The 68,423-nt window shown below is 43.8% G+C and overlaps 10 protein-coding genes, 2 long non-coding RNA genes and 2 pseudogenes across 20 annotated transcripts in view; 8 read left to right on the top strand and 6 right to left on the bottom strand.

The window, feature by feature from the left end:
• The window catches only part of LOC4351234 (ATP-dependent DNA helicase Q-like 2), an 11,450-nt gene extending 10,010 nt beyond the window's left edge, over positions 1–1,440 (top strand). For all 5 annotated transcript variants that reach the window (XR_010737483.1, XM_015761592.3, XM_015761589.3 and 2 more), the window contains 3 exons: positions 439–517; positions 775–992; positions 1,095–1,440. Coding sequence is in view for 4 of the 5 variants with exons in the window: in XM_015761592.3 (XP_015617078.1) it covers positions 439–517; positions 775–992; positions 1,095–1,271 (474 nt within the window). In the remaining variant the exon portion in view is untranslated. The remainder of the gene's footprint in view (positions 1–438; positions 518–774; positions 993–1,094) is intronic.
• Positions 1,441–2,156: 716 nt separating this feature from the next.
• On the bottom strand, positions 2,157–3,437 carry LOC4351233 (probable pyridoxal 5'-phosphate synthase subunit PDX1.1; annotated as a pseudogene).
• A 1,765-nt stretch (positions 3,438–5,202) lies between these two features.
• LOC4351232 (GDSL esterase/lipase WDL1-like) lies at positions 5,203–7,653 on the bottom strand. Its single transcript, XM_015760014.3, has 6 exons — positions 7,511–7,653; positions 6,780–6,857; positions 6,174–6,314; positions 6,035–6,111; positions 5,781–5,930; positions 5,203–5,684 (listed from the first exon to the last, which is right to left on the bottom strand). The coding sequence occupies exons 1-6, from the start codon at positions 7,631–7,633 to the stop codon at positions 5,471–5,473; spliced, it is 783 nt and encodes a 260-aa protein (XP_015615500.1). The 5' UTR covers positions 7,634–7,653; the 3' UTR covers positions 5,203–5,470.
• A 5,472-nt stretch (positions 7,654–13,125) lies between these two features.
• Positions 13,126–24,879, top strand: LOC136351254 (uncharacterized). Of its 4 annotated transcripts, none has more exons than XR_010737480.1 (7): positions 13,126–13,837; positions 14,035–14,101; positions 16,762–17,051; positions 17,125–21,032; positions 21,230–21,296; positions 23,957–24,249; positions 24,320–24,879. It is a non-coding gene; the product is annotated as an uncharacterized lncRNA (long non-coding RNA). The 4 variants fall into 4 exon arrangements; XR_010737481.1 differs by having other exon boundaries at positions 16,762–17,054; positions 23,957–24,246; XR_010737479.1 differs by having other exon boundaries at positions 16,762–17,054.
• Positions 14,577–17,336, bottom strand: LOC9269875 (laccase-22-like). Its single transcript, XM_015761310.3, has 6 exons — positions 17,163–17,336; positions 16,868–17,019; positions 16,330–16,574; positions 16,114–16,245; positions 15,062–15,988; positions 14,577–14,978 (listed from the first exon to the last, which is right to left on the bottom strand). The coding sequence occupies exons 1-6, from the start codon at positions 17,334–17,336 to the stop codon at positions 14,848–14,850; spliced, it is 1,761 nt and encodes a 586-aa protein (XP_015616796.2). The 3' UTR covers positions 14,577–14,847.
• LOC136353932 (laccase-22-like) lies at positions 21,772–24,214 on the bottom strand. The gene is made up of 5 exons (XM_066305314.1): positions 24,063–24,214; positions 23,525–23,769; positions 23,309–23,440; positions 22,257–23,183; positions 21,772–22,173 (listed from the first exon to the last, which is right to left on the bottom strand). Exons 1-5 carry the CDS (start codon positions 24,206–24,208, stop codon positions 22,043–22,045), a joined length of 1,581 nt encoding a protein of 526 aa, XP_066161411.1. The 5' UTR covers positions 24,209–24,214; the 3' UTR covers positions 21,772–22,042.
• A 6,139-nt stretch (positions 24,880–31,018) lies between the features above and the next one.
• Positions 31,019–32,741, top strand: LOC9267710 (protein OCTOPUS). The gene has a single exon (XM_026021113.2). The coding sequence runs from the start codon at positions 31,226–31,228 to the stop codon at positions 32,363–32,365; it is 1,140 nt and encodes a 379-aa protein (XP_025876898.1). The 5' UTR covers positions 31,019–31,225; the 3' UTR covers positions 32,366–32,741.
• A 310-nt stretch (positions 32,742–33,051) lies between these two features.
• On the bottom strand, positions 33,052–36,734 carry LOC4351228 (mitochondrial uncoupling protein 1). The gene is made up of 9 exons (XM_015761308.3): positions 36,585–36,734; positions 36,253–36,462; positions 36,086–36,164; positions 35,875–36,008; positions 35,685–35,783; positions 35,488–35,592; positions 34,779–34,853; positions 33,473–33,559; positions 33,052–33,376 (listed from the first exon to the last, which is right to left on the bottom strand). Exons 1-9 carry the CDS (start codon positions 36,663–36,665, stop codon positions 33,341–33,343), a joined length of 906 nt encoding a protein of 301 aa, XP_015616794.1. The 5' UTR covers positions 36,666–36,734; the 3' UTR covers positions 33,052–33,340.
• An 861-nt stretch (positions 36,735–37,595) lies between these two features.
• LOC4351227 (uncharacterized) lies at positions 37,596–40,160 on the top strand. The gene is made up of 3 exons (XM_015761309.3): positions 37,596–37,855; positions 37,950–38,055; positions 39,841–40,160. Exons 1-3 carry the CDS (start codon positions 37,669–37,671, stop codon positions 39,920–39,922), a joined length of 375 nt encoding a protein of 124 aa, XP_015616795.1. The 5' UTR covers positions 37,596–37,668; the 3' UTR covers positions 39,923–40,160.
• Positions 40,161–40,827: 667 nt separating this feature from the next.
• On the top strand, positions 40,828–44,169 carry LOC4351226 (very-long-chain aldehyde decarbonylase GL1-11). Its single transcript, XM_015760904.2, has 7 exons — positions 40,828–41,047; positions 41,191–41,328; positions 42,858–43,003; positions 43,082–43,201; positions 43,283–43,495; positions 43,582–43,662; positions 43,745–44,169. The coding sequence occupies exons 1-7, from the start codon at positions 41,015–41,017 to the stop codon at positions 43,812–43,814; spliced, it is 801 nt and encodes a 266-aa protein (XP_015616390.2). The 5' UTR covers positions 40,828–41,014; the 3' UTR covers positions 43,815–44,169.
• Positions 44,170–49,509: 5,340 nt separating this feature from the next.
• On the top strand, positions 49,510–50,788 carry LOC9271775 (probable transcriptional regulator RABBIT EARS). The gene has a single exon (XM_015760341.3). The coding sequence runs from the start codon at positions 49,650–49,652 to the stop codon at positions 50,385–50,387; it is 738 nt and encodes a 245-aa protein (XP_015615827.1). The 5' UTR covers positions 49,510–49,649; the 3' UTR covers positions 50,388–50,788.
• A 5,053-nt stretch (positions 50,789–55,841) lies between these two features.
• On the bottom strand, positions 55,842–62,356 carry LOC107279508 (uncharacterized). The gene is made up of 4 exons (XR_010737478.1): positions 62,230–62,356; positions 56,456–56,518; positions 56,213–56,261; positions 55,842–56,121 (listed from the first exon to the last, which is right to left on the bottom strand). It is a non-coding gene; the product is annotated as an uncharacterized lncRNA (long non-coding RNA).
• LOC4351225 (ribulose bisphosphate carboxylase/oxygenase activase A, chloroplastic-like) lies at positions 59,248–60,106 on the top strand (annotated as a pseudogene).
• Positions 62,016–65,219, top strand: LOC4351224 (ribulose bisphosphate carboxylase/oxygenase activase, chloroplastic-like). 2 transcript variants are annotated; one of them, NR_175846.1, is made up of 7 exons: positions 62,016–62,153; positions 62,253–62,551; positions 62,665–62,856; positions 62,942–63,414; positions 63,507–63,788; positions 64,134–64,218; positions 64,823–65,121. NR_175846.1 is itself a non-coding variant. In NM_001404598.1 (6 exons), exons 1-6 carry the CDS (start codon positions 62,118–62,120, stop codon positions 64,939–64,941), a joined length of 1,401 nt encoding a protein of 466 aa, NP_001391527.1. In that variant the 5' UTR covers positions 62,016–62,117; the 3' UTR covers positions 64,942–65,219. The 2 variants fall into 2 exon arrangements, 1 of the variants encoding a protein (NP_001391527.1); NM_001404598.1 differs by lacking the exon at positions 64,134–64,218 and having other exon boundaries at positions 64,823–65,219.
• The last annotated feature ends 3,204 nt before the right edge of the window (positions 65,220–68,423 follow it).

Below are 68,423 nucleotides of genomic sequence, written 5' to 3'. Positions count from 1 at the left end.
TTTTGGGAAACCCTGTAGATTTGAAATGAGCATTTTGCTTTGATAATGGCAATGTGGAAAATAGTGCTACCTTTTTTCTGGTTAACTACACGACACATTCTCTATAATTACCATGCTGCATTGTCTTGTGGTCAAAATAATTATATTTTGCCACTAATGTTTTGAGAAAAAAAATCAATAAACGTTTTGAAGCAAAGGTGTTTGTGCTTGTATTGTGGCCATCCCCAATCTTTGTTTTCCAAAAATGAAGCTTTTGCTTTTATAATCTTATATATCAATAAAAAGCAGTAGCAAGATCATAACATTATGAAACTATTTTAACAAAAAGTCTAATAATATGGTCTTCACATTTTCATAGCTTTAGCTGCTTTCTTTGTTTGCCTCAAAGACCTTGATTTGATTTGCAATGATTACTGAAGAACTGTTTATCCCTCTTAGAAAGAAGAATTTCAGCATACAGCATATGCAACCAATGCATATGTTGCCTTGGGACCACTGTGGAAGCCAGCACTACAAGGTAAATGTTTCTTTCTCGTGAACTTTCCATCTTATTTTACGAGCGATGGATGAACATCTTATGTGTAAAGTTCAACGCTTGAACACACCACTATCTTTGTTATTGCTAGATGGATTGTGACCGTACACTAATTAAAATTCTGGCCCTTGACCTGCCTTAAACTTTGAGGTTTTTCTTGATGTGGTCATGTGTTCATGTTTGGATAATTTAGGAAATTGTGGAACGTATGTGAATATGTTTTTTTCGTATATATGCAGGGAACAGACCGGTCAAGCTTAGCGTTGCTTTTCACTCTCAGGATAAAGGTAGTGGATCCAAACGGACTAAGCGCAACCAGATGAGTAATTTGGAAGCTAAGCTTGATGACCTGCGGAGAGAGCTCTCTTCCAGTAATGGAGGCGTATTCCCACATGCTGTTCTTTCTGCCCAGCAAATTTCCCTCCTGAACCGCCAAAAACCAACCACTGTTGCTGAGGTGAGGTTTGGTTCAAATATTCTCTTATCCTACTTAGTGCTATCCTAAGTGTATATATGGACCGTCTCTAATTTATATGTACATTTTATCTGCGGCCTGCAGCTTGAAAAGCTTATAGGAAAGGTTAAGACAGGTAAGTACGGGAGCGCGATCATTGAGCTCATGCTGTTACATATTGATTCAGAAGTAGCCGGAGGAAAGGCCTGTGCATCGAAGAGGCAAAAGAAAGATAAGGAGGATGTTATTTGTGTTGAGAGTAGCGAGGAGGAGGATGTTTAAGCGTTATCATGGTTTTTCTTTTGAAGGCTAACGAGGCAAATTTATTGTTGAACCTTGAGTGAACCTTGAGTTGTGTTGGGATTTAAACGAGTTCTGAAATATATGTAGTTGAGGAATTACAGTGTCAAGCTAAGGCAAATATGGAATATCTAGGGAATGTTTTGGTTTATTGTCATTTTCAACTTTACCAGGCTTGGTATTTTTTAGAAAAAGCAACAAACCATCGTCCGCTAATTAGCTATCATATCACAATTTGATAATTACATAAGTTCACTTATAAAAAACTATACCAAAATTTGACAATCCTTCAAATCGAACACATTCTAACATTGGCCGTGTTTAGTTTCATGCCCAAAATTTTTTTAATGTATATGGACACACATTTAAAGTATTAAAAGTAATCAAATAACAAAACAAATTATATAATCCTACCGTAAACTGCGATGTGAATTTATTAAGTCTAATTAATTAATCATTAGTAAATGTTTACTGTAGCACCATATTGTCAAATCATGGCGTAATTAGGCTCAAAATATTTGTCTCGTAATTTACATGCAAACTGTGTAATTGGTTTTTTTTTCCGTCCATATTTAATGCTCCATGCATATGTCCAAACATTTGATATGACATTTTTAGCCAAAAATTTTTAGAATCTAAACACACCCGTTACTAAAACTTCGTAGCATTGTCATATTTTGGTAAGGTTGACTTTTTTTTCTTTCAAACCCTATTTGGGAGAGCTTGAAACTAGTACAACTCTCAGAATCTCTGGCTCAGAATTCTTCCCGAAATAGGGCCTGACTGATGTTATAGACCGGAGAGGTCAGAAAGGCAGCATGTTGGAAATCAAAGATGATGCAATATCCCAACACGTTGGAATGAAACTTGGGAAATAAAAATGGAAATTCAACAAAACTTGAAGGCAATTTGGCATGGTAATGAGTGGTGGCGGCAGTAGAGAAGTGCTATTGCCAATTAGTAGTACTCCAGTAGCAATGAGGAGAAACTAATCAACTAATAATAATGGCAGCAACAATCATCCATTCTCCAGTCCATTGTGAGGAGAAAATTAGTGAGAGAAGACGATTGTTGATTCACATTCACCATCCACCGGTGCGGAGCTGAGAGAGAAGAGGAGAGAGGGAGCAGGAGCAGGAGCAGGAGCTGCTCAGTGGGAGCGGGCGGCGTAGCGCTCGACATTTTGGTCGTTGAGGTTGATGCCGACATGGCGTCCCCGAGGCCAGCGCTGACGTCGGCGAGGATCTCCGGATCGCTGTAGTGGGTGACGGCCTGCACGATGGCGCGGGCGCGGCGCGCGGGGTCGCCGCTCTTGAAGATGCCCGAGCCGACGAAGACGCCGTCGCAGCCGAGCTGCATCATGAGGGCGGCGTCGGCGGGGGTGGCGACGCCGCCGGCCGCGAACTGCACGACGGGGAGGCGGCCCAGCTGCTTGGTCTGCATGACCAGGTCGTAGGGCGCGGCGATGCGCTTGGCGTAGGAGAAGACCTCGTCGTCGTCCATGTTGCGGAGCGCGCGGATTTCGCCCATCACGGAGCGCACGTGGCGGACGGCCTCGACGACGTTGCCCGTGCCGGCCTCGCCCTTGGTGCGGATCATGGCGGCGCCCTCGCGGATGCGGCGGAGGGCCTCGCCGAGGTCGCGGCAGCCGCAGACGAAGGGGACGCGGAAGTTGTGCTTGTTGATGTGGTGGGCGTCGTCGGCGGGGGTGAGCACCTCGCTCTCGTCCACGTAGTCCACGCCGATGGCCTCCAGGATCTGGGCCTCCACGAAGTGGCCTATGCGGGCCTTGGCCATGACCGGGATGGTGACGGCGCGCTTGATGTCGCGGATGAGCGCCGGGTCGGACATGCGCGCGACGCCGCCCTGGGCGCGGATGTCGGCGGGGACGCGCTCCAGCGCCATGACCGCGCAGGCGCCGGCCTCCTCGGCGAGGCGTGCCTGCTCGGGGGTGACCACATCCATGATGACGCCGCCGCGCAGCATCTGGGCAAGGCCCACCTTGACGGAGAAGGTGGCGGCGGGGGGCTTGCAGGAGACCTTGCCGCCGCCGTAGAGGGCCACGACGCCGTCGTCAGAGGACGCCATCCTGTGGATCTTGCCCTGGACGAGGTGGAGTGGAATAGTAGTGGATTGGTGGGATTTTTTGGCGATTTGGGATGGAATGTGATACTGATATGGTTGCGGTGGCCGTGCTCGTGGCCCCAAATGAAAACGTTAAGGTTTATCTTTCCCACGGACTTTCCCCATATTTCACTCAAATTTACTGTTTAAATTTTCAAAAACTGTCCCGAAATCTACTTTTATCCTGTATTGAAACCTCAAATTTATGTGGTTTTTGGTTGAAAGTTTCTTATCGAGTTAAAAATTTTCTAGTTTGAGCTGAATTTTTTCTCCGCACAAGTAGAAAGGGGGTGTATTTTTTTTTCCGCACATGTAGAAAGGGGGTGTTTAGATCTAAAGGTGTAAAGTAGAGTGTCGCATGGGGTGTTCGTGCACTAATAAAAAAATTAATTACAGTATCCGTCAAGTCAAATTTATTAAGCCTAATTAATCCATCATTAGCACATGTTTACTGTAGCACCACATTATCAATTCATGGAGCAATTAGCCTTAAAAGATTCATCTCGCAAAGTAGTCGCAATATGTGCAATTAGTTATTTTTTTAGCATATATTTAATACTTCATGCAGGTGTTTAAACGTTTGATGCGACAAGGTATAAAATTTTGGGTGGGACCTTAAGTTTCTATTTTGAATCATTTGTTTTTTACAATTCTTAGTTGAAAGTTTTCATATTTTTCGAATAAAATTTTTACCAGAGTTTAAAGTTACTAGGATTTTAAAAACAAGGGGTGTATGCACGGTATACTACCATAATCCGACTTCTTATCGTATCAGATATGGGAACACGGCTGCACGTAGCAAAAACCCCAAATAGAGACGTCTGCGTGATCACGGCCCTGACTCCTGCCTGGCGCACCTGCGCACGATAGCAAACCGCCCACACAGCACGTTTATTTCTGGTAAAACTTAACGAAAGCCTCAACTTTGTAAAGGTTAGTGGCACAGTTTAGGGGTAAAACCCAAATTATTGACCAATTTAAGCTAAGCACGACTTGTCTGCAAATTTTATGGCCGGAGGATTATTGGGCACGAATTCTATAGGTAAAATTTTGCATCAGAATAGGACTTCTCCCAGTCCCAAGATCATTATAATACTCTATTTTAATATAGGCTTTGCTGACAGAGTAGATTGTACACAAGCCAGATGGTATTCTTTATCTTCTTGTTTTTCCAGGGCGAACCCTGCTCGGCTCCGTTCTTTTCTCCAATAAAAGTTGGATGAAATTAGATATTCATGGCACGTTTTTTAAAGTGCTAAACGGTACGTTTCGTACGAAAACTTTCTATATGAAAATTACTCTAAAATATCATATAAATATATTTTTCAAGTTTATAATAATTAAAACTCGATTAATCATATATTAATACCACATCGTTTTGCGTAAAACACGTATTCTTTATCTTCATCTTCATCTTTATCTATATGAGTTTCAAAGGGTTCCCAGGTGTAACTTTATTTCCTACCTACTCTTTTGAGTCTGAAATCCAAATAAGTCACATACTCCCTCAATAAGTCATTACTCTCACCGTTTCATACTACAAGTCATTTAACCTTTTACTTAGTCAAATTTCTTTAAATTTAATCACGTTTATAGAAAAATATACTAATATTTTTTAATATAAATAAATATATTTAATTTTAAATTTTAAAAACTAATTTGGTATTGTAGATGTTGCTAATTTTTTCTATAAACTTAGTAAAACCTATATTTACCTAAGATAAAAGCCAAACGACTTATAATATGAAACGGAGGGAGTAGTATATAGCGAAATGAGTCACATAGTATATAGCGAGATAATCATGTGCATTGTCTCACTTATGATATATAGCAGGCAGGGAGCAAAGCAGTTAATATCATCCTAAATCTGATTTTTTTTCAGCTCGATCGAGCTGAAGCCTAATCCATGACCCCTCGTCATCAGCTAGCATTAGACCCCTACATATATAGTAAGACCGAAGGGGATCTTAATTATGAATCATGCATGTAATGTTGCACGTTGGAGCATGCATGTATATGCTCCATCATGAGATACTGAGATTGAGACGAATGGAAGGTCAGTCCCATTGGATAGTCCTGTGGAAGGTCCAGTCGGAGGGGTTGACGGTGGATTGGCCGCTGGAGGAGACGAGATCATAGGGTGAGTCCTCCCCAAACTCTGTCGGCATCGCCTTCCAGTGCAGGCATGGATCCCACTCTGCCTCCTTGAGGATCCTCAGGATCTCTTCCACAACAATCTTGCTCCCTTCTTCAGACAGATGAAGCCCATCCCTGCACCCACCCACATTCACAAACAAACCACCAATTGATCCAAATAGATATGATACTGATCAGGAAATGGATGAATTATCAATCAGCAGCACTCACGTGAAGCAGGCCGTCGCCCAGTCGTCCCGTTTCTGCATAGCATTCCAAAGATCAACCACCTTCAGGTCCATCTCTTTGCATAGAGATACACAGGCTTCGGAGTATAGGCGGCAAGTTTCGTTTGTCCGCACTATCTCACTCAGGACAGTGCTGCATGGATTATATGCACAACATTTGAATCATACTAGTACTTTCCATTCAAATATCAACCAACAGATCCTAGCCAAGAAATTAAGATTATCCCTAATTTGCACCTGGTTGATTTTCGGAGCGTCTCCTCGTTAAGTGGTGGGCAGCTGAGGAAGATGACACGGGTCTTCTCAGACAAGCTCTGAACATAAAGGCAACAGTCAAGCAAGTTCACAAACGGTACAAGCAATTTGCATTCTGTACCTTCAGGTGGTCTGCGATCTTTCTCATGTTGTCTATGTACTCCTCTAGTGGCACATGAGGTCCAAGGCCGGATGAATGGGCAGCAACCGAATCATTGCCACCAAAGTAAACTATTACCAAAGAAGGTTGCACGGGCGAATCCTAAGACAAAAACGGAGTTTACAAAGTAAGTAATTTGGTAACAGTCAGCTAAATTTGAACCTGCAAATCGTAATGAATAACATCATAGTAAATAAAATGTATTAATTCTGGACAATGATTCTCAAGACTATCTAGAAATTTGATGCTGAAAGTACTCCAGAAAATTGTTCTCTGGCACATTTGAAGAGTAACATAAATCATACAACAACTGAGCCACTAAATGATAGCCAACCTGCCTATTCCAAGCACGGAAACATAGAGCCAGATTTGTTCTTGTTAGATGAACAATGAACAAAAGAAGGGGATATCACTAAGATAAGAATCATCAGATTAGAAGGGAGGACCTAAGCAAGCATGTTAGTCAGGAAGTACAACCACAGTCAGTACCAACTACCCCCAACCAAGTTAAATCATCCACTCCACTTGATCTGGTCCTAGGGACAAGAGAAAAATGCCCATACGTACCTTGGGAAAAATTTTGTCAATGACTTGAAGGGCGCGCCTTGAGTTCCAACCAATATACCCTCTGAGAAGGATATCAGCCTGAATGAGTTGAGCATTAGTGAAATGTATAGTATAGTATAGTAGGAGACCGATTAATACACACATTATGCTGAAAATGGCACAAGCAAAACAGAGGGTATTTGTGGGTGGGTCGACCTGGGAACAGGACACTGATTCAAGCCAAAATGAACATGATAGATGCAACTACTCATAGATGCTCGGAAAATCCTGGCCTACAATAAGTCAACGGACAAGGAAGCATTTTTATCTTGAAAGACGTATGAGTTGTTTAAGACCGCCAATGGCCATAGAAAGGAAGTTTCGCTGAGCCCTATGTTTTGAGGCACTTGTAACCCTAGGTTTAGCAGTTTGTTTAAAGAACATCTCCCTCCCACTCCCAAGCAAGGGCAGACTGAAATCAGTTGCCCCGGAGTATATACCTTTAGATATAGCATACTTCCTCGTTCCTATCAAACTAACTCGAAGCCTTACAAGAAAACAAGACAAAGCATCTCTTGTATTAAAAAAAAAGACTAGATTTACATTGGCCTAGGCATGAGGAATCAAGATGCGAGAAGAAAACGAATCTCCTATGGCAGATGGGTAGGAATTGAACAATCTAATATGAAAAATTTGGAGGACCAAAATAGTTAGTTGATGTGGCAGGGAGGGATGGGAGAGCAGAGAGAGACCTTGCGAGCGTAGATGTCTGCAAGGGCAGCGCCCCATCCGCCATTGCTGAAGCTGAACTGGACGATGGAGGAACCGAAGAGCACGAAGAGCGGCCGGCCTGGTGCCGGCGCAAAACCAAGCATCCTTCTTCCTATTCGAGATTGGATTGGAGAGTGGAGAGGGTGGTTCTTGATTTGTTCGATGGGAGCAGACAGAGAGCAGCAGCAGGTGGACCTCAACTGCACGCACGGCTGGATTAATGGAGAACAAGAGCTGTGCACAACAAAAAGAAAAAAAAAGTGGCTTGTGCGATCTGTTTATTTAACCGGAGCTGGAGTAGTATACTCCGCGATCAATTGAATCGACCACGGTCTGCAGTGTACCATGGCTAAAGAATTTAAGGAGCAGAAAATGGCAGATACAACAGTACTGGTAGTAGTAGTGGTATTCCTACAACTACAATAGCAGCACACAGACCTCGGCACGGCAGGATGCTGAAATTTCTAGGTGGATTGGAGTTATTGCAGCGACATTAATAGTTGGATCCGGATCCTTTGCAATCTGAGCACTGTTTCTACAGTTTCACTCTCACTCTAGGAAAACAAATGTTTTAAATAGCGGGCTAAGACATTTAGCGGTTAGCTTCTCAAACAGCTATAGCGGGAGCTATAGCGGGCTAAATTGTATATGAGAGCAAATAGCTAGAACCCTTCCCAAACAGCTATAGCGGGAGATAGCGGCAGCAATAGCGGGAGATTTAAAACCCTGTAAAACGTATTAGGCTTAACCCGCTGCATACCTTATACTCCCTCCGTCCCATAATATAAGGGATTTTGAGTTTTTGCTTGTATTGTTTGACCACTCGTCTTATTCAAAAAAATTTTAGAATTATTATTTATTTTTTTGTGATTTACTTTATTATCCAAAGTATTTTAAGCACAACTTTTCGTTTTTTATATTTGCACAAATTTTTTTGAATAAGACGAGTGGTCAAACAATCTAAACAAAAACTCAAAATCCCTTATATTATGGGACGGAGGGAGTACAGATTTGCTAAATATCATTCAACGGAAATTTAGACATTAAATTTTACAGATTTTAGATCGTTAGATCCGTGCCAAAATTCGTGCACTATATTCTTCAACTCCAACGAGCTTATCCTTTTCTCCTACCCTAACGTCTATAATGCCCTAACTCCAATAAAGGACATATGGATTAGGATTTAGGGTTAAGGTTGGGTAGCAGGGGAGGTTGGGGAAGAGGGAAAAGAGGGGTCTCCCAAGGACATAGAGGGATGATTGTGGGCGACGGAGGACCAACAATGGACGGTGGACATGGACGACCGACGAGGCATTGGCGGTGGTGTTAGAGCCACAAGGTCGGCAGTGGACAGCGCGTCGGTGTTGTTGGCGGGGGCTAACGATATGAGTGGTTAGGAGGTGACAACCTGTGATGACGATTCTAGTGGTGAGTTGGAGATGGGGAAGACGACGGGGAGTGGGAACCACACAATCACTAGCTTAAGGAGGAGGTGAGGGGGAAGGAGGCCGGTTGGAGGGGCCTCTGGCGCTATTCATGCCTTTGGCTAGCTGGTAGAGTGGTGAGGTGGCCGGGCTAGGAAATGGAGGGTGCTACAAAGTGGATCAATGCTGGTGCGAACTGTTGTTCAGATGGCGACGGGTTGATCTGGCATGAGGGAGGCACAACGCCGACACGAGATAGCGGCGGTGCAGCTGCGTCCTTCCAACAAGAGGTAGGTAGGGCACGTTGGAGGTGGCAATGAGATGGGGAGGTACTGATTTTGTGTTGCCTGTCGGGCCATCAACGCCGTCCTTAGGAATCCATATCTGCTAATGCTCACCTCCTTCCCTGTCGACACCATCTGGATCTGACCGTGGAGGTTCGGGCACTCTGTTGCCAACCACCTTCCACTAATGCAGCCCTAGCCACCGATGTCACCGTTGTGCTCATGAAGATTGCTGCTACCAGCTAAAGATAAGATCGGATTGCCTGCATATTTGGTGTCGAGACCATCAACACCACCAACATCTTGGAGGTCCCATGGGGGTGCGGCATCCATGATGGTTATGTCCTCATTGGATTGGCTTCAATGGATAGGGTGGCAATATCTGGATGAATGATTGTTTATAGCTCACTTACTCTCCGATATTATCATCCAAATTGGTTTGGCGTCAGTCGTCAATGAAGGTATGTGAGAAATTTGGTCAGCACAATGATCAACCATGGATTTATTTCCTTTTCAGCAAGAGTAAGCCGTTAGGAAGAAACAATTTTTGTGAAGATTCTCACAAATCATTGATGGAAATTGTCTTTTTTCAAGTAGTTTTATTGTCCTTAATCAAGCTGTGATTTGTAATTCGCGATCATTCGTCATGTAATCTCACAGCAATAATTGTTATAGCTACTTTACGGAATGGATTTTATTATTAAAAAATATAATACATGGGAATTGAAGTAAAGGATGGAATGAATTTTATTACAGCTTCTGTGATAGTTTTGATGGAGATTAGAAGTCATGGAACCATGATCCATGAGTGCATGACTATGACCCATCATCATTCAGTTGGATGTAGGCATGCTGCCTCATCTACTCGAGTTTGGCTAAGGACCACCAGTCAGCCTCCGTTTCTTCAACCACGCCAGTCGACCATCACGGCATCACTACTACGAGGCCATTGCCATTCAATTCCAAACATATGAGTAGTTGCAGCTGCAGATTTGCAGGCTTGAGTTCTCAAAAAAGAAGAAGAAGAAGAAGAAGATTTGCAGGCTTGCAGCTTGGCAATCACATTTAGGGTGTATTTAGTTCACACCAAAATTAGAAGTTTGGTTAAAATTGAAACAATGTGACGAAAACGTTGAAAGTTTATGTGTATACGAAAGTTTTGATGTGATGGAAAAGTTGGAAGTTTGAAGAAAAAGTTTGGAACTAAACTCAGCCTTACTACTACATCCATCCGAATAAATGCCCCCATGCAGAGCAAGCAGGTGGCAGTTGTTCTCTAGTGTTTGTATAGTGCTAGAGCAAGTTTAATTTATCTTTAAGTAATTATTATATTAGAGTATATGAAAGTAGAGGATAAATATATTGGAACTAGATAAAGTAGAGAACAGTTGCATTGCGATTTGATAAAAGAGATAGTATTTTTTTTGTTGGTATGTATAGGATGTGTGAAAAATAACTTAGCAGAAATTCATGTATCTCAAAGAGATAGTATGAAAATTCATGCATTTCATGAATTTGGGACGGAGGTTGTATGAAATATTTTGTAAAATTCATGTATTTCAAAGGAGGTTGGATGAAATAACTTCGAAGAAATGTACAATTACAAGAGACCAAGGAATAAAGCTATGATGTACAACTTTATAGAAAATTTCCTTGGTAGTATAGTTCATCTCATAGAAATTTTTTATAGAAAACGTTATATTACAATGGCTTTACTCCTAAGGCCTTAAAAAAATTTGTGTACATAATTTATGAACAGTGCTATATGTACTTTAAAAAGTTCATACAAATAAAGTTTTCAACCATTTAATTTAATTAGTAGGGATTTATATAAAATAAAGACCGAATGACAGGTGCTACATCAACCTTTGTAGAAACATTTATAGGAAAAGGTTTTGTGTATAACTTTTCCCAACATGTAAAATCATTCTAAAAGTTTTTCCTTCAACCTAATGAGGCCTAATCATTTTGTAGGTGAAGCCCAAGCCCAACGTGCGACGGGCCTGTTTGGGAGGCCTACGATCCAATCTCGGAGCATTCCCAGGCGACCGAGCCGGCGGCGACGGCGGCGGCGGCGGCGTCGGTGTCGTCTTGCCCCCAGACGCCCAACACCTCGACTGCTCCAGGGCGCTTCGTCCTCAACGACGGCGCCTTTGCACTTCTTCTCCACCTTCCTCCTCCAGGTCCGTCTTGTTTCTGCCTTTACTGGTCATCCTCTCAGATCAAGATTCGTCCTTAGCTAAGTATTGAAATTTCGCCTTAATTTGGTGTGCGATTATTTCCTCCTAAGATTAGATTAGATTGTGACATGACTTGTGCCTTCCACTCCTGTCATCCTCTTAGATTAGATTGATTTAGTATTTTCGTTCATAATTCGGGATAGTTTCCTCGATCTGTAAATATTTTAATTGATTTGTCTGCAATGTTGTGAAAATCTTGCTGAATGCATGGAATCTTCATGCAAAATACTAAGATATTGATGTGGCAACTTGCCATCCCTAGACCAACTAGTCGACTAGCCGGCCACCTTTGTGAACAATGGTTGGTAATACGATTTAACTGTCTTCTATTATTGGGGACAAATAAAATACCTTTCTTCTCTAGCTATGGGTTTCCCTGAACTTGAGTATCTAGTAGTCTACGCATCTTACACCACCAACACCGCTCTAGAGTGTTTCATGATATACAGCAATAAGCTCTACGGTTTCCGCTTTTGTATCACTTGACAGATGCTGCTTGGTAATGTTGGGGAAATCTGAAAGTAGGCTGCTGTGATTTGCATGAGACTGTCCTGATTTGCAGAAGCCCGGAATTGACAAGTAACTTTAGCACTGCTTTAGTGAGGTACAGAATTCATACCTCCCAGAATGGAGGTTGTTGATTCAGAAAATGGTAGTCAAAATACAGTAGAGTGTCAAGCTCAAATACTTGCACATTACTGCCTTTCTGGTACGAGGTTTGATAAGATCGTCCAGAAAATGTTGTTTCTCTGCATCCATAAACGCCAGCCAGGTCACTTCTGGAGGCTCATACTGGCCGTTGCCGACGTTTTATATAAAGAAGGTGTCCCATTTTAAGGAGTAAAAGGTACCAAACCTTACCGTGCCCAGTTAATTAGGGAAAACTGAGTGAAAATCAAACCTAAAACAACACATCAATAACTAACCTAACCTAAGCTACCACGATGGAGCCCAACATGAGGCATCAGCACCGAGCTTGCCATAGAGACGACACAGTAGCCCACACGTGTTATCGTTGCCAAGCTTGCCACCCAAGCGACGCAACAGCTCCGACTTCACTGCGATGTTACCCGAACGCCAAAATGAACAAACCGATTCGACACCAACGAAGGACATCAGCCCAAGCTACCAAGGAGCCACTTCTACACACACAGCTAGCACCAACAACCCTATATAGAGATTGCAGTGCGCCATTGTTCTACTCGGCAATAACCAAAAATGATGGTCACCTGCCGCAGAGCAAGACACAAAACCAACGACGAAGGCCTCGTCAAACTCTCTAGGCCTATAGAGCTTCGGAGCCGTTGCAGGAGTCCACCAATGGTCACCGTTGCACGCGGAAGGTTCTTGGTGCTAGGAGGGCTCAACGCCATAATAACGCCTCCAAGAAGCGGAACGGTACCTAATGGTGTCGTTGTCGTCAAGATGGCCCATGGCCTAGCAAGGCTTTCGCCAACGATTCCCAATCAAAGCCCCAAACAACCATCATGCACAATGAAACGACCGTCACTGGACCACCGCGCCAACCCTTCAACGTCCAAGCCCAATCCACCACCCCGCAGCTCAACCTGGCTCGCACCGCCATCCCCACGACCAAAACTGAAGCACTTGGGCCATAGAAGGGGATGAGCCCTGTGGAGAAGAGGATGCTTGGCCGGCAATAGAGAACAAACTCTCCACCTTCTAACCGCTTCCTTGCTTGCTGCCATAAGCCGCTGAGGTCACCACGGGCGGCCGACCACCACCGCTGCCGACCCATGTCGCCGTTCGCGGCCGCCCGGCTGACCATGCATGACCCTCGTCGGCCTCCTCGCGTAGGTCACTGCTGGCCTCCTTGCACCGTGGGCCACAGCCTCACGCCGCGTCAGTCGTGCCTCGCCAGCAATGGCCATGCATCGCTCCAGCTAGATCCATGTGCCGCCGGCCGCTGCCTTGCACACCACCGTCCGCCACCTCACACGCCGTCAGTTGCGTGGCCTCCAACACCTGCCGACGAGCCGTTGTTGTCGCCGGCTCTGACCAGATCTGGCAGGAGACACCAGATCCGGCCACGCGCCACCGGTCGCTAGAGCCCACTCCCAAAGTGCCACCGGCTCTCCCTCTTTGCCTCCCGGTGCTGCGGCGGCTGTCCCCGAGGCCATGGGATCAGGCCTCAGACCTCCGGGGGGAGAGGGAAGGCCCCGCTGCCGCTGTCCTTGCAGTTACATGGTTTTCCGGCGGCTTGCTCAGGCGGCGGTGAGGTGGAGAAGGGAGGAGGTGGTGGGTGGCAGCAGGGGAGGGAGACATCGCCCATGTCGCCCAATCCTAGAGCGACGCAGGGGCGCAAATGGATGGTCTCTCCTCTGTGCTCTTCTTCCCAGGTTAAATGTTCTTTTCCTGCTTTGTGCAGTATGAAAATCTGAACAGTTTTCCTCAAAAAGAAAAGGAGAAAATTTGAACATATTTTGGTATGACATCATATTACAGTATTTTTCTGTTGCAAGTGTTCATGTACCAGCTTGTTTCAGCGTGATTTTTCTTGTCAAATGCTAAACAATTATTTCTTGGATACTGACAGCATATCTCAATAATTCAGTTGCTGGGGAGTACCACATGCATCAGATGCCGTGTTGGCACATTGTAAGGTATATTCAATGCCTGTTCCTAACATTTACCAATTCATTAGTGACTACTTTGGTATTATGGCTAGTACGTGATTACTATTTGTGTTGGACATAATACTACAAGTTAGAAGATAATAGATATCCATCACTTGTTTCTTGGAAGGTTTTTCTAAGAAAATCTAGAAACTAGGGCTGCTTAATATAGGGGTCGTGTGGAGGCTCAAGCTGGGTCAAGCCTGGCCCGAGAGGCATGGCGAGGCTGGCCTGGTATTTTTTGGATTGAGCTGTCGGTGAACAGGTTTACAGTAACTTAAAGTACTAAGCTGGATCTAGTACTAAATAGACTATACAGGGGTGGGTCCAGCCAGAGAAGATAGGGAGTACTGGATAGGTGTTAGAAAGGAGGAGATAGCGGCGACATATTTCTAAAATTTGGTGACTGAGATACTTTAAGGCGGATTCATCTTTCTCTAATTCTCAACAAACATTCAATTCATGAGGCATGCCAACATATACATTTTCATTAATTGAAAAAGGGGGAACAAGTTGGTCATGGCAAGAGCTAATTACAACCTGAATGCCCTGTATGCACTATCTTTGGTAAACAAGCCCAAAAAAATCAAAAAGGAGAAAAAAATGTGTGGCAAGAGTCAAGTAGTAGCACATGGTAGAAATCACCGTTGATTCTTTCCGTACATCGGACCAAAGCCAATTACCCTTCTTGTAATAGGCTCCTCTCCGTGGGGGCAGTTTTGAATCCCATGTTGTTAACACTGCGGAAGATCTTTGGGTGGTGGAATCAGAGTCTCACTAGGTCTCTTTCCATTATCCACCACAAAGGCCATCTTGAGTCCCCATGATGTGTGCACCTCGAAATGACAATGCATAAACCAAACACCTGCAATATAACAGCTCAATCAATGTGTCTGGAAACAGAAGGGGTTATTTATCTTAAAAAAACATAGGTTTTAAAATCAATACCTGGGTTGTCTGACCTAAATCTGATTGCCGTCCAACCACCAGTAGGAACTCCAATGGTGTTCCTCTCGATGGGGTCGATGAGGTTGAATGTAGAAGGGGAGGTCCTGGGGTTGTAGTTCCCGACCCCTTTCCCAACCACAAAAAAATTAAAGCCATGTAAATGGATTGGGTGGCTTTCTGGTGATATGATTCCCGTATCCTGGAGTACAACCTGCACTGAAGCATTGTATGGCAGCCTGTAAACCCTGGTTCCATTCATGGTTTGAAGGTTTTTGGGACCACTTCCTGTATAGTTGAACTTGTGCAGTGGGGTTGCTGGGAAGTCTTCTGTGAACACTCCTGGAATGTTGTAATAGTGGGCTTGAAGAATTGGGGTTGATGGCATGATGAACGTCACGTTGTTGATTGTGCCCACCACCCTTGTCCCATTGATGCAGCTTGGACATGGATTGACACCTACGCCAACGGTAAGGAGAAGGGAGTGGTCTACTGTCTGTGGCACATTGGCTGGGTACTCCTTGGAATTGAGACTATGGAGTGAATCAGTAAATTTTGATACGATATGGGTGGCATTTTGTGGTGGTGGCTTGACGAGAGTGAGGGATGCCATGCTTGACGAGACTGTGTTGGCGTAGTGCAAAGTAGCGGTGCCTGTTTTGTTGTCAACCTGCACGGGCGCATCCATGAAGGGGGAGACTGAGAGAAGGTAACGGCCAGCGCCTTGGTTAGCTCTAACAAGGACGTTGGTGGTCTGGCCTGGAGTGATGAGCAGGGTATCGGTCTTAAATGGCTTGGTATAGACTGCATCAACCTCAACCACAGTTAATTCGTGCCCAGCAACCTTGAAAAATAGGTCATCATTCAGTGCAGCGTTGATGATCCGGAGCATGTATGTTTTGCCATTTTCGACGCTGAGCTTGAACCCATCTGTGCATTGTATTGCAAGCATACATCAGGAAATCGTTAGGTCTTTGGCTCAGTTGTAGGACTAGCACATAGTTAGCCATAACATGCACTGTCTGTCTCGTGTTCATGTAGAGTAAGAGTATTACCTTGTGAAGAAGCACACTCAGACAGCGGACCAGGATGACCATTGATGGTGTGTGAATCAGAAATATTGGGTCCCACTCCTAGCTGCATGGCCTGGTTAATTACAGTTTCTGTGTCCTCTTTCCACCATTCTCCTGCATGCAGCACTTGATAAATTAAGTGCTGGATGCATCAAGATGTAGAGAAGCAGCTATATATATGTGTGTGTATATATATACCTAACACGATAACAGCCTCCTTGTGAGGTGCAGGGAAGGGGTAGGGCACGCCAAGCTTTGGAAGGATGACGATAGCACCATGGACGGTAGCCCTTAGCCAATTGATGTGAGCATGCCAGAGGAGTGTGCCTCGTTGCCCTGTTATAGTGAAATTATAGAGAAAGCTGCTTCCTGGCTGTATTGGGCACTGTGTTATGTAAGCTGGCCCATCGTACCACCCTGTCCGGATCTGCCTTACCCCGTGCCTGATTAGTATGACATGCTTGTTTATCAAGTTATTCACCAAGTGTATTTTTGTTGCATAAATGGGAACAATAACTAGCACATTTCTGTTTTCTGTTCAACAGAGAGGATCTAATGCAAGCTATACATACTTTTTACCTTTTAACTAACACAGCATGATATTCTCCTTTTCTTTTTGGGTACTTACAGAGAGCAAAGGAGCCTTGAGGTGGTGATTCAAATTGTGGTGCAAATTACACGTGGAGTTGAAGCATATGCATGGAGTAGCCATGGGCTAGCTAGCTAAGCTGCTTACCAGTGGATGGTAACATTGTGAGCTACATGATTGACGACCTTGACTAGGACATTATCGCCTTCTCTTGCATACAGGGTTGGCCCCGGGAACTTGCCATTGACAGTGAGGATAGGCTTGGTTGAGCAAAGCCGTGTCATGTTCCGCATGACCACCTGCACAAGACACAGAAAAGACAGACAAAACCGTGGTAATAAACCATCTTGCCATTTCTGCTGCAACCTGTATATGTATGTGACAATTGCGATGCATGCTTGCAGTTATCATGCGGCAAAGTTTGATGACGATATATCCTCACATTGAACTTGTAATGCCGGGTGATGGCGTGGGCGCTGAGAGCCTGAAGCAGGAAGCAGGCGGCCATGAGGAGCAGGGAGAGCCGGCGTGACTCCGGCAGGACGGCCATGTTTGCTGCGTGACCAGCGGCAGGGGAAGGAGAACTAAGAGCTGGTGAGAGTGCAGTGCAGTGCATGGAAATACGGAGGTAACGAATGCTTATAATGGCGCACTGGCTAGATAGGAGGGAATGGGCGGTGTTGGGTTTTTAGCTGCCATGTCGTTTTAAAATTTAGGTGGGGAAGCCTTGCTTAACAAGGCTAGGAACCTTCTGATTCATTTACTTTCACGACCATTCGCCTAAATTTTACCAGCCCAATCCCAGCTGCTGCTGCTTCTGTACATGCCTGATAGTGCATTCCTTCAGTACCACATAAAGCTACCTACCCGATTACTCCACTATGCTGCCGCACCCAGTTTCTGGCTGTTCATACTTGGTGAAACCTTCACTTAATTAGCTATACATACACTCTTGTTTGATGCATACTCGTACAAATTAATATTCTTGCTGCGTTCATATATATATATGTCCGTCCTTTTCTATAGGTTGGCTGGCACTGGCAGGCTGATTCTAATAGAATTTGCAGAAATATATATGCACTTACAACCGACATCCATCTGGGGTTTGGTTCCGAGTGCTTGTCCTCGATCACTTAACAAAACAACCACTTGCCCAAGCGATCACTTAACAAAACAGCTACTTGCCCATGCAGTTGCCTTATATCAGTTTATCTATCAATAATCCGGCATGTTCCTCCCATCAGACTGAAGAGTACTCCATGTTCCGTCTACTAGTCATGTAGACATTCTCCATCGTGTCCCTGTCTGTCAGTCATATGTACAATTGCAGCAACCACACCTATAAAACGCTTGGCCTACACAATAGGAACTATAATGATGACAAGTTCCTAGTACAACTGTACAAGGGTCCACAAAATAGCATCTAAATTACATTTTCCCTTAAAGATAGTATCCTAGTCAAATATTTACATATAACGAATATGACAAATGAGCTAACCGATCCTAAATGGTTAGTGGCAATTGCAAAATCTTATACCAGTGCATGTCTATGCGTTGGCTTGCTCATAGCCCACAGTATAAATATGCGTCGGTTTATCATAAATATTTGGCTTTTATGACAACATTCGCTCAAACATTTAAAATTGCTTGCTCATAGCCCACAGTATAAATATCCGTCGGTTTATCATAAATATTTGGATTTTATGACAACATTCGCTCAAACATTTAAAATTTCAACCTAATAATTTCTCAAATGCTTAGTTTTGAAATATAAGAAACAGTGGTAGCTCAACATTCAGCTGAATATTAGATTTTATAAACTTATTCTACTACTATAAAATTGATGCTCAAAAAATTAAAAAGTTTGGTCGAATCTTATCCCAAATGCTAGATATTTATGACTTGAGAGAGTAAAATTAAAGACTCGATGGTATTTTCAGTTGCATGTTTTATTTACCCTTTTATTTAACACAAATCCTCAATAGGATCTACATAGTGTGATCTATCTAATTAACGGTCAGATCATTCTAATTAATATAGTAAACATAGATCTAGCTATTTCTTAGAGTGCTCACCTGTACAGTTTTGTTATTAGATGTTGGCGTTTGGAAGAGCTTGTGCACACGATTAATAGTGGGGACTTAATTGGAATGGGACTTTAGATAATATAATTAATTTTGACCTTTGCTTAAGAAAAAAGTTGTAACTAATTATTATAGAAGTTGCATGGCAAACGATTGCGAATTATAAAATTACAACTTAAGTAAAAATAAAAAACTACTTAGAGTACCATCTTAAAATAAAGATTATTTCCATATAGAGTGGTGAGAATATGCATAACCATTGTTTTTTCCCAATACCTTGCAAGTTATATTGTCTTCCGCAAATCGAAAACGGAATCACTGAAATCAACTGTAGATCATTTTGTCCATTGAATTTCTCACACATCATCACCGGTGACTAACGTCAAACCAAAATAGAAGATAACGTCGAAGGGTAATTGAGCAGTGAATCAATCATTCGCCAAGATCTTACCACCGTCATAGCCATTGAAGCTAATCCAACACAAAGGACACCCACCAGCAATAGAACCTCCAATGCGACGCCTCTAAAATGGTCATGCCATCTATGATATCATCATTGCTATTCCGTACAATTTGAACTAGGTTTTCACCTAGAGTCTTTCACCCAAAGAGTCTACCCCTAAACACGATGAGAGGAAGGGAGCGTCAGTGACATCGCCTCAAGGAATGTGTGGTGCTCACAGGCATCACCGGTGTGGGTGCTCCCAGCATTTAGGGCCTCAGTTGTATATGGTGTGGGTGCTCCCAGCATTTAGGGCCTCAGTTGTATATCCACGACGATCTAAACTTTGACCTCCTCAGCATTATTAATCATCTCATCCTTTTCAGTTTTTCTCCTCGTAGAAATGGGCAATACTTTAGTTAATTCAATCTATTGGACGATGTAATGAGTTGGGTACTTGGGTGTCTGGAGGGAGTTCAATCACGATGGTGTAAGTGGTGCGTGCGCTTCAGCCACCTGAATATTGATGGGACCTTTTTCATTTTTCTTGAACCATTTAGAGTAACAATTGGACCATATCACCATAAGCATTAGTTAGATGCGCTGATCAAAGTCCGTCAGATTCATCATGCATTGGATTAGATTAGATTAGATGGTATATTGCCATTGCAACCTTTCCCTTTGCATGTAGTTGAGGGGTGCCTGTCTAAGGTAGCTAAGGAGGAGAATAAGATCGATGTTGATGCAGCCAGCTTCGCACAAGCATATATTTGCAAGACAATTCGGATTGATTCAAAGCCAAGCTAGCTAAGCTAACCCATGTCCACCTAGCTTGGCTAAAATGGCTTCTACAATATGCACCAAGAAATTAAGCCAACACCACCCATCTCTATATCCATTTGCCTTTTATTACACATTCGCTAATCAGTGTTCAATGTGTTTTCTTAATAATAGATATTAAACCTGTCCTTAATTTGCTTCAACAAAATCTATAACCACTATAATGTAGAGGCCGAAATGACATCCAATATACTCCTTAGAAAATGTACTACTTCAGATGGCGGCGGTCCGCGCTAACACATGGACATCACATTGTGTGCTTCTTCAGCATTGGCATGTGGGTTTGCACGCAACTAATTCGTAGCATGCACACTTCGGAGAGACCCCATCAGGATGCACGCATGCCGATTTATCCTAGGCTCGACAGGCTAGTTAGGACATCATCCAATATTGCAGGGACTAGTGATGACAAAGAATAGTGGGTTGGAAAGGTAAAATACAATATAGGATAAAAGAAAAGGTAAAACTAGAATGATTCTTGATATATTCATTTTGGCTCAATTGAATTACCCATGATCTTTATAAAGGGGTTAATCTTGTGTAAACAAAACCTTTTCATATTATATTAGGTTTAGAGATGTATTAGAACTCGAGAAAATCCTAGACCTTAAGAAAAGGAATATGAAAAAGAACAAATTATACATAGACTTTGGGACTCATTATCCCAAAGTGCCACCGGCTCTCCCTCTTTGCCTCCCGGTGCTGCGGCGGCTGTCCCCGAGGCCATGGGATCAGGCCTCAGACCTCCGGGGGGAGAGGGAAGGCCCCGCTGCCGCTGTCCTTGCAGTTACATGGTTTTCCGGCGGCTTGCTCAGGCGGCGGTGAGGTGGAGAAGGGAGGAGGTGGTGGGTGGCAGCAGGGGAGGGAGACATCGCCCATGTCGCCCAATCCTAGAGCGACGCAGGGGCGCAAATGGATGGTCTCTCCTCTGTGCTCTTCTTCCCAGGTTAAATGTTCTTTTCCTGCTTTGTGCAGTATGAAAATCTGAACAGTTTTCCTCAAAAAGAAAAGGAGAAAATTTGAACATATTTTGGTATGACATCATATTACAGTATTTTTCTGTTGCAAGTGTTCATGTACCAGCTTGTTTCAGCGTGATTTTTCTTGTCAAATGCTAAACAATTATTTCTTGGATACTGACAGCATATCTCAATAATTCAGTTGCTGGGGAGTACCACATGCATCAGATGCCGTGTTGGCACATTGTAAGGTATATTCAATGCCTGTTCCTAACATTTACCAATTCATTAGTGACTACTTTGGTATTATGGCTAGTACGTGATTACTATTTGTGTTGGACATAATACTACAAGTTAGAAGATAATAGATATCCATCACTTGTTTCTTGGAAGGTTTTTCTAAGAAAATCTAGAAACTAGGGCTGCTTAATATAGGGGTCGTGTGGAGGCTCAAGCTGGGTCAAGCCTGGCCCGAGAGGCATGGCGAGGCTGGCCTGGTATTTTTTGGATTGAGCTGTCGGTGAACAGGTTTACAGTAACTTAAAGTACTAAGCTGGATCTAGTACTAAATAGACTATACAGGGGTGGGTCCAGCCAGAGAAGATAGGGAGTACTGGATAGGTGTTAGAAAGGAGGAGATAGCGGCGACATATTTCTAAAATTTGGTGACTGAGATACTTTAAGGCGGATTCATCTTTCTCTAATTCTCAACAAACATTCAATTCATGAGGCATGCCAACATATACATTTTCATTAATTGAAAAAGGGGGAACAAGTTGGTCATGGCAAGAGCTAATTACAACCTGAATGCCCTGTATGCACTATCTTTGGTAAACAAGCCCAAAAAAATCAAAAAGGAGAAAAAAATGTGTGGCAAGAGTCAAGTAGTAGCACATGGTAGAAATCACCGTTGATTCTTTCCGTACATCGGACCAAAGCCAATTACCCTTCTTGTAATAGGCTCCTCTCCGTGGGGGCAGTTTTGAATCCCATGTTGTTAACACTGCGGAAGATCTTTGGGTGGTGGAATCAGAGTCTCACTAGGTCTCTTTCCATTATCCACCACAAAGGCCATCTTGAGTCCCCATGATGTGTGCACCTCGAAATGACAATGCATAAACCAAACACCTGCAATATAACAGCTCAATCAATGTGTCTGGAAACAGAAGGGGTTATTTATCTTAAAAAAACATAGGTTTTAAAATCAATACCTGGGTTGTCTGACCTAAATCTGATTGCCGTCCAACCACCAGTAGGAACTCCAATGGTGTTCCTCTCGATGGGGTCGATGAGGTTGAATGTAGAAGGGGAGGTCCTGGGGTTGTAGTTCCCGACCCCTTTCCCAACCACAAAAAAATTAAAGCCATGTAAATGGATTGGGTGGCTTTCTGGTGATATGATTCCCGTATCCTGGAGTACAACCTGCACTGAAGCATTGTATGGCAGCCTGTAAACCCTGGTTCCATTCATGGTTTGAAGGTTTTTGGGACCACTTCCTGTATAGTTGAACTTGTGCAGTGGGGTTGCTGGGAAGTCTTCTGTGAACACTCCTGGAATGTTGTAATAGTGGGCTTGAAGAATTGGGGTTGATGGCATGATGAACGTCACGTTGTTGATTGTGCCCACCACCCTTGTCCCATTGATGCAGCTTGGACATGGATTGACACCTACGCCAACGGTAAGGAGAAGGGAGTGGTCTACTGTCTGTGGCACATTGGCTGGGTACTCCTTGGAATTGAGACTATGGAGTGAATCAGTAAATTTTGATACGATATGGGTGGCATTTTGTGGTGGTGGCTTGACGAGAGTGAGGGATGCCATGCTTGACGAGACTGTGTTGGCGTAGTGCAAAGTAGCGGTGCCTGTTTTGTTGTCAACCTGCACGGGCGCATCCATGAAGGGGGAGACTGAGAGAAGGTAACGGCCAGCGCCTTGGTTAGCTCTAACAAGGACGTTGGTGGTCTGGCCTGGAGTGATGAGCAGGGTATCGGTCTTAAATGGCTTGGTATAGACTGCATCAACCTCAACCACAGTTAATTCGTGCCCAGCAACCTTGAAAAATAGGTCATCATTCAGTGCAGCGTTGATGATCCGGAGCATGTATGTTTTGCCATTTTCGACGCTGAGCTTGAACCCATCTGTGCATTGTATTGCAAGCATACATCAGGAAATCGTTAGGTCTTTGGCTCAGTTGTAGGACTAGCACATAGTTAGCCATAACATGCACTGTCTGTCTCGTGTTCATGTAGAGTAAGAGTATTACCTTGTGAAGAAGCACACTCAGACAGCGGACCAGGATGACCATTGATGGTGTGTGAATCAGAAATATTGGGTCCCACTCCTAGCTGCATGGCCTGGTTAATTACAGTTTCTGTGTCCTCTTTCCACCATTCTCCTGCATGCAGCACTTGATAAATTAAGTGCTGGATGCATCAAGATGTAGAGAAGCAGCTATATATATGTGTGTGTATATATATACCTAACACGATAACAGCCTCCTTGTGAGGTGCAGGGAAGGGGTAGGGCACGCCAAGCTTTGGAAGGATGACGATAGCACCATGGACGGTAGCCCTTAGCCAATTGATGTGAGCATGCCAGAGGAGTGTGCCTCGTTGCCCTGTTATAGTGAAATTATAGAGAAAGCTGCTTCCTGGCTGTATTGGGCACTGTGTTATGTAAGCTGGCCCATCGTACCACCCTGTCCGGATCTGCCTTACCCCGTGCCTGATTAGTATGACATGCTTGTTTATCAAGTTATTCACCAAGTGTATTTTTGTTGCATAAATGGGAACAATAACTAGCACATTTCTGTTTTCTGTTCAACAGAGAGGATCTAATGCAAGCTATACATACTTTTTACCTTTTAACTAACACAGCATGATATTCTCCTTTTCTTTTTGGGTACTTACAGAGAGCAAAGGAGCCTTGAGGTGGTGATTCAAATTGTGGTGCAAATTACACGTGGAGTTGAAGCATATGCATGGAGTAGCCATGGGCTAGCTAGCTAAGCTGCTTACCAGTGGATGGTAACATTGTGAGCTACATGATTGACGACCTTGACTAGGACATTATCGCCTTCTCTTGCATACAGGGTTGGCCCCGGGAACTTGCCATTGACAGTGAGGATAGGCTTGGTTGAGCAAAGCCGTGTCATGTTCCGCATGACCACCTGCACAAGACACAGAAAAGACAGACAAAACCGTGGTAATAAACCATCTTGCCATTTCTGCTGCAACCTGTATATGTATGTGACAATTGCGATGCATGCTTGCAGTTATCATGCGGCAAAGTTTGATGACGATATATCCTCACATTGAACTTGTAATGCCGGGTGATGGCGTGGGCGCTGAGAGCCTGAAGCAGGAAGCAGGCGGCCATGAGGAGCAGGGAGAGCCGGCGTGACTCCGGCAGGACGGCCATGTTTGCTGCGTGACCAGCGGCAGGGGAAGGAGAACTAAGAGCTGGTGAGAGTGCAGTGCAGTGCATGGAAATACGGAGGTAACGAATGCTTATAATGGCGCACTGGCTAGATAGGAGGGAATGGGCGGTGTTGGGTTTTTAGCTGCCATGTCGTTTTAAAATTTAGGTGGGGAAGCCTTGCTTAACAAGGCTAGGAACCTTCTGATTCATTTACTTTCACGACCATTCGCCTAAATTTTACCAGCCCAATCCCAGCTGCTGCTGCTTCTGTACATGCCTGATAGTGCATTCCTTCAGTACCACATAAAGCTACCTACCCGATTACTCCACTATGCTGCCGCACCCAGTTTCTGGCTGTTCATACTTGGTGAAACCTTCACTTAATTAGCTATACATACACTCTTGTTTGATGCATACTCGTACAAATTAATATTCTTGCTGCGTTCATATATATATATGTCCGTCCTTTTCTATAGGTTGGCTGGCACTGGCAGGCTGATTCTAATAGAATTTGCAGAAATATATATGCACTTACAACCGACATCCATCTGGGGTTTGGTTCCGAGTGCTTGTCCTCGATCACTTAACAAAACAACCACTTGCCCAAGCGATCACTTAACAAAACAGCTACTTGCCCATGCAGTTGCCTTATATCAGTTTATCTATCAATAATCCGGCATGTTCCTCCCATCAGACTGAAGAGTACTCCATGTTCCGTCTACTAGTCATGTAGACATTCTCCATCGTGTCCCTGTCTGTCAGTCATATGTACAATTGCAGCAACCACACCTATAAAACGCTTGGCCTACACAATAGGAACTATAATGATGACAAGTTCCTAGTACAACTGTACAAGGGTCCACAAAATAGCATCTAAATTACATTTTCCCTTAAAGATAGTATCCTAGTCAAATATTTACATATAACGAATATGACAAATGAGCTAACCGATCCTAAATGGTTAGTGGCAATTGCAAAATCTTATACCAGTGCATGTCTATGCGTTGGCTTGCTCATAGCCCACAGTATAAATATGCGTCGGTTTATCATAAATATTTGGCTTTTATGACAACATTCGCTCAAACATTTAAAATTGCTTGCTCATAGCCCACAGTATAAATATCCGTCGGTTTATCATAAATATTTGGATTTTATGACAACATTCGCTCAAACATTTAAAATTTCAACCTAATAATTTCTCAAATGCTTAGTTTTGAAATATAAGAAACAGTGGTAGCTCAACATTCAGCTGAATATTAGATTTTATAAACTTATTCTACTACTATAAAATTGATGCTCAAAAAATTAAAAAGTTTGGTCGAATCTTATCCCAAATGCTAGATATTTATGACTTGAGAGAGTAAAATTAAAGACTCGATGGTATTTTCAGTTGCATGTTTTATTTACCCTTTTATTTAACACAAATCCTCAATAGGATCTACATAGTGTGATCTATCTAATTAACGGTCAGATCATTCTAATTAATATAGTAAACATAGATCTAGCTATTTCTTAGAGTGCTCACCTGTACAGTTTTGTTATTAGATGTTGGCGTTTGGAAGAGCTTGTGCACACGATTAATAGTGGGGACTTAATTGGAATGGGACTTTAGATAATATAATTAATTTTGACCTTTGCTTAAGAAAAAAGTTGTAACTAATTATTATAGAAGTTGCATGGCAAACGATTGCGAATTATAAAATTACAACTTAAGTAAAAATAAAAAACTACTTAGAGTACCATCTTAAAATAAAGATTATTTCCATATAGAGTGGTGAGAATATGCATAACCATTGTTTTTTCCCAATACCTTGCAAGTTATATTGTCTTCCGCAAATCGAAAACGGAATCACTGAAATCAACTGTAGATCATTTTGTCCATTGAATTTCTCACACATCATCACCGGTGACTAACGTCAAACCAAAATAGAAGATAACGTCGAAGGGTAATTGAGCAGTGAATCAATCATTCGCCAAGATCTTACCACCGTCATAGCCATTGAAGCTAATCCAACACAAAGGACACCCACCAGCAATAGAACCTCCAATGCGACGCCTCTAAAATGGTCATGCCATCTATGATATCATCATTGCTATTCCGTACAATTTGAACTAGGTTTTCACCTAGAGTCTTTCACCCAAAGAGTCTACCCCTAAACACGATGAGAGGAAGGGAGCGTCAGTGACATCGCCTCAAGGAATGTGTGGTGCTCACAGGCATCACCGGTGTGGGTGCTCCCAGCATTTAGGGCCTCAGTTGTATATGGTGTGGGTGCTCCCAGCATTTAGGGCCTCAGTTGTATATCCACGACGATCTAAACTTTGACCTCCTCAGCATTATTAATCATCTCATCCTTTTCAGTTTTTCTCCTCGTAGAAATGGGCAATACTTTAGTTAATTCAATCTATTGGACGATGTAATGAGTTGGGTACTTGGGTGTCTGGAGGGAGTTCAATCACGATGGTGTAAGTGGTGCGTGCGCTTCAGCCACCTGAATATTGATGGGACCTTTTTCATTTTTCTTGAACCATTTAGAGTAACAATTGGACCATATCACCATAAGCATTAGTTAGATGCGCTGATCAAAGTCCGTCAGATTCATCATGCATTGGATTAGATTAGATTAGATGGTATATTGCCATTGCAACCTTTCCCTTTGCATGTAGTTGAGGGGTGCCTGTCTAAGGTAGCTAAGGAGGAGAATAAGATCGATGTTGATGCAGCCAGCTTCGCACAAGCATATATTTGCAAGACAATTCGGATTGATTCAAAGCCAAGCTAGCTAAGCTAACCCATGTCCACCTAGCTTGGCTAAAATGGCTTCTACAATATGCACCAAGAAATTAAGCCAACACCACCCATCTCTATATCCATTTGCCTTTTATTACACATTCGCTAATCAGTGTTCAATGTGTTTTCTTAATAATAGATATTAAACCTGTCCTTAATTTGCTTCAACAAAATCTATAACCACTATAATGTAGAGGCCGAAATGACATCCAATATACTCCTTAGAAAATGTACTACTTCAGATGGCGGCGGTCCGCGCTAACACATGGACATCACATTGTGTGCTTCTTCAGCATTGGCATGTGGGTTTGCACGCAACTAATTCGTAGCATGCACACTTCGGAGAGACCCCATCAGGATGCACGCATGCCGATTTATCCTAGGCTCGACAGGCTAGTTAGGACATCATCCAATATTGCAGGGACTAGTGATGACAAAGAATAGTGGGTTGGAAAGGTAAAATACAATATAGGATAAAAGAAAAGGTAAAACTAGAATGATTCTTGATATATTCATTTTGGCTCAATTGAATTACCCATGATCTTTATAAAGGGGTTAATCTTGTGTAAACAAAACCTTTTCATATTATATTAGGTTTAGAGATGTATTAGAACTCGAGAAAATCCTAGACCTTAAGAAAAGGAATATGAAAAAGAACAAATTATACATAGACAGTTGGACTCATAGTCTGTTGATAAGACTATTGACATATAGGTCAATATTTGATCAGACCGACTATTCTAACACCTCCAATCAGCTTTTTGCGTGAAGGCTCTTATCCCTATCTAAATTTAGCCTAAATTGGGTCCAATACCAAATTTAACTGTCAACATCTTACATTGTTTTCATAGTGCATAACATAGATAGATGACCTTGTTAGGTAAACTATAGTGGCAGTACCGCTTGGTACGACTTGTTTGGGACATGTGTAGGCGACATTGTTCATGCATACATACATACATACATGTGTAAAGGATTTTGCATACTTATAAAAGATTTCTTTTTTGGCTTCAATTTTTTTAGAACGGCCCCAAATAGGGCCCGCTAGGTCTAATTGTTTGGTAGCAACTAAGACTCAAACACACAATAGAGGAACGAATCTGAATAAGTTGCAGGCGCTATTGTGACTTGCAACTTAGGCAGTAGCAGTTCTCATCAAGGGATGCAAATCGGATTGTCCAGACAAACGAGTTGCATTGTTCTTTGTTCCATAGCAAAAACACTGTAGCATGGAACATTGATCATACTGTTACTGTAGCGCTAGATATGAACCGTTAATCATGGAAATGGATGGCTGAAATTATATGCAGTCCTTAAGTTGCAATTACAATTGTAAGTTTGTACCTGCAAACGATCTCAATCCTAGAAGAACATACAGTTTTGTGGATGGTCCATGAAACACCAACTGCTAGCCAAGGTGATGCAACATAAATTTTCCACACTTCCAAAGGGAGTGTTTTAGAGGAGAGGATTGGAGAAGAAACTTAAAACGAGCTGAACCATTAGTGTACGATTAATTGAGTATTAATTATTTCAAACTTGAAAATGGATTAATATGATTTTTTAAAGCAACTTTCATATATATGGAAAGGGGAACAAGGAGAAAAGGAGAAGAGGAGAAAGCGGCAGCGACAAGAAGGAGGCGGGGTAGAAGAGGAGTCTACCGACGACCAGATTTGGGAGCACCGTTGTTGGAGTCGCCGCAGATCCAAACCGATTTGCACTATAGCCGAGTTTGTCGTGTGAGGTCTCCGCCGCTCCGTTCACCTAGGGCTTGCTCGCTACCACCGAGGTCTTCGCGTCTATTGCGAGGCGCCTTGTCCAGGTTGTTAGCCGCACACTTTCACTTTGTCTTCGGGGTCGCTGACATGAGGTGCCGGCTGGTGGTGGAGGGAGAGTGGTGCCTGAGGCGTCAGCCGACGGTGGAGGGAGGGAGAGTGGCGCCGGCCGGTGGTGAGGGCTAGCAGCGAGGGAGAGGGGAATGGAGTGAATGAGATGGGAAGGGGTAACTTTATTTTTGTTACTGTTTTTGAGGTGTTTGGTGTAAATATTGTAGTTCCCTACAAATTATCAAAACATAAGGACTAAAATAGAAAATGATAAGAGCTGACATGCAAAATCAAAGACACAGCTTGAGCTACTTTGCATTGTGGGAGAGGGGGTGTGGTCTCAGTCTATGTGGCACATTCTCTCATCTAGAGACATGGTGTGTCCCGCATTGTGAATGGCCTTAGTATCATTGTTGTTGGTAGGTGCTGATAAAAGTATGAGCAACAAGAATTGTGCAGTAGCATTTCTCCTTGTCAGACGATCGGAGCCATCCATACTGACATACTCCAATTGTCGGTTCATCACCGTCACTTTGTGCAACCCACTGTTTGTTTAACAATGACTTGTTAACATTGTTGAGTCATGGGGGAAAAATGTGAGAAGCATATATCAGGTATCATGTGAGAGGCATTTAGGGCGTGTTTGGTTGCTGCCCTCGCCTGAGCGCTATCACTCAGGCAGGTCGATCTAGCCGCAGGTGACCGAAATCGAACGCCTGAGATCGACGCCTGAGTCAGGCGTGATTCCCAGGGTGGCATCCAAACACGCCCTTAATTTCGTGCACAAGTGTGTGTATACAAGCGGGAGATACCTAGTATATAATGTGACATTACCTAGTTTATGAATCTAGATATGAGCATGTCAGAATCATAGTAACACTAGCAATATTTTAGGTTAGGACGGAGGTAATTAATACTAGTACTTTTCTTTTCCTTGTAGATGCTTGCTTTCAGATTTTGTTCAATTGATAATTGGAGGCACCATTGCCTGGCTATGGGCAATTACCAATTTACTGGTAATGCAAGCATATGTACACTATACGATACGAGTACGACGAGTGGCTAAATGATGAAGCTCAACGGTACGTACGGTAGACAGCAACGCACATTAATTAGGTTAATGTACTACTACATCCATTCTAAAAATATAGCTATCTAGTATATAATGTGATATTATCTAGTACTATAAATATAGACATAGATAATGTCATATTCTATATTAGATAGCTATATTTTAGTATATTTTAGGACAGAGAAAGTACTAGCTAGTATATTCATCCAAAATCCTACCTACAGTATTTATTGGGTTATTCTCTGTCCAGTGTATAAGTAGAAGTGATATGGATGGATAGGGTGATGAAGGAGAGGAATCGAAGTTGGGCATGCGTGCGTGGAGATCCATGATGCAGTGCACCCCCGTAGTTTGTTAGTAATAATTAATTATGATGGCAAGTGCATGGCATGGAAGGGGCCGGTCCATTGATAATTCGACATGATCCAGCTAATAATCTGCATGCTACACCCACACATATGACATGATATGATGCATCAATTTCACCTACTAGTGCTAAAACCACACACAGCTCGATCGATAGATGAGATCAAAGGGGTAAGATGGGTTGTACTAACTAGTAGTAATATACGTAAGTGAGCGAGCGAGTATACGTTGGAAATCAAAAGTTGTAAAAAGTAAAAGCAAAGCTAACACTGCAATCCAAAACAAAGAAGAAAGAAAAAAAAATGGTGGTACAGTTATAGGAATGCGGAGCTAAGCTAGCTAAACAAGCATGGGGTCCAGTGAAGTCCAAGGAGGCAGAGGGTGGGGAAAGAAGAGAAGGATTCAGAGAAGGGAAAAAAGCAAAAGAGAAAGGGAAAAAGGGAAAAGAAGAAGCAGCAGCAGCTCAAGACTCAACTCAAGTAGAAGAAGAAGAATAGGGAGAGAGAGAGACCATCGATCGATCTGTCTCTTTTGCCTGCTCTGCTCCTCTTGTTTTCTTTTGCCTTGTTTGCCTCCTCTGCAACGAACGCAGACCTAGCAGCATGCATATTCAGTCAAGAGTTTAATTGCAAGAAGAAGAAGAAGAAGAAGAAATCTACTACTAGTCCAGTTGCAGTTGCAGAGGCATATTGTGGTTGGATAATGGAGACGGTGTCGGTGTGCGGGCTCCACCCGGGCGTGGCGGTGACGGGGTTCTGCCCGGCCTGCCTCCGCGACCGCCTCGCCGGCCTCCACCCGCCATCCGACCTCCGCCGCTGCAAGTCCTTCTCCTACTACGCCCGCTCCTCATCCTACTTGGAGCCGCACCCGCAGCAGGATGCTCTAGTCCTGCCCGATGCTGCTGATGCTCCAACCAACACCAAGCTCGCCTTGGGCTCCCTGGGCAAGCGCTGGCAGGAATGGCGTCGCAAGTCCAAGCTCAAGCACCACCACCCGCCCCCCGCCACCGCCACCGACCCCGCGCTGCTGGCCCGCCGCTCCTGCGACGCTTTCTCCACCCGCACCATGCTGGACGAGCCCCGCGCGTCCTACCATCCCACGCTCTTCGTTCCACGCTCCGACGACCAGATCCCCGTGGAGGAGGAGGAGCGAGCTTACGTGCCCGGCGGCTCCGCCCAGACAAGGGACTACTACCTCGACTCCTCCAGCTCCAGCAGGAGGCGCCGGAGCGTCGACCGCAAGTCCTCCTCCGACGCCGGCGACCAAATCCCCAGGATGGTGGCCGCGGCTGCCAATGCCAGGGTTTCACCGGCCACAGAGCTGTACCACCAGCCCCACACGTTCCACTATCACCAGCCAAGCTTCGAGCCGCCGCCATTATTGGCCCGGGAACGACAAGAGGCAAAGAGCAAGCCTAAGAACAAGGGGATCAAGGGGTGGAGCATCTGGGGCCTCCTGCACAAGAAGAGCAGCACCACCAACAGTGTGGGTGCCACTGCCAGTGCGTTCGCCGGCGAGGCACGGGCGGCGCCACCGGAGCTCCGGGCAAGGGGTTACGACGGCCAGATGCTCCGGTGCAACAGCAGCGTCAGCGCAAGAAGCTCATTCAGTGGAATTGGAAGCTCATTCAATGGCGGCAGGTTGGGGATGAGGAGGGCAGATGAAGTTTTGCTTGAGAGGAATTTCAGCGCCAGGTACTCTTCGTCTTCCTCCTGCAGGTATCAGTTTCACAAGGATGATTACTCCAACTCCATTGCCAACAATTCTGGAGCTGGAGCTGGAAGCAGGCCTCCTCGTTCCTCCACCTTGCCGAGGACCTCACTTGGACTCTACTACTACTGAACTCAATTTTATTATTATTACCCTTAGCCGCCCTAAATCTCATCAATCAAAAATTATTAGTGTGCATAGCATAGCAGCTTATATATACTTGTTGCAGTTTTACAACTCAACTGGTGATTGCCTCCACCACGTACGGGTGCATTATACCTTACTTAATTTACACTAGTACACCCTTTTGTTTATTAATCTCCTCCAACCACGACATATGCATGTTTCTTCTTTCATCCATTCAGTCCCAGACTCAAGCCTGTCTCATAATCTCATATGCTTCAAATCAGCCATGTGTTGGATTGAAAAGAAAAACGCTTTTCCCTTCATCAGTTTGTAAGGCTCCTTTTCTTTCATATACTGATATACAACTATGCAATGAAGCTCATGGTTTAGTGCCATTTTTCATGATTTGTGCAGTGAAGACTGAAGAGGCAACAGAAGAAACATAATTCATGGCTTCCAGGAAATATAAATACTCTCTATATTTCACGGTATAAAAGCTATTGCTCACGCTTTTCAAATTATTTTATGGTTTTCCGGAAAATTTGCTTGATCCCTCAGACCTCAGTTCAGTGCAAGTGAACGGTGTTCATTCACCGCAAAGCAAAATAAGCAGTGAATGCCAGTAAACCAACATTTTACGATGTAGACAACAGAGAACCAACCAGGCCATATTCCAATCGGAAAAGAAAAAAAAAGTCTCAACCGAGCTCAATTCTGCAGCTCATCTTTCATCATTTTCCACAAATTGAGAGGTTCTCCACAAAAAAAAGGCACTACACCAATTCTGTCAGGGGTCATGCAAAGGCCCGCTAAGATTTATTACTCAACAGCGTTCTCACAATTGAGCATTCAAGTTTCTTCCTTGTTCCCCAATTCTCAGGGAGGATGTTAACCGTTGCTTCTTGTGTAAGAGAAGATTAAGAAAAAAAAAATGTACGCATCCTCTTTTTCCACGATGGCAAAAACCATGTGTTATAATCTTCAACTACCAGGTTTCCTCACAAACAGCTTCTGGACCTGTTCAAGTAAAAACAAGGGGGAAAACAATGATATTAATAATGCGTACATCCCTGCACTTTTATCCAACAATATAGATTCAGATATCAGCTTTACCTGCTCCAGTGTCAAGAACATTATCACATTCCATGATCCCAGTCTAGCAAAGTTTGGGAGGAAGCCTTTGTAAAATGCCAGAGGTCCCTGCAGACAAAAACCCTCTATTAGCTACATGCTCAAAATGCATACAACAGTTGGCTGAAACGTAAACTGCGTTTTCCAGCTGCTAAGTCATTACAATTATAAGATTTGCACAGCACAGTTCAAAATGTGTGTTTGCACTTTGCAACACTGAAAGCTATACTGTGCACAAAGATGTCATTTACTCGAGCTGAATTGTGACAGGGTACATAAGACGATCATTCTCCTTGCTCGCACAGTTCAAAATGTGTGTTTGCACTTTGCAACACTGAAAGCTATACTGTGCACAAAGATGTCATTTACTCGAGCTGAATTGTGACAGGGTACATAAGACGATCATTCTCCTTGCTCGCACAGTTCAAAATGTGTGTTTGCACTTTGCAACACTGAAAGCTATACTGTGCACAAAGATGTCATTTACTCGAGCTGAATTGTGACAGGGTACATAAGACGATCATTCTCCTTGCTCAGCCAGTAACATAACAGTAACGGAGAAATATTTCCTGGACAATCACTCTCCTTGCTCTTCTACTCCTCCCCCCCCTGTACCCCTTCTTCCTGTATCTTCCCCCATTCTCTCCTCTGATCCCCCCATAAATCCATATTTACTGTATCCCAACAACAAAATACTTGTGCTATCTGTAATATGGCAGAGAAGGTTTGCAACGGAACAGGGTGCATCTCTAGATTAAGCCTCACATGCAAAATTGTCAAGATCAATGGTAAAGGTGCTAGGAAGGAAATAAAAGACGATTCCAGCAATTCCTGCCGCTGGTTGGCTGCCCATGAAGATGGGCACTTACACAAGAAGTCCATGTCGCTACCAAGATGCACTTTAACATGATTGAACGAGATAACTTGTGCTGACCTGCCTTATAGAAATTCGGCCTAAGAACGTCCTGGTAGAAAAACTAGCTAAAACCACTAGGTAGCTGTCACTGTCATAGTGATAACCATAAAGAAGTCAGATTCCAACAAACAAGCTGGATCTGTAACCAGCGAATCATCTAAGTGTTCGTGTTCATTGCATTCTATTCTATGCGCTCAGCCAATATGAAATCAGGGTATGTTCATTGCATTCTATTCTATGCTTTCAGCCAATATGAAATCAGGGTAGCATATTCTATTGTATGAGACCTGGTAAACATCTACAAATATGTAAGAATGATAACACAAGATCTATTTACTAGTAACTCAAACAGGGTAAGGGAGTAGAGCATACATCATTCTTCAGCGTCTTCACGAAACAATCAATAGTACTTGTGTAGGCCGAGTCACCCATCATTCTTGACTTGACCTGTGAGAATGTGTTTCTTATCAGTCCAGGTACTAATATAGTAATATTCAGTTACCAAGAAATATACAGTAGTATACAATACATCCTTGATAATAACCACAAGAAATTAGGAATCTCCATTGCCGTACAAAGAATGCAACAGAATCTCCATACATGTGTAACAAGAGTCATATATGTCAACAAACAAGGGAACAGGCATGTGAGGAGCTCAGACACGCTATGTGTTAACAATGAAAGGCATAAATCGCGGAAGCATGCAATTCCCAAAGCCCGGACTATGAAAATAGCTAATGAGGCAATACTGTGGATTACACATCCTAAATATGTGAGGTGTACACTATACTAAATTTTCCTAGTTGGGACTTGGAATAGTGTGCCACACTGTTATATTCCACGATTTACAATAGAAACTTTGTTAGCAATATTCCTGATGATAGGGGCATTGACAGGGTACCAAAGAAGACTAATATCACCAATGTTTCATCAGGAGCAGATATACATAAGAAACTATTAAAGGAAAAGTATGTTTACAGTTAGTTGTGTAATAGAAAATTGCTAAAAATTCACAAACTGCAGTAGGGAGGCGACGAGGCGTACACAAGAAAATGGTTACTGAGCATAAAGGTCATCTCACCACATCCACTGGAGAACCAACACAGACAGCGAAGAAGCCCGCGCCCAGACCAGATAAGAGGTGAGTGACCACATCATCTTTGAACCCAGGAAGCTTCAAAATAGTCTGCAAGGCGAGGATAACAGTGTCATCTTTCCTGTGACGCGTGCGAACTGTGAAATTGATGGTACAGTCACTGCGAGAAACAAGGACGGAACCTGCTTGACTTGATCATAGCTGGCCAACTCGGCAGCATTGATGATGGCATTGCGCGCAACATTGGGTCCAATGCCAGTCCACAAAGCAGCAAACCCTTCCTGAGGATAATATAATAAAGATGTGAAGCAAGCAATGATGTGTTGGTATGGAACAGGCAAGCGCATGCGAAGAAAGAAGCAGAAGGTCAACCTGCCTAACAATCTTGGCATAGGCATCCATGGCCCCAGCATATCGGCGCGGGGCGCCGGGCGCCAGCTTGCCCTCCGCCTGAAGCCTAACCTTGACAAGGTCAGTGGGGTTGGCGATACTGATCGCAATGGCACCTGAGATGAGAAGAAGCAGCATATAACGGAGTGAGTACTAGTTGGGAATGGGAAGCAAAGCAGAGTTGGTAGAGTACCAGTGGTGAAGCCGGCAGCGATCTTCTTGGTGAGAGGCACATCCCCGACATGGTCTTTGCCAACGTAGAAGGATTTCACCTGCGTTGCGATTGCGAAGCGTGGGGTTGAATAATAGCGACAGGATGAAAAGGAAATGAGGGGAAGGAGGGGGGAGTACGGTACGGACGGGCTCGTAGAGGCCGATGCGGAGGCCGCCGTAGATGCACTGGCGGTGGAGTCCCGGGACGATGCCCTTCCAGAGAGCGGCGGCGCCTTCCTCGCGCGCGATGGTGGCGGCGGTGCCGAGGAGGCCGCGGTACTTGGGGGCGGCATCGGCGGCCACGTTCTTCTGCAGCTGAAGCCTCACCTTGGCCGTATCCAGGGGGATCGTGCACACCTGCGGATCGGAACCAAATCATCGATCCGTCAGCTGGTTCCTTCTCGATCTACCTATAATAATGCTCTCTCTAGGAGGAGGAGAGGAGAAATCGGAGAAATCGAAGGGGATTGATTGGATACCTCAGCGAAGCATGCAGCGATGGCGCTTGCGGTGAAGCGGCCGGCGAAGGAGATGTCGGGCTTCGACCCGTGCTCCGGCATACCGGCGGCGGCGTTTGCGTTTGCGCCTGCGCTTGCGCTTGCTAGTGGGAAACCACGATTCGCGGACCCAACTCAACAACTCCCTACACCCTTATTTATTGGTTTTTTTGCTTTTGGTCGGTGTTTTGATTTTTCTGCACATACAAAAATGAGCAGGTTAATTATCTTCTGCTAGTTTGGACATCTTTTTTTGCTTTGTTCCATGACTCGGATGCACATCACTAGACTAGTGGTAATGCAAATGACTCGGATTCGACTCATATACCTTCCCTCTACTAGTGTATATATAACATGTTAGCCTGATTTTCATTTCGTAAGGGATACGATGCTCTAGTCTTGATGTACAATAGGAATATCAATTAGGAATACGATGCGATACCTAACTACTATTAATATCAAATGCCTAACTAGTAGCAACAAGTAAGTAGTACCAAATGGGTATGCCTAACTAGAACCAAATGATGGGTGCTCGCATCTTTTATTAGAGTAAATTTCGCTATATTTTAATAAAATTTAATACAGATTATTGTAAAACTACAAATATATTAGCCATAAATTTATCACAAAATTACATGTTTAATACCAATTTAATCACAAAGCCTAAATAATTATAACCCCATAATATGTAATCAGTGATAACTTTATTATTAAATCTATAATTTTGTGATACTTAAGTTTTAAACCTCATTTCTTAATAAACTTAGTGTTAAATCTTGAATCTATAATTTTCCAATAATAATTTGATAAAAGTATTTCTTTTGTCAAATTTACTATTTCCCCCCTTAGTTTTGGTGCCGAGCCTCCGCTACGCTTGGGCCGTTGGGCCTATACATGGAGACGGGCCCATATGCCTGGATGAGGCCCAACACACAAGGCCTGACCAGGCCTGGCCGTCATCTTCTTCTTCTCCGATCTCCTCCTCCTCCTCCTGCGTGGCTGCGTCTCGCCTGGGACAAGAAGAAGAAGAAGAAGAAGAATCGGAGGAAGAAGGGGGCAAGCTAGGATGCTGCGGAAGGGAGAGGCGCCGGGGCACCAAACCCCACCCCACCTGCACAAGGACGACGGCGACGACGACGACGACGCACCGTCCGGCTTCGTCAAGCTCATCAGCGCCGAGGGCTTCGAGTTCGTCGTCGACAAGAAGGCCGCCATGGTCTCCAACACGCTCCGCAACATGCTCACCTCCCCCGGTTCGTCTCCTTCCCCATCTATCGATCCGATTCGCTTTGCTTTCTCAAACCCTAGATTGCCTTGAATTATCCACCAAATCCAAATCCAACACAGGCGGCTTCTCCGAGACGCGCGAGGGCGAGGTTAGGTTCCCCGAGATCAGCACCCCCATCCTCGAGAAGATCTGCCAGTACTTCTACTGGTCGCTCCACTACTCCAGGTAAATCTTTCCACCTTTTCCACATGACATCCTCATTCAGTCCTCACACCACCCCTAATCCCATACTAGTCCTAACTCTTATGCAGTTGGATCTAGTTTGGATTAATCCTACCCTTCCAATGTCTATGGGCAGTACTATGCCAACAAAACCTTGTTTATGCTTGATACTCATTAATATCCATGGTTAGAGGCAGACAAGTCAACACAATAAATGATCGGATTGGTTACCATTCATGCAGCGAACAATTATACACATTCACCTATTGAATTTGATTTACTGTATACACGAGATTTATTGGACTGAATTTCGAGGATGTTGAAAGATTAAGTCTGCATTTCATCCACTTTTATTTCTCCAGTTTCAAGTATAAGTTTATTGATTCAATATATTTGATATTGTTTGAATTTCACCTAATCTATGTTCCACTACATTTAATTTATGATACTAATTTTTTTTCAACATCTATAGGTTCAAATGTTGATAAATTTCATGCTATTCTTTCCCTTAACTAATGTTTATACTTGATATAAGGGAATAAAAGTAAATGATCAAATTATATCCTTTTGAAAAGTATGATCCCCCGGAATTCTATAATGGGATGCTAATTTAGCATCTAATTACTTCCTTGTAGGTATGCTGTCAAAAGTTTTTATTGCCCCTCAGTGCTAAGTGATGACAACCTCCTATGCGGCTAATAGTCATATTAGCCATTGGATTATGTAGGATAAATGTTGTAAAATAACTTGGGAGCACCTTCAAAAAAAATCCATCCAGTTATCTTGTTTTTCAACTGCTCGAATCCTGCCTTCCTCTAAGACCCATCGGACTATGCATTAAGATATCCTGCTTTGAAAAGGGAAGCATAAACCTTTAGCATCAGCAGCTGCATCAATACTTTAGTCCCTTCAAAATTTATAATGATACATCTCATTTCAAAATCTAGAACTAAGCCTTGGTAGAGATAGTTGCCTGTGATATTTTGGACCAGGAACCTTCAACTACTATAAGATATATAAGCATATTGCACTCTCATGTTTGGTTGTTTGGAATTTATGAAACATGCAAATGTTACTTCAGAATACAATAAATAACTTACATACAGTACATTATTTTTAGCCTGTGTACAGTGTATAAGGTTATCAAACATTTTAAAATTGTGGAAGGCATTATACACCTTTCAAATAATGGTGCACCAAAAGGTTGTTGTCTTCTTTAGGTAGTTTTATGGTTTCATGGTAGGGATTTAGCTTTGGTGTATCTCTCAATCCCTGCACTACCCAATTTGTCAACTGGTTTTGTGATCGACTTTGTGGTTCATGTATTTTGTGGAGGCCTTTGTGATCCAAAACTATTAAAACTTGGGGCAGTTTCCTTAACTCATATATGCTTCTGAAATAACTCAAATAGCACATATGCATATCAAGTAGAATGCGATCTTGAGTGTTTTCTAGCTTATACTCTCCAGTCCAGATTTTAGATTTATGTTTTGGCATTGCCAAATTTTGGTGGAGATGGAGGTGTCTTGTAGGTTTCGATCTGAGTGTTTGGTATGCTACCAAAATGAGTCTTACATTTTTTTTTTGTAGGGTAGAACAGAGAACCTAACCAGTCGTTTATTACTCTGATTCTGTCATATTTCTCTATCGATAGTCTAGATGTGTCTTGTATATTTTACTCAGGGTAACAAATGTTGTTTTAATATTTTACTTCATTCAAATTTAAGGCGCTCATGTTTAACGTCAACTGAAGTGACTCGGTTGTTGTTTTGTTTGGTTGGTTGATAGTGGGAAGGAGACATCTGAGTTTCAAATTGAACCGGAGATAACTCTGGAGCTGATGATGGCTGCAAACTATCTGGACACCTGATGAGATGAGGTGGAAGTGTTTTAGCAGGTTTTTTTTGTTGTTGATAAGGAAGCAATCCCTTGGTGTGCATCCCCATTTGAGTGATGTAAACATTAGAGGATTGTAACTGTTGTGTTGTGTTGTAATATGATTATGTGGGTGCTTATGGAGGTATCCCTGAGACTTTGGATGGCAAAGGCCTTTTGTGTGCACAAACGGGTTTGTTACATTACAGGAATGGACATTCAAGTTGGGGGCCGGCTTGGTATGTTTTTTTTTTCTATGGTTGGGCGAGATGGTGGAGGCGGCAGCGTGCAGTGGCAGAGGAGATTAGAGTAATACGGAGAGAGCGTGGGGACTAATACAGACTGTTGAAATGTGAGGGGCAGATTTTTATTTATATTCCTAGCAAGCAAAGCTGATAATAAAGCGATTAGTTGATATGAGAAAGAGATAGTATAGCGTAGCAGCAACTATAATATACTATATAATAATAATAATAATAATAATAATAATAATAATAATAATAATAATAATAATAATAATAATAATAATAATAATAATAATAATAATAATAATAATAATAATGGGTAAAACATGGATCGAGATTTGGATGGACCTACAGTATATATCACCTATGGGCCATGTGCGAGCATCAGTGTTCAGATCGCACAGAGTACACTTGATAGACTTTTAAAAAGAAAATATACAGACACGGGGGCACTGGCTGGCAGGGGGGAGTATTGTCTTGTGTTCATTTGATTGTATATTGTACTAGTGCTACTACTACGTGGAGAGCAGAGCACTAGCAGAGTGTGAGAAAGATAAACAAGGAAGGCAGATGTGGACGGAGGGAGGGAGGGAGGGAGAGGGGCAAGTGTGATTGATGCACAAACAAACAGCTCAAGTTGAGGCCAGGTGGACGTGCAGCCACGCAAGACAAGACAAGCAAAGCAAAGCACGAGAGGAGCGAGGGCGAGGAGGACACGACGCACCGCACGGATCATTCATTCATTCTCTCCTCCTCCGTTCCTGACTCCACCACTCACATTCATTCCCTTCTCTCTCCTCCCTCCCTCCCCCGCCCCTCTGCTCCCCTCGCCGGCGAGCCCAATGGCGGCGTCCGCCCTCGACTCCGCCTGGGAGGTACGCTACCCCCCAAGTCCCCAACCCAACCCAACCCTTTCTTCTACTTTTCGATTTGCTCTTCTCATCATAGATTAGATTATATACGATATGATACATGGATAGATAGATCTCTCATCTCATCCTGTCAACAATGCGCGCAGGGCCTCACCGGCAGCTTCACCGAGTTCCAGCTCGCCACCGTCGTCACCTTCCTCCTCCACGAGACCGTCTTCTTCCTCTCCGGCCTCCCCTCCCTCCTCTTCGAGCGCTTCGGCCTCTTCGCCAAGTACAAGATCCAGGTCCCCTTCCCTTTTTTCTCCCATCCATTCTTTCCTATCTCGTCTCCTACTACACCCCACCCCAACATAGCATCTCCAGTACCTACGGTTTTTTTTTTCTTTTTGCACAATTATTATTATTATTATTATTATGGAGGACCTACCAACCAGATCAAACCCACTGGAATTGTCTCTTTTTTTTTTTTTTACAAAATCACCCCCAACCAACATGGAAAGGTGGATCACGGAACCAAAAATAATTTATGATTTCTTTTCCAGTTGTATGAGTGTCTTAATTCCACTTCAGGGAGCCTTCTGGTTTCTGCTATGCCAACGCCACGCTGATCAATATGCCTCGCAACAAGTCAAACTCACTGTGCGCAGAAAACGAAATTAAGTATCACCTTTGTGTGTGTGTGTGTGTGTGTGTCTTAGCATCTCCAAAAAAAAAGTCAAAAGGCCCCTTGAACGCTTCAGTGACTATGGGATGGGATGGTTTTAACTGTTGCTTAATTTCACTCTAGTTCCAAACTACCAAAAACCTCGTATGTGAAATGCTTCGGCAATAAATGTTTTGAGGATTAAGCTCTACAGCTTTGTCAGGATAAACAGATGACTTTGTTTGCACTGATCAGAGTGGAATACTACTTTTCTGAAATATTTTTTTTAATAAACGAACATAGTGAAATATTTGAAATGCAGTATTGAATCTATCTGGCAAAACTAGATCTTTGTTGTGTTCCTTATGCGTATTCCCCCAAAAAAAGATCTATGTTGTGTAGGCTAGGTACCATATTATTACTTGAACTATCACCCATCATTTATAGGAAACTCTTCTTGCACTTTTAAGTACCATATAAATGCCCTACCTACTAGGCTACTACAAATCTTGAAAATTCTCATTCACAGGGAAAGTAATTACCGAGAACATTGTCGATAAATATCCTTGCTCGAAGATATATGCTGTTGACTTGTATACTCTGCACCTTAGTTTTATATATTCTCTGAACAAGAAGTCAAAAATTGTGAAAACAAGTTGCTTCCAGATACCACCAAGTCATCAAGAAATACTCAACCTCCGCGTGCATGTTTCAAGGCAGATCTGTTCGCTGTCGCTAAATGCTTCTAGGTTGTACTTTGTTTCACCACAAATCAGTTTTAAAGTAAAGCATGCTTGTGATTGCTCTTGTTCCCAGTTTACGGTGCTCGACTTACAAGTCATATCAGTACGATTTGAGCTGTTGGTGCCATGCCACTTTGTTGATCCCAAAATCAAATTAAGAACAATATGAGAAGTCTCTCCTGTCCATTTATGGTTCTCCTGATGAAACTAACATGCATTGCCTTTTTTTTAATTAAAAAAAAAGAGAGTATGCTCTTGTTCTGTCCCTACTTTCTATTTCACTCATTGCTCCCCTCTGTGCCTTTTCTTTTTGGGGGCCTTCTGTGACAACAGTTAAACTGTTGAACACTGTGAAACTCAGCAGAGATTTATACTTGCTTGCTGCCATATCTGGTCTCATAAAAAAAAATTGTGTGGATCTTTGCAGAAGAAGAGCAATACCCCTTCTTACCAGAATAGATGTGTGCTGCGTCTCATTCTGTACCATGTCTGTGTGAACTTGCCTGTAATGGTTTTATCCTACCCTGCCTTCAAATTCATGGGCCTGAGGAGCTCTCTTCCTCTGCCACACTGGTATTCAAGTTTCAATCTTTAAACCAGGGTAGCACTTCATTTATTGCAATGTTTAACATTCCACCTATGTTGATGCAGGACGGTTATTGTTTCTCAAGTTCTTTTTTACTTTGTACTCGAGGATTTTATATTTTATTGGGGACATAGGGCACTGCACACCAAATGGCTATACAAGCATGTTCACAGCGTTCACCATGAGTACGTAATGCTACATCTTGGCCTCATACTTTTACATTTTGTTATTGTTCCAGTTCTTTTAAATAACAATTTCCTGGGCAGATATGCTACACCCTTTGGCTTGACTTCAGAATATGCCCACCCTGCTGAAATTTTGTTCCTTGGGTTCGCCACAATTGTTGGTCCGGCCCTCACTGGTCCGCACTTGTTCACTCTATGGCTGTGGATGGTGTTGAGGGTATTGGAGACAGTTGAAGCTCACAGTGGATACCATTTCCCATGGAGCCCATCAAATTTCTTGCCACTGTATGGAGGGTAAGTAATCTAGATATTGTAAGTGTGATATAAAATGGTATGGGGACTCTATTGGTGTCCTGAATGCCGTCTTTTCCTATGACCAGCTCCGACTTTCATGACTATCATCACCGTGTGCTCTACACCAAATCAGGAAACTACGCCTCTACTTTTGTTTACATGGACTGGTGAGAAATCATTGACTTTGCTATGTGTAATCATGCATGTTTACCTGACTCTTTACATGAGGAGCCTTCCTGTTTGTGATAGGCTGTTTGGCACGGACAAGGATTACCGCAATGCCAAGGCTATCGAGGAGAAAGACGGGAAGCATTTGTAAATTGTGGGGGCTACTCTCTTTCTCTTTGTCCAAATCATCGAAACAAGGGTTTGACATCTCGCAGTGGTGATAGCATTGTGTTCATGGGAGGAAATAGGTGTCCTAGCCACAGGTATCTATCTCCTGAGATGATCCTACAGTTTAGATTTTCTTTCCCCAAATTCACTATACTATCATCATGAGACCTTTGTGTTTCTGGAGGCCACCATGATGTAATTTGTCATAAGCTTAATTTGATGCGTGCTATTTTGTGGTTTGCTTGGACGGGGGTACATGCCATGACAGAAGTGAACTATTCGAATCAGAAAGTTGTCAGATTAGTGAGTTAACGTTGAGATGAGGTTTACTGGTTAAAGTGCTGCGTGTTACTTTGGTGCTTTTGTTGGTTTTATCATCTTTTTCTCGTTCTTATCGATCTCGAAGTCGAAGTTTGTTTGTTTGTTTGTTTGTTTGTTTATATTTTATAACTGCTGGCTTTATGTATACTGCGTAGCCTGATGAAGGGTTAATTAATAGCAGTCAAGTTTACGTGTCAATTGGACACAGTGTTAGCATTACCCTGGCGCGTCGATCAGACCAAGGAATTGGGCGCTGTGACCGGCTTACGGCCATGCCATGCCTCTATCCGAACCGAACAACTCCCGCCTCGGCCAGCAATGGGTGTGTTTGGTTGGGCTGTGGCTTTTAAAAAAGCAGCTGTCGACTGTGATTTTTTTGAAAAGTAGCTTTGAAAAAGTAGCTGTGAGGATTTTTTTGAAAATTAGCTTTGAAAATGAGCATGCTGGCGGCTGACGACGACGACTTCGCACGCGCGACCTGCTAGCTCGGCTGGAGGAGGAGTGGCGGTGGCGGCTCGGCGAGGAGGTAGAGGCAGACGCGGGCGGCGGCGGAGGCAGTCGCGGGCGGCGGTGGAGGCAGTCGCGGGCGGCAAGGCTGAGGCCACTGCGCACGCGTGCTCGCCATTGCTGGAGCTCCACCATGGCCACCTCCCATGCCCGCCGATGACGACCGAACAACGACGACTTCGCACGTGTGGGCAGCTCGGCTGGAGAAGCGGCGGCGGCGGGGGACGGTGTCCGTGCAGCACGTGGCGAAGGCGTCGTCAGACAAGCTCATGCGGAAGTTCACCGACCCGGACGCGCACGCCAAGCAGATCACGCCGCCGCGCCGTAGCCTTGCGCTGCGGCGGAAGCAGTCGTCCAGCAGGGTGGCATTGGGGCTCCGCGAGGGATTTGGAGCTGGGAGCGGAGCTCGTGGCGCCTAAGCGGAGGCGGAGCATCGGCGGGTCCACCTAGTGGAAGGCCGGGCTGCTGCTGCCGATGACCACGGCCTCTGCCCGCAAGGGAGATCCGCCGCGAGCACCTCCCATGCCCGCCAACGACGACCGAACGACGACGACTTTGCACGCGCGGGTAGCTTGGCTGGAGAAGCAGCGGCGGCGGCGACGGGGCGAGGAGGAGAGGCGGCGGCGGCGAGGAGGGGCGGCGGCGACGGCAACGGGGAGGAGGAGCGCCGGCGGTGGCGTGGTCTGTTTGGTGACGGCGAAGTGAGGAGGACGAGGAGCGACGCGATTGGAGAAAAAGAACGAACCGTTTTTTGGTAATGGCAGAGCTGGGTAATTTTTTTTTTCCCAAAAGCAGGTGAAAGCGGGGGTAGAGGTGCTTTTGATTTGTAGTAGACCAAAAACTGGCTTTGGGCAAAAGTAGCTGTAGCATTTGGGCTCTTTGGTTAGCTTTTGCAAAAGTAAAAGCTGATTGAAAAGCCCAACCAAACACACCCTCAATTGCTCTGAGCCAAGCCCGGCTGCCGCCACCCTTCACGCTCACTCTGAGCCTTGCCACCACTAGGAATAGGTAGGGGTGCAAACGGGCTAGCGCCTCCCTCCATATTAAAATATACTTCTTTTGTCGTATAATATAGCAACTTAGTACCATATTAAAATATACTTCTTTCGTCGTATAATATAGCAACTTAGTACCAGATGGAGTATTTTTAAAGCACAATAAATCTGTCCAGATTCATTGTACTATGAAATGCCCCTATGAAATGCCCCCTTTAGTTTTAGGTTGCTTTATTAAGTAGTTACTTCTACTTACTAGCAGGGTATAAAAAATATGCGGCTATCACGGTTATCACGTATAGTAACCTTCTCCATTTTTTTCGTGTTAATCGCAAGGTTGTTATGGTAACCGTACGGTTACTACGTTAACAGTTGAAACCGTGGGATGAAGGTAATCTCACCCAAAACGGTTTGAGAACCCTGCATACTAGTAGTGGAGTAGTGCAGTGGTGGTGCAAGATGAAATGTCCACCCGTCTGCCCGATGCGTGAGATGCTGTATGTGGAGGCAGGCAGCTGCTTTGATCCAGAGCAAAGCACATGAGAACAATCTTAATTTTAGTGTGCAGCAGCTTTCAGTCAGAGTACTGAGAACATGAGACAAGAGCACAAGAATCTTTGCCTGCCTGCCTGTGCCTGCCCAGCCAGCACTAATACCCAACCAACAGTGACCCCTCCTTCCCTGTGCTGTGCACATTGCACAGAGAAAATTAAAGATCCTACTACTATCTCACAGATCATTGATCATATACTGTAGTATCTATCAGGAGGGCCAGTTAACAGTTGCGCTGCCACTGCCAGCCAACCCTTTCATCTCATCTATCTATATATTCGAAATGCATGCATGTGTATCTACAGTTGCAGCTAGCCTTTGGCCCTCCCTGGACAAATTAACCTTTTGTTTTTGTGAATTTAACCTGTCCTTTTCGTTTTCTTGATCAGTGCTGCCATGCTGCCTGCAAGCATGGAGCAAAACAGATTTACAGTGCAATACTGTGATGAGTCGCTATTATACAGTCAGATCAGATCGATGACAGACTATGCCAATTTATGAAATACCAACTTATATTATCTGTGACAATGAAAGCAAATAATGTGCACTGCCATTAAGTACAACCGAAGAAATCCAACAATGTGAATCAACCGATCACTAGAGATTATCTAGCTATGCTCAGTAAATTAAAGAAATAAGATATCGGAACGCGGATGTGGAAAAGCGGTGAGAAAACAAGACAAAATGAATCAGGCTAAGCAAGCAACAAGACAAACGCATCTCACAAGCATCAACTTTTTATGGCTCTAGCGACTACTCGCTAGTAGTCGACTAAATAGTGGAGTTAAGTATAATCAGGTGGAGGCCAGAGTGTAGGACAGTGAGAAGAAAACATACCAGCTGCTAGCTAGATGTCATGCTAATTAACACACTACCAAATCGATCTACAATTCTGATTCCGTGTGGTTCTGATCTTGTCCATCTCAAGAACGCCACTTCTTGCTTTAATTTAACTATTTAGGTGCCTTGTTCAAATGAAGAACTCATGTCGCGATGTGTAATCGATTTGGCGTCCCTTCCTGCAGCCAACAATATATAGTGCTGCTACCTGCTAGCTAGCATCTGGGGCATGACTTGCTAGATATCTAGACGGATTAAATGTGTAAATGTTCAGATTGATAGATAGGAGTAGTAGTGTAGATTGAGAGGTCAACTGCAACATGAAAAATAATTAGCTAAATTAATCCACGCAGGCTAGCTAGCTACTCCCTCCATCCCATTTTAAGTGCAACTATAAGTTTCCGTGCCCAACTTTGATCGTTCGTCTTATTTAATTTTTTTTATAATTAGTATTTTTATTGCTATGAGATGATAAAACATGAATAGTACTTTATATGTGACTTATGTTTTTAAATTTTTTAAAAAAATTTTCAAATAAGACGGATAGTCAAAAAGTCGTGCATGGAAAATCATATCTGCACTTAAAAATAGAACAGAGGGAGTAGCTTGAACCATCACTCAAATTAATTAAAGGCAGATTTACCCCTCGAGTAATTAAACTCCAACAAGACTCATAGAAACATTCATACAAAAACATTTATATGTATTACATGAACTTAGGGTTTATTAAGTACTAACTTTCTCTTATTCATATTATAAAATGTTTTAAGTTTTAAATAGTTTCATGTATGGACCCATGTATGTGTTTTATATTTGTTTAAATTCATATGGATATTAGTAAATCTAAACGATGGATGAAAAGGCCAAAACATCCTGTTGTCGTTTGGGTATTTAACTGAGAAAAAAAATTTCACGAATAATTTTGAACTTCTCTCACCGAATAGCTGACGTGCACCTAAATCCATTGGTATTGTATAGAGAACTCTTTTAAGTCCTCGAGAGATGTCCCTTCAATATTTGTTCAAAAATACCATCCAAAAAAGTTATTAATTTTTCTTAAAAAAATGACAACGTTCATACAATATACATATATACCACTCTGAAAAATTTAACTCTAAACTCAACTTACATTGAGAAACACACACAAAAAAGACGACAAATCTAACGTATAAACAGTACCGACACTGTGTGTAGATTGAATTTGAACTTTGGTGGAAACAGATGTCACACTATACTCTACAATTGTCAAATTTTATCAAAATTTTTCATAACCATTTATATTAGAGAAAACGATACACACAAAACATTCTCTCAAGTGATTAAAATCCTCTTTTTGGCGACATGTACCTCTCATTAGCTCATCGATGATGCTGTATAATCGGGTGGGAGCACCTCGGATGCCTTTGCCTATTGAACTGTCAACAACATCTAGCTATCAGTGTTTATTCTCTTTCAGTGGACTCTTCTTCGAACTGAATTATTACCTGAAAAGATTTTAGAAGAAAAACTATTACCGGCATTTCAATGAAAACATGTACATATATGCATATGCAAGAGAATCAATTTAGAATTCCAGATTCGATGGAGACACACTACCACCTCGATAGATTAGGATGACTAGCTAGCTAGCTAGGATTGCCTTGAATGAATTGCAGAGACACATCAATGACCAGTTAGTTAAGATCGACCAACAAATATATAATTTAAAAACATGATTTTGCCGGACAACGCATTCTCCAATTATATATATGCTCCTGGATTTTACATTTTGTCCAATAAAAAAACATCTTAATTACACCACTGGTGTGAGAGAAATTAATTTGCTTCCCTCTATACATATATAATAGCAAATTAAATAATGAATTAAGCTACATATTTTTTCCTCTGAAATTAATAAACCCAAGAAGGAAACGAATGAATAAATTAAAGAGGAGCTAGCAGGCCACATGTGCACAGTGCAGTAACCAATATATACCTAAAGAACAAAACCTGATCGAGGAGAAGACATGTCATCCAATCATACACTGTACGCGCACACACACATGAGACATATATACACCGATCTGATCTGATCCAATCCTTGCTTAATTCTTCTCCGGCTGGCCGGCCTCTCCTATAGCTTAGCTTAGCTTGCGAGACTTCGTTCCACTAGTCTTCTCCTAATTTCTTCCTCCTGCAAATATGCGTAGTCTTCTGTCATCGTCGACCGTCAAGTGTGTCTCTCGCTGCACACGGAGATGCATGCACCTCTTGATTGATTGCTCGGTCGACTGATTGCTTCTTACACACCGCAACTCGCTCTAATTAGTTGGTTTAGCCTGTTTAGATTTGTAGTATTAGAATCGTCACATTCAATATGTACTAGATTTATTTATTTTGAGACGAGCTAGAGCCGCTTGATTATTGTCGATCGGTACTAGCTAGTGCTACTTAGTAAGCCGGCTAGTGGAGTACTCAATCTCTGCTACTACTCGGCTAGCAGCTGGCTGCTGCTGCAGCAGTAGAACATCAAGAGAGGAGGTTAATTAGCTAGTACGTAGTACCTTGGCTGCTTTAATGAACTCGATCGATCCACAGCTAGCTAGCATAGCAGAGCAGCAGTAATGGAGGAGCAAAGAGGCGAGGAGGAGTGGGTGATGTGGGGATCGGCAGGGAGAAGACGAATCATCAGGCAATCGGCGTCGTGGGAGGAGCAGGCGTTCGCGCGCGATGCGGCGGCCAACGCCAACCTCGGCGGCTGCGTGTGGCCGCCGCGCTTCTACACGTGCAGCTTCTGCCAGCGCGAGTTCCGGTCGGCGCAGGCGCTCGGCGGCCACATGAACGTGCACCGCCGCGACCGGGCTCGTCTCCGACAGAGGCAGACCTCCTCCTCCTCCTCCCCCAGCCACCAAGAAGAAGAAGCTGAAGCACCCCAAGATCAGCAAGCTGGCCCTTACTATACCTCTTTCTCTAAACCTAGCACCACCTCCACCGATAATACTACTTGCAGTAACGACATACTACTGCTAGCAAGAGATCAAGAAACCATCAAGAAGAGGGTACCGAGACAGCAAGTACAAGTAGTTGCAGATCAGGACGAGGACGAACCGGCCGGGAGAAGGTACAAGAGGAGGAGGCTTGGTTTGGTGGATCAGCTGCCGTCGTCATGTGAAGGAGGAGATCATCATCATCAGGTACTGATCATCACACCAACAACAGCCGCCGCAAGCCCTAGCTCTATAATTGCTTCTGCTTCTGCCCTTGTGGTTGGGGATCAGCAGCATCAACAAGCAGGATCAGTACTAGATCTAGAGCTTAGGCTTGGGACTAGTACTCCTCCTAAAGCTGTTGTGCACGCTTAATTAATCTGCATGAAATTGATTGACAAGTACCCCAGTGTGGATCACTCTAGTCTCTCCGTATATATATATATAGGTCTTGTTAGCTGGCTTCTTCATTTAATTTCTCAGTTTTTCTTCCCCTTGTGACTTCTCTTGGATCAATTCGTTTCTTAATTAGTTTGCAAGGCCCAGCATGCTTACATCTCTCTCTCCCTCCTTCCAAATGCGTGCAGTGCATATAAATATATGTATGCCAGTGTTGTAGAAGAATTAAGCTTGATATTAGTGTATTGATTACATTCTCTTCTGAAGAATTGTATCCAGTCGATTCGATCATATCGGTATTAGGATTTTGTATTGTATTGTATGTGTTTGTATACAACTTCTATGGTCAAATTTGATCGATCTCTTTTTACCATGCATTTTAATTTCTTCCTAGTATTATTTATACTGTTCCCGTTCCCTCCATATATACTTAAAAGCTGATCTGCAGTTCTGAACCTTAGCTCAATGTGTCGATTACTATCAGTTCAGGCTAGACTAGAAATTTTACATGATTAATTAGGAGTATCAATTACCTAGATTCAAGCAATATGATTGATCATATCCAGCCCTATTCCTACACCGTGAAAGTTGAAATTCTAAATTAGATCCTTAAAATAATTATATATATATATAAAGGTTATAGGACAATCAGTTATGTCCAACTGTGTGCATCTTTATTAATCTTACATATTAGTATAGCTTAACAAAGACTAGCTAGAAGCTGATCGACAGTACGTATAGCTAGTTAGCTAGCTAGTGAGGACGACGAACTGACGAAGTGATCATATCTGTTCTTTGTCTTTTGCGTGCACTTCCGATCCTAATTAAAAGCGCGCATCCATGCATCGTTCAAAGTTGGGGCACTGCATATTGCAGATGACATTCTGATTCCTCTTGTATATAGAGTATATTATACGGATTAAGATTTTTTTTTTGAAAAGAAGGCAAAAGTTTTGCCTCGTGTGTATACTGATAGAGCAGGGGCAAAAGATAGGTACATGGCTTCTAAATAGGTAGGAACCCACAAAAAGAGAGTCTTAGGTAATTTTTCCCGAAACAGCGAACCCCCTAAGGTAGACAACCCCCACTTTTGCCTATGCAGCTGCCACTCTTTTATTTTGGCGATGATTGTGACATGTGGGGTGGCGACATGTTGAAAGATACTGACATTGCACTCGCACCAAATTTCCCGAGCGATGAAGGTCAGAAGAGGCTTGAGCATCTTCACCGGGTTATGAGGTGTATGCGGGAGGTGGTATACCACTCCTCCACTGAGGCATAGTCATCCCAAGATTGTTAGTTCAAATTCAAGCCTGTCCACCACTGAATCACTACCCAGATTCGGCAGGAGAGTCTATAACGTGCAAAGAGGTGCAATGCCATTTCCTGTGTGGTGTAGTAGAGGGGCATATTTGCTGATTTGTCCAACTTTTTTTAGCCTGTTTGCTGTCCAGACTCTGCTTTGTATGACCAGCCATGTGAAGAACTTGCACTTCGGCGATGCCCATCATTTCCATATTGTCTCATTGAAAGTTGACCTTGCCGCCCCCAGGAATAGGAGCTGGTAAGCTGATTTTGCCTTGTATTCCCTATTTGTGGTGAGTTTCCAGACGATGTTGTCGCGTTGTTGCCCTAGCTAGCAGGAGAGCATTGCATATCAAGGTCCAAAGCTCGACGTATCAGCAAAGATGCTCTCTCGTCGTGATATGGTACAACTGGATGTCTCTCTGACCCACTTGTTGGAGAGGAGGGCCTCACAGACAGATCTATTCTTGCTTATGGAGGCTGTGTAGATTGCCGGCGCAATCAATGCGAGTGCTCTAGAAGCCTGTTGTCTTCCCATCGCCTATGGTTATGGTGGTCGCTACGCTACCGCGAACAGCTCTCTGTCCAAATGATCACCTAACACTAGGGTGCCAGCCCAAGGTCTTATTCGAACCACAGATATCAATCTGAGGGCTCCTAGCCCTCCTAGCTCATTCGGCTTGCATACTTTTTCCCAATTAACTTTGCATTTTTCTCCCAAGATATCATCCCCTCCTGCCCACAGGAATTAATTTGCGTCTTGTTTTGTCTATAGCGTTCAGGATCCCCTTCAAAAGCTTCAGGACCGTCATGTGGTAGATGGGTTATGCAAAGAGGACTGACTTTATAAGAGCCGTTCTTCCAGCCACCATCATCATCTTTCCTTGCCATACCACATTAAGATTATACATATGTACATATTTTCATACGAAAAATATACACATTTTAGTTAGAAATTCTGTAATCAACAAATGATTTTCTTGTGTGTGTGTGTGTCTTTGCTTGCCTGCATGGCTGCAGAGAGAGAGAGAGAGAGAACTGAGGAGAGGGGGCAACTGTAAGGTAGGAACAACAACAAACTGGCCTTGCATGCTGGCATTGCTCTTAATTTGGGCATTTGGCTCTAGCTACAGAGGATGATCGATGAATTCCAAAAGTTCAGAGGATGCATGCGTTTGCATATGGTGTTTCTCTCGATTTGCATAGTAATATACGGCCAGCAGTACGTACTAGCTAGGATAGATGTGTACTACTTATATATATATGATATATATATGTCCCATTAGTAATCCACACATGGTTTGCATTTGCTGGATCGATGGGTGCTGTCCTCCATTGGAATAATTCAAATCAAGACGCCCTGCTAGGGCCTCCTGCTGCCTCAATGCATGGATTATTCGATCTCCCATGAACTGGCACTGCATGCATGCCCTACAGCTAGCTAGCTAGCTCCAAGACTCCTGACTGCTGCTAATTTATTGGCCTGCACATTGCTACTCCGGCCGTATTTAGTTGTTTTAGCAAAAAATAAAAACTTTTGACGTATACGGACACGCATTTGAAGTATTAAATGTAGACTAATAACAAAATAAATTACATATTTCGCCTATAAACTGTGAGACGAATATATTAAGCCTAGTTAATCCATCATTAGCAAATGTTTACTGTAGCACCACCATGTTCATGGTGTAATTAGGCTCAAAAGATTCGTCTCGCAATTTACATGTAAACTGTGCAATTGGTTTTTTATCCACATTTAAGGCTCCATGCATGTGTCCAAACATTTGATGTGACGGAAAAATTGGAGGTTTGAAGAAAACTAAACACAGCCTCCCTCCATACCATTATAAGTGTAGCCATAAGTTTTCGTGTCCAACGTTAACGTTTGACCGTCCGTCTTATTTGAAAAATTTATAAAAAAATTTGAGAAGTTAAGTCACACATAAAGTACTATTCATATTTTATCATCTAATAAAAATAAAAATACTAATCATAAAAATATTTCAAATATGACATATGGTCAAAGTTGGGCACTAAAATCCACAATTACGCTTATTATGGGACGGAGGGAGTACTACATAACACCACATAGAGACTGGCATCATAGGTACCGGCTCACTTAAAACCAGTACCTATGAGACATTTTCTATCCCCCTTCCCTCCCAAGTGGCGCCTCAAATAAAACTGCCACCTATAACACCTTATTATTACCGGTTAATTTATTAAAACATGGCACCTATATGTGAGTCATCAGTACCAATTCTCTAAAAACCGATGCTAGAAGCTGAGTCATCCGTACTGGTTTTCTTAAAAAAACCGACACTTATGGATAAGCCGAGTCAACTGGATGAGCGCGTAGAGGATGCCATTGACGAAAATATCTACGAACCTCTCTTTTACTATTCGATTGGCTCCTCTCCAACTCATGTTCTCCCTCCCCCTCTCTTGCCACCTCTGCTTCCTGTGGACTTGCCGCTCAAGCCGCCTCTGCTTCCGCCTCCTCTTTGCTGCTCTCCCCTACTCAAACGACAAGGATTAATTGGAATCGAAGACATCAACCCTTTTTGGCCAACACAGCCATCTATCCCCTCTCCATCGGATCCCGCCAATGCCACCAACGAGCTTTCTCCACCAGATCTGCACCAATGCCACCAACGTGCTTCTCCACCGAATCCCCGTTGTGCCCTTCCACATCCGCCAATGACTCTTCTCTCTGTTTGGCGGATCTAGTTGCGGCTCGAGCCTATAAGGCCCACACTGGCGTGGGGAAAGGTGCGGTCGGCGGTTAGCTTCGATCAGTCGCCTCGCCTCCTCCTTGGGAGCTCACTACCTTCCAGATCCTGCCACCACAAGGTTGGCATCGGCTAGATTCGGCCACCACCGTCTCAGTGGTGGCAAGATCCATCTATGGTAGGGTGGGGTAGGGGGAGGGGGCCACAATGGCAGCAAATCGACGCATTGGCGAGAAAAGGCGATCGACGACGCACTTTACCACGGCAAGTGGCGGTGGATGTGTTCATTGTTGTCCTTCCATATTTGTGTTCTTGGATGCTAACATGTGCATGTTTGATTCTATAATTTTGTTCTTTGATGTTCTTAGAAACCTTTCAATTCAAGATTATGTGAAAGCTATCCTTTGATCTTCTTCACTTGCACAAATCTTGAAACAAATCTAGCGGTTCAAAATTATGTGAAAGTTACATACAAGTTATATTGTACTTACATGCAAGTTACAGTGTAATTACGCATGCAATTAAGTTATAGTGTAATTATACTATGATTATATTGTAATTACATATGTTAAATTTTTAGGAGAAAATTTATCAACAAATATTTTGTAGATAATGAAATAAAATTACATCGTGGCCTTTGTTCAAAAGAGTTACAGCCAATTATTATAATCTAGCACTATGTAAGAAAATTGCAAATGAAATTATGCATGGGCACGCGACAAAAGTAAAGGAGCTGCAAGCTTCCATGGATTGATGGATATGGGCCCTTGGCCGGCTTTTTTGTGGATCGTCGGATCGCATCCATCGGGAGGTGGAGCAGTAGCCACGTATATACACATACATACGCGCCACAAAATATATGCAACGACGATAGTTATTAATCGGATGGATTATTTCCTGAGCGTGTTTAGTGTGTGTGGTTTATGAGGCACCTCCAATCTCATCCACACCAACGACGTGCGTACGGACAGCTTAATTGGTTCATCCATCCGATCCATCCCAATCGGCCGCATGTAGCTGGCAAGCTAGCAGCCAATCATACCAGACTTTGCATCTAGCCTGTAGGAGAAAAACCGTCAGGAAAATTGGTTTTACCGTCAGAAAAAATATTCCTGTAGGTGCCCCGTCAGAAATTGCCGACAGAAAAATTACCATGGAAAAATTCAATTGTTCTGTCGGTTTCCCGACAGAATAATAATTTCTGACGGCCTTTTCCTGTGGGTGGAACACAGAAAAAAACTGAGACGCCGGGTTTGAGAGAACATAGTTCTGACGAGTGCACCGTCAGAAAAATTGGCTTTCCAAGGAAAAAAAAAAAGAAGAGAGAATGCTATGCACATGCACTTCAGATTAATACACAAGTAAATTGATTTGGATATTGCACTCATGATTAGATCCATACATAATTATTTACATCAATCAAATATTCATAGTACAATTGTGCACAGATACATCAACTTCAGTGAGATATACATATCAAAGTTTCAACTTTGTGTCAATCCTGTTTACAAACACTAAGAAAATAGCCACCCAGTGGTAAAGGAACTGCAAGTCTCCATCTATGTTACAATTTATAAAGATACACTTATAAAGATTCATATTTTATCTTTCAAGATAAAATTATCCACCAAACATTGTACGAAAATTCTGATTGATCAACACCTTTCAATCAGCTGCAAGCAAAAAGGCAACAGGTGTTGAATGATGTGCAACAAAAATAATAACTTGCAAGATATGCACTAAGATGTGGCACTTAATCTGTACCTAAGACTTCGTTGAAATTTGGCGTTCTTCTGTAGTTTTGGAATGGACTCTGCAAGATGGACAAATTGAATATGCAAATCAGCTATACAAAGAATCAGTTTAGGTCATGCACATTTGTTAGTTATATTTAGCAACACATTCAAGCAGATCACTTTACTGTAACTGATGAAGCTTTGTCTCATGACATTTAAATATAAAACAGGGAAGTTTTTTTAGTAGCAAGGGACTCTAATGTGGGAGTACCTGTTGTGGTGCCACTGTATTAGGTCTTCACAAAATGGCTTGAGAGAGGAAAATTAGATGGTCCTGATATAAGTTGAAACAAGAAACAAATTATTTAGATGTAAAATGGACATTATACACTAGACTAATCCAAGAAAATTAAGTTTCTATTATGGACTAAGTTACATAATGTAGACTAATATGGGAATCAACTTTTCTTGCTTAATATCCGGGAATCAGGGCTGTCTCAGGGCTTTGAAAAAAAAAGAGTAAGGTGAATAAAATATCATTCTACTTATACTTTTAATTGATTAACTAATTCAAAAAAGGGCACCTAAAGTCATCAGAACATCTCTGTATTTCGTAATTGGCACCTAAAGGTAAAGTAATTGGCAACAATATTAGTAGACAGATGATTTGCTACCCGAAGCAAAATAATATATTGCAAGTCAATTATCGGTCTTGAAGTCTAATTGTCTAGACTATCCAGATCAAGACAAATATCCAGATCAACTATACGGTGATCATTTACTCCAAATCAAGACAAATATCCAGATCTACTCTTGGTAATCACATACTACAAATCCTTGCAAAATAATCCGGAGAGCAAACCTACCAGCTGTTAGACGAGGAGGCTTGCTGGGGACAAACTGCCGCAGATCCACTCACCTCGAGGCTAGACCTGGCGCCGCCGGAGATGGGAGCCACCGGATCTGGAACACCCAGCCTCGGGATGGCTGGATCCGTGACCATTGAGAATGGGGCATATGGATCTGAAGACCCTGAACTTGGGTTGGCTGGCACCGCCGGGGAAGAGATGGCTCATCGATGGCACAAGGCGGCGGCGTGGTCTCCATTCGTCAAAGCACCGGCGCCGGCGCTGGATCTACTCGCGAGTGGCGATGGGGACTGCAGAAGGAGGAGAGGGGTGGCGGCGGCGGCTCGAGGGATTGGGACGTGAGGGATGAAAAACTAGGTTTTCTTGTGTGGGCTGCTGGACTTCTATACGATGGATTTAGGCCCACCTGTCAGTGGTAATTTTCTATGAGTCCTAGCACAACCGACAGAACTATAGCGATGTTCTGTGGGTTGGCTGCAAAACGCACAGAAAATATCACGGCCCACAGGATAGCTCTAAAGTCTGGTAGTGAATATAGTATAGCTACTTGGGCTTACAGAATTTGTGTCTAAGGGTGTGTTTAGTTCCAAAGTTTTTTTTCAAACTTCCAACTTTCCATCACATCAAACCTTTCATTTACACACGACTTTTCAGTCACATCGTCTCCAATTTCAACCAAATTCTAAACTTTGGTTGGAAGTAAACACAGCCTAATTGGTGATCAATTTAACTAGTACTCGTAATAAATCAATGCAGGGAATATGCAGGCACGGTCTGGAAGAGTCGGGCACACACTCGATCGCTTGGACACTAGCAAAGCTGCAATCGTTCGCCTTGCATTGCCAGTAGCTATAAATCTCGCTCCATCAGCAAGCCAGCTCTCATCAACCGGGTGTCCCTGATCGAGCTGAGCTGAGCTGAGCCAGCTTAATTGCACAATTTAATTTCTTCTTGCACCTAGCTCATTCGTCGATCACTCACTCAGTTAGTACCTAGCTAGCAAGCAAGATCGGTAACGCAGCTAGCTAGTTAGTACAACTGCAAGAAGCTAATTAAAATACTATCTTGTGCATACATACATACATACATACCCACCAGCTGATCGATGGCAGCGACATCGACGACGATGGCTTCTGCTTTCTCCTCCACTGTCGGAGCCCCGGTACGTACGCTAGCTCGTCTCCTGCTGTTAGCTAGCTAGCCTCTAATAATATTCCTACACGACAAGGTTAATTTCCTACGTATGCACAGTAGTATTTGTCAAAATCGGCCGATATAAATTAGTACTCGTAGGAGACTGGCAAATGAAAACGAGGCTGGCAAATGGATGAGAGATACCTGTTGCTGCTATATAATTCTGTAGGAGTCTGAATATTTTGCAATTAAGCAAGTTATATAATTCTCCCGCCAATTTTACCATTTATTTTGTCGCGCCAACTTTACAATTTAAAAATTTGTATTTGTTGAGAAAATAACAATTTTGTTAAATTCATATAATAAAGTTTTAGGTATTGTCAGAAAGATAGAAAAGCATATCATGATTTGAAGCAAGCAACAAGAAATTTAAAGATAGAAAGGAAAAACTAGAGGAGACCCGTTAACGTTGCAATGAGAGATCTGTAGTAAGAAACAGAGGAGTGTCCTGTTGAAAGTTTAAAAGCATGCAGAAGCTGACATGTTGTGGCTTGGCAGGGAAGCGGGTTGGTGGTGAAGAATTGGCTGAGGACGGCGGGGTACAGCCACCATGGAGGCAGGTCCAGGTGCAGGTGCAGGAAGATCATGGCGATGGCGGGCGGCAGCAGCAAGGAGGTTGACGAGGAGAAGCAGACAGAGCAGGATCGGTGGAAGGGACTCGCGTACGACATCTCCGACGACCAGCAGGACATCACCAGGGGGAAGGGCCTCGTCGACTCCCTGTTCCAGGCTCCCATGGGTGATGGCACCCACGAGGCACGAGTACCTCAGCCAGGGTCTCAGAACGTACGTAATTAAGCACATTCAATAATGCTTGAAATATAATGCTGCGTTGCATGCACATTTTGATTAATTAATTAATTAATTGCTGCAGGTACAACCTGGACAACACCATGGACACATCTCCAAGAACTTGATGAAGCTGCCCAACATCCAGGGCAAGTCGTTCCAGTGTGATCTCGTCTTCGCCAAGATGGGGATCAAGTGAGAGTAGGAAGTACAACTGCATTGCATGCTGCGTGTGTTGTAATAGTAGTACAACTGCATGCATGCAGCCTCATCATGATGAGCGCCGGAGAGCCCGCGAAGCTGATCCGGCAGCGGTACCGCGAGGCGGCGGACATGATCAACAAGGGGAAGATGTGCGTGCTGTTCATCAACGACCTGGACGCGGGGCGGCACGACGCAGTACACGGTGAACAACCAGATGGTGAACGCGACGCTGATGAACATCGCGGACAACCCCACCAACGTGCAGCTCCCAGGGATGTACAACCCCCGTCCCCATCATCGTCACCGGCAACGACTTCTCCCGCTCATCCGCGACGGGCGCATGGACAAGTTCTACTGGGCTCCCACCCGCGAGGACCGCATTGGCGTGTGCAGGGGCATCTTCCGCAGCGACAAGGTCCCCGACGCGTTCCCATCGACTTCTTCGGGGCGCTGCGGGCGCGGGTGTACGGCGACGAGGTGCGGCGGTGGGTGGCGGAGATCGGGGTGGAGAACATCGGCAGGAGGCTGGTGAACTCCGCCGGATCGAGTTGGAGCAGCCCAAGATGACGATCGACAAGCTGATGGAGTACGGGCCGGCACATGCTGGTGAGGGAGCAGGAGAACGTCAAGAGGGTGCGGCTCGCCGATAAGTACCTCAGCGAGGCGGCGCTCGGAGACGCCAACCACGACTCCGGCGAGTTCTACGGCAAGGCCGAGCAGCAGTCGCCCGTCCCCGTGCCGGCGGGATGCACCGACCAACGCGCCGCCAACTACGACCCTACCGCCAGGAGCGACGACGGCAGCTGCGTCTACAACTGAACTCAATCCATCACCAATTCACCACCAGCTTCTTAATTTTGCACTTGATTAATGAATATATATATATATATATATATGAACACCATCGATATGCTTCCTTGTACTTCGCACCCTATATAGCCTGTACCCTTAACAAAGAGGAACGTTTAATTTGTCACTACTGCACCCAAATTAACTAGTATTATTTAAATTAATCGTATGAGAATTTTTAAAGTATAGTACATACTAAAATTTTACACTACAAATTTTAATACCTCGAAGTATGTGATATGTGGTGAAATTACACTTGTCATATACTAATACATTATTAGTATTTTTGCACATAATCCAATCGTTTGTCACATAGTTCATTAATTATCCACTAGTGTACTAGCAGTACTGTATGCATATGCAACGATACGTACGATCTCTGGATACTGTGGATGTGCCATCATATCGCTGATTGATATATACACATGCTGACTATATACGGGGATATCCCCTAGTTATTTGCATGTCATTCAAATGATTATAAAAAAATTTGAAAAAAAATTGAGAAGGTCTATTAACATGTGATATAACACTCCACAAATATACAAGTTCAAGTTCAACTTCTACAAATTGTAATGAAAAATACAAATTAAACAACAGCTAGTTAATGTATATTCAGAGTTAAATTTGTTTTTTTCGTTACGAGATGTCGAAGTTGAATTTTTATTTGCATGTTTGTAGAGTGATATATCACATGTTAATATATCTTCTCAATTTTTTTCATAACCACTTGAGTGACATGCAATCAACGAGGGAATATTTCCTTGAGGGATCCAAATCCACTTCCCTATATATGGATGTATTCTCAACTTGCGGGTTGCATTTGTTACTACAGATGCATGCTATATCAAAGTTCCTGTGCTATTCATCATGTTGCACGATAACAATTAGCGTATCACTGTAAATCTGTAATGATGCACAAGTTGGGGAATGTTATCCAATTCCAATATGTGCGCTAGTACTTGCCTAGTGAGATGACTGTTATTTTCCAATGTACTGGAGACTCGACCTTACAAGTGTCGTTACCAATCACTTGCCTCCATCTCAAACGTCTTAGTAGGGACAAGCTAGCTAGGAGAAATTTCACATGACTTGCATAAAAGATTACTACTGACATGACATGAGCAAACAATTAATTTTCAAAAGTTACGAAAAGCAATATAGAGGCTTAGGAGGAACGAAAGCTATGAACCACAAATAAATTCATCTTAAGGCACTGCTGCAGATTTAGCTGCCTCCGATTGATGCTTCACCAAAAAACAATATCAACAGCAGTGCAAAATTAGAATTTTTGTATTTTTGTGGTAACGGAAACCATCAAAGGGGAAAAAACGTACAATGCTTATGTTGTATGTTAAGAGAAGTTTGTGTGGTGCCAAATGACAGTCCTAGCCTGATGGTTATCGAGAAAGCAGAATATGTGCAGGTAGCAGAGCAAAATATTTGTGGTAGTCCAACTAGAATACAATTTGCATGCCATGCCTCATCCAAGAAGCCGGGCAACGAGAGGCAGCAAAAGGCTTTTCTGTGGTGATGCAAAATGAAGAGGTTATGTAGTAGCTGAGCTGATGAAGCAACTGGTCGCTAGCTGCCGGCCGGGAGACGAATGTGAGGCAAGGAAAGAAAAGAAAAAACAGAGAGAAAGAGTTGATCAGAAATGGGTGAATTCTGTGGTGAGGAAAGGTCAAGGAACTGAAGCCAAGAGATCCTTCCTACCTACACTAATACAATATACTCCTAACTCGCTCACAGACTCCGATCCAGGTCCAAGTCATGCTATGCTGTGGATCGGCCGGCCGAGATTGCGCCACGTGTGCAGAACCCAATCTTCAGCGTGTGGCCTGTGGAGGATCTGGAAGCTGATCCACAGGGACGAGTGTGTGCCTCTCACAGCCTCCAACTTCCATGGCGACGTCCAATTCTATTGTATTATTTAAGGCCTACCGCAGCTCGGCCTCTACACTTTGAGCAGCAGCGGCCGGCCATCATCAGTGATCCTCTACAATCATCGACTTTCAGCAAATTAAGATGGCTGCTGCCTTCTCCTCCACCGTTGGAGCTCCGGTACACATACATACGCAGCTAGCTAGCTAGCTTGATAAGTACATGTTTTTGCTGCAAATTAAATGAGGATACTTACTTGCGAGATTAATGGATGTGCAGGCGTCCACTCCGACCAACTTCCTGGGGAAGAAGCTGAAGAAGCAGGTGACATCGGCGGTGAACTACCATGGCAAGAGCTCCAACATCAACAGGTTCAAGGTGATGGCCAAGGAGCTGGACGAGGGCAAGCAGACCGACCAGGACAGGTGGAAGGGTCTCGCCTACGACATCTCCGATGACCAGCAGGACATCACCAGGGGGAAGGGTTTCGTCGACTCCCTTTTCCAGGCTCCCACGGGTGATGGCACCCACGAGGCCGTCCTCAGCTCCTACGAGTACCTCAGCCAGGGTCTCAGAACGTACGTACTAAATCTAATTTGTACACCACACCAATCGATTTTATTCATCATATTCATATATATGCTGAATTGAATCGAATTGACTGACTGGATATATGCATACATACCTCCAGGTACGACTTCGACAACACCATGGGAGGCTTCTACATCGCCCCTGCTTTCATGGACAAGCTCGTCGTCCACATCTCCAAGAACTTCATGACCCTCCCCAACATCAAGGTCCCACTCATCCTGGGTATCTGGGGAGGCAAGGGTCAGGGAAAATCCTTCCAGTGTGAGCTCGTCTTCGCCAAGATGGGGATCAAGTTAGTATGAACTTTCGAATTAATTAGTAGTATGTATGTACTTGCTTGTTGCTAATTGACTTACAACGTACGTACGTACTTACAGCCCCATCATGATGAGCGCCGGAGAGCTGGAGAGCGGCAACGCCGGAGAGCCGGCGAAGCTGATCAGGCAGCGGTACCGTGAGGCGGCAGACATCATCAAGAAGGGGAAGATGTGCTGCCTCTTCATCAACGATCTGGACGCGGGTGCAGGTCGCATGGGAGGCACCACCCAGTACACGGTGAACAACCAGATGGTGAACGCCACCCTGATGAACATCGCCGACAACCCAACCAACGTGCAGCTCCCCGGGATGTACAACAAGGAGGACAACCCCCGTGTCCCCATCATCGTCACCGGCAACGACTTCTCCACGCTGTACGCGCCGCTCATCCGTGACGGGCGTATGGAGAAGTTCTACTGGGCTCCCACCCGCGACGACCGTGTCGGCGTCTGCAAGGGTATCTTCCGCACCGACAACGTCCCCGACGAGGACATCGTCAAGATCGTCGACAGCTTCCCAGGCCAATCCATCGGTACATCCATCTGCAACCAAAAATGCTATCAATGACCAAATTAATTAAAATTAAAGGAAACTGAAACTGAATGGTCGAATTGCTGCATGCAGATTTCTTCGGCGCTCTTCGTGCCCGTGTTTACGACGACGAGGTGCGCAAGTGGGTGTCGGACACGGGTGTGGAGAACATTGGCAAGAGGCTGGTGAACTCGAGGGAGGGCCCACCGGAGTTCGAGCAGCCCAAGATGACGATCGAAAAGCTCATGGAGTACGGATACATGCTTGTGAAGGAGCAGGAGAACGTCAAGCGTGTGCAGCTGGCTGAGCAGTACTTGAGCGAGGCTGCTCTTGGTGACGCTAACTCCGACGCCATGAAGACTGGTTCCTTCTACGGTTAGATCCAACACCCTCCCACTACTCTACACCATCATCATATATGATACATCTCTCTCTATCACTGTATATATATATATATATATATTATGAAAGAAACAAAAATAGCTTCCTCTAAATTAATTATGACCAGCTAAAACGCACAAATTAAGATTTGTTATACATGTTATTCTATCTATAGCGCAGGGGCGGAGCCACGTGTCGAGCAGCTTAATTAGGCTTGAGCTCCACACGTGGCAAGAAAATTATTAGGGCCGGAAAAGCATAAATTTCTAGTTACAATTTGTTATACTAAATGATTGAGCCCTATGCATGACAAAATTCTACCTCCGCCCCTGTCTATAGGTTCTGCGCCATCCAGCTGAATAAAAGATCTCTAGCTATTCGCATCCCATCGATGCATCGTAGGCGGCCTGCATAGGAGGAGGAGGTGATTTAACCCCTTAACTCTTCACTATTCCATTTTGTAATTCCTGTATACAGTCCTTCAGCATACATGCATGTATGAAGACATATCCGGTGAAAACAATCTATGTGTTAGGAACCAATGAAAATCATACAAAAAAGTTTTGTAAATTCATGAAAATACTACTAGAGATATATAGTGCAGATATGAAATATATTCTTACCAAATTTCAAGTTCAAACTCAACTTTATTTGTGAGAATTTTTGTTTCTCTCAAATGAAGTTAAGTTTGGACTTAAATTTGGTAACAATGTATTTCATATCTACACCTCTCTAGTAATTTTTTCATGAATTTATAAAATTTTTAGATATAATTTTCACTAGTTTCCAACACTAAGCTCGTTTTCAAAGGATATTTCCCTTATATATATATATATATATATTTATATATATATATATATATTTATATATATATATATATATATATATATATATATATATATATATATTATATTCTACTATATCTTGTCTGCATTTTCTCAAACATATAATACTATACTCCTATGTTATGTACTATATAGATCGATAGGTTGCTGATTAAAGTTAGTACTTGGGATAATTTGGATCAGGGCAAGGAGCACAGCAAGCAGGTAACCTGCCTGTGCCGGAAGGTTGCACCGACCCTGTTGCCAAGAACTTCGACCCAACGGCGAGGAGCGACGACGGCAGCTGCCTTTACACCTTTTAAGCAGGCCGGCTTGACGCTTGCTATTAATTATTTCTCCTTTTTATGTTTTCTCTTTGTTCTGTGTATCAGATCGCGCCCAAGCCATAGCTGGGCATGACAAGTTTTTGTTAATAATAATATAATATAAAGATATGGGCTATACTATACATGAGTATATTTCATTTGGGTATCATTTGTCAATTTCTGTGTCCATCCAGTGTTTTCTTAGAACAATACTGTAAGACGGTTTACTGTCAGCCAAAATGCTAAATTAAGCAATGGGAACAATACGGTTTGCACTCCTTCTAATTTATTCGGCAAGTCTTTTGCCGCTTTTCGTTTCAAAAAAAAAACTTGGGAGAGTGGAATGCTAATTCACATGTGACATTCATGGAACAAAATTGAGAGATAGAGAGAGAGTACCGATGAATGTAATCAAACAGGTAGGAAGAAGGCAGGGGTGCGAGGGTTGATGAGTGATGACGCACCTTCCTTGTGAAGCATTGTGACGAACACACAAGGGGAATAGCAAGCATTAGCAGCACCAGCATGAAAGAAAGAAAGGGGAATCGGTGGAAGAGGTGACGCTGAGGAGGAGGAGGAGGAGGAGGAGGAGGAGGAGGAGGAGGTGGCTCAGCGCCATCGCCTAATCGCCATCGCAATCGCGGTTGAAGATGGGATCGCCCTTTGAGGCATTTGGACGAACACAGATCAAGCATGCATCACCATCGGTGAAGCAAGCAGCAGCACGAAAGAGATCGGTGGACGCTGGCTGAGGGTGGGTGGCGAGCGGAAGCAGCAGCAGCAGCAGGGCCATCGCCATCGGAGTTGAGGAGGATCGGATGGAGTCGGCGGCGAATCGCAGCGATGGATGGATATCATCATATCGTGAGGTGAGGGGAGGAGAGGAGGGGACTCCGTAGTGGAGTGGTATCCGATAGATTCTGGGCCAGGTCCATTAAGCCCACTATCCCAGCTCCACGTTTCTGGGCCGGCCAACGTAAATGCACATAGGCCCCTGGCCTATATTTAAGTGGCCCATATTTCTGTGATCGTGGCCCACACATCCACATGTTTCAATCACGTGAGAGTATGTACACTTAGACTCCCTTAAATATATATGTCCAATATAATTCGTATCCCTCGGTTACAGTATCAGATATCCTAAACCCTCAACTATTAAAACAGGTGTAAAATAACTCGCTCGGTAGTTTTGAGTTGATTTTCGCTGACGTGGCATGTTAGCCTAGTCCAATCATTGAGCCAACATGTGCAGACCCACATAACATCCCCCTCCCTCTCTGGCTCTCTCCCCTTTCCTTCTTCCTCCTCTCTCTTTCTCCATTATCTCTCTCTTTCCCATTACATTCCCCCTCTCCAAGATATTTAACTATTTGTCACTCTTATAAGTGGCAATTAAGGATTTGCCACTAGATCCACATGTCATAAATATACAAGGGCCACACGTCATAGATTGTAAGTGACAAATCCTTCATCGCCACATCTTAAAAGTGGCAATAAGTAAAATACCCCCCTTCTCCATAGTAGCAGCATCGGCTGGTGGCTAGCTCCCAGCAAAGCGAAGCTGAACCGGGGGCAGCGACCCACGACTTGGACGGTCGAGACGTCGCCGCTAATCACTTTAACTTCTGCCACGGTAGCCTCGACAAAGCCGTCGGCCTCTACTTTGCGGCCGTCATGAAGGAGCCTATTGGCCCATCCATCTCGACCCACTGACAGTGGTCTGCGGCTTGGAGTAATATAACCGCGTCCTCCTTCACGATGCCACTCTCTACCCGTGTATATGCGGACTAGGTGAGGGCCATCATGTCCCAACCCCCACGAGCTCCTTGTCACGCCCCGAATTAGTCCCGACCGGAACTAACCCGTGACGCTCCAAATTAACCTGTTAATCGATACCAGTCCCAGGAAACAGTGCTGGTATCACAGGGAGACAGAATATCACAGCAACAGAAGTCTCTTTATTATAGAGTAGAAGTACAGTCATGTTGGGCTGCGGACAGATCCCGAGCTCACAACTGCATTACAAAAGGAAGGCGGAAGCCAGGACTTGGACCAATCAATCACAGGCGCGACTTGGGAACTAGGCCGAAACCCTAAAACTCATCGTAGCCGGCTGGCTCCTGGAAGAACTCCTCATCAGCAGGATCTGCTTCATCTTCTTCAGCAACTGAGGGGGGGAAATATTTATATAGAGCAAGGGTGAGTACGGGAGTACTCAGCAAGCCAGGGGAAATAAGTATTTAATGCAGGCTTCAAGGAAAGGCTGTTGTTTTTGCAATTGATTTTATTTGAACTCTTTTCTAAAAGCAACTAAGTGAGTGCTTCTCAAACGACACGGATGAGACAGTGCGTCTCGTCCGGTCGGAGTATGTGCAATGTGTCAGTCTTTAGATCTTGAAACAAGGTTGGCACCCGGCCAAAAGCTTTTTGAACGGCCACCCGGGCCAACTCTTTTCAAACAGCCACCTGGGCCAACAACTTTTAAACTGCCACCCGGGCCTAGCTGATCCCATCAGCTGCAGGTTTTCCAAACATCGAACCCAGTTTCACAACAGCAATTTCACAAGCAGAAGTCAAACAAAACTACGCTAGGAATCACCTCACATCCGCCCATGACCGTGGGCACGGCTGTTCGAACAGTTTAATGACCTCTGCAGAGGGGGTACACTTTACCCACACGACATTACTAACCCGGGTCACCCAGCCCGTGGGGATCAGCCACGTCGGGAGACCTCCAAGCTTTCATGACAAGGCATTTCGAAAGCCGATGCAGGTTTACCATATGCCGACGAGAGGGGTCCTAGACCAACAACAGGTTAGGCCCCAGACCATACTGTGCCAGGAAGCCCAGGGGTCCTCCCCGACACCACCCCGGCGAATCCACATGTCTCTCGGCATCAAGGCTCCCCTGATAAGCTAGTTACTCAGCCAGGGGTGTCCCATTCCACCCATGTGGTCGTACTTGTCTTATGTTTGGATGAAATTCCAAGGAATCGGTCCTTAAGTGCGAGAGCGGGAAACCGTACACCCGGTACGTTCCCCGGTCCGCGGTTTTGGAAATTCATTTAGTTCGCAAGCACCGACCCAAGTGTCGGGTTTTCCAAGTCTTTTGTAAAACTCCAGTTTTACCCAAGTTGTTACTCAGATTTTAAGTTTGAAGGCGACCGTCGGTACTCGCACAGAGTGCGCGAGTATCGAGGCGCAACTGGGTGGTTACAAGGGGACATGGTATAGCAATTAACAATGGAAGGATCAAATGCGACAAATTAGGTAAGTCCGCCAATCTGCTTCGCAGACGGGACAACAGATTAAGTGTGATCCTATCAATGCATAATATTTTGCAAGCAACATAATTAAATTTCAAATATAGGCTCAAGGTGTTCAAAGGTGGCTTGCCTTGCTCGAGATCTGGAGCTTGATCCTCGAAATCCTCGCACTGCGGGTCTTCGGGCTCCGAAACTACACGCGAAACGGGGCAA

Source organism: Oryza sativa, chromosome 11 (genome assembly GCF_034140825.1).
Source record: "Oryza sativa Japonica Group chromosome 11, ASM3414082v1".
NCBI lineage: Eukaryota > Viridiplantae > Streptophyta > Magnoliopsida > Poales > Poaceae > Oryza > Oryza sativa.
This window is presented reverse-complemented; position numbering and strand designations above follow the sequence as displayed.

Coding starts and splice junctions, on each gene's coding strand:
- LOC4351232 (XM_015760014.3), bottom strand. CDS start 7,633: ATGCTTGGTTTTGCGCCGGCACCAGGCCGGCCGCTCTTCGTGCTCTTC. Junction 6,112..6,173: donor AGATCGCAGACCACCTGAAG/GTACAGAATGCA, acceptor CTTTATGTTCAG/AGCTTGTCTGAGAAGACCCG. Junction 5,931..6,034: donor ACGCTCCGAAAATCAACCAG/GTGCAAATTAGG, acceptor TAATCCATGCAG/CACTGTCCTGAGTGAGATAG.
- LOC9271775 (XM_015760341.3), top strand. CDS start 49,650: ATGGAGGAGCAAAGAGGCGAGGAGGAGTGGGTGATGTGGGGATCGGCA.
- LOC4351228 (XM_015761308.3), bottom strand. CDS start 36,665: ATGCCGGAGCACGGGTCGAAGCCCGACATCTCCTTCGCCGGCCGCTTC. Junction 35,593..35,684: donor GCTATGATCAAGTCAAGCAG/GTTCCGTCCTTG, acceptor CTCGCCTTGCAG/ACTATTTTGAAGCTTCCTGG. Junction 33,560..34,778: donor TGAAGACGCTGAAGAATGAT/GTATGCTCTACT, acceptor TTTTGTCTGCAG/GGACCTCTGGCATTTTACAA.
- LOC9269875 (XM_015761310.3), bottom strand. CDS start 17,336: ATGCACTGCACTGCACTCTCACCAGCTCTTAGTTCTCCTTCCCCTGCC. Junction 16,575..16,867: donor CACAATGTTACCATCCACTG/GTAAGCAGCTTA, acceptor CATACTAATCAG/GCACGGGGTAAGGCAGATCC. Junction 16,246..16,329: donor GGAGGCTGTTATCGTGTTAG/GTATATATATAC, acceptor TGCTGCATGCAG/GAGAATGGTGGAAAGAGGAC.
- LOC9267710 (XM_026021113.2), top strand. CDS start 31,226: ATGGAGACGGTGTCGGTGTGCGGGCTCCACCCGGGCGTGGCGGTGACG.
- LOC4351226 (XM_015760904.2), top strand. CDS start 41,015: ATGGCGGCGTCCGCCCTCGACTCCGCCTGGGAG. Junction 43,004..43,081: donor TCTCTTCCTCTGCCACACTG/GTATTCAAGTTT, acceptor ATGTTGATGCAG/GACGGTTATTGTTTCTCAAG. Junction 43,202..43,282: donor GTTCACAGCGTTCACCATGA/GTACGTAATGCT, acceptor TTTCCTGGGCAG/ATATGCTACACCCTTTGGCT.
- LOC4351227 (XM_015761309.3), top strand. CDS start 37,669: ATGCTGCGGAAGGGAGAGGCGCCGGGGCACCAAACCCCACCCCACCTG. Junction 37,856..37,949: donor CAACATGCTCACCTCCCCCG/GTTCGTCTCCTT, acceptor AATCCAACACAG/GCGGCTTCTCCGAGACGCGC. Junction 38,056..39,840: donor TGGTCGCTCCACTACTCCAG/GTAAATCTTTCC, acceptor GTTGGTTGATAG/TGGGAAGGAGACATCTGAGT.
- LOC4351224 (NM_001404598.1), top strand. CDS start 62,118: ATGGCTGCTGCCTTCTCCTCCACCGTTGGAGCTCCG. Junction 63,415..63,506: donor CTTCCCAGGCCAATCCATCG/GTACATCCATCT, acceptor TGCTGCATGCAG/ATTTCTTCGGCGCTCTTCGT. Junction 63,789..64,822: donor GAAGACTGGTTCCTTCTACG/GTTAGATCCAAC, acceptor AATTTGGATCAG/GGCAAGGAGCACAGCAAGCA.
- LOC136353932 (XM_066305314.1), bottom strand. CDS start 24,208: ATGCGGAACATGACACGGCTTTGCTCAACCAAGCCTATCCTCACTGTC. Junction 23,770..24,062: donor CACAATGTTACCATCCACTG/GTAAGCAGCTTA, acceptor CATACTAATCAG/GCACGGGGTAAGGCAGATCC. Junction 23,441..23,524: donor GGAGGCTGTTATCGTGTTAG/GTATATATATAC, acceptor TGCTGCATGCAG/GAGAATGGTGGAAAGAGGAC.